Source organism: Silene latifolia, chromosome 8 (genome assembly GCF_048544455.1).
Source record: "Silene latifolia isolate original U9 population chromosome 8, ASM4854445v1, whole genome shotgun sequence".
NCBI classification, from domain to species: Eukaryota; Viridiplantae; Streptophyta; class Magnoliopsida; order Caryophyllales; family Caryophyllaceae; genus Silene; species Silene latifolia.
The window spans coordinates 60019502-60091590 of record NC_133533.1 but is presented as its reverse complement, the minus strand read 5'-3'; the positions used below and the strand labels follow the sequence as shown (position 1 = coordinate 60091590).

Here is a 72089-nt window from a genome sequence, read left to right as displayed (position 1 = left end):
GTAAGGGGTACTCTATCAAGTAGCCTTAGGTACTCGATAGAGTAAGGGGTACTCTATCGAGTAGCCTTAGGTACTCGATAGAGTAAGGGGGTACTCGATCGAGTAGCCTTGGGTACTCGATCGAGTAGCCGGTTTTACGGGGAGTTTTCTCGGGTTTTGTTAATTATGCGATTAAGGTATATAAGCTTTGTCGTCATTATTCTAAATCACTTTTGCAAAACCTAAATTCTTGTTTAAGAGAGAAAGCAAACAAGTTCTTCATCCTAATCGCATTATTAGCAATACCCGGAGTTTGGAAGGTCGGATTCGAGCGTTGATTATACCATTGAGTTCCTTGCGTCGAGGGTAAGATCTATGTACCCTTTTTATTGTCTTTCCTTTAAGTTGGTTAAACCCTAATCTAGGGATTTGGGGGTTTTTGAGTAGTTTGTGATTTGGTAGCATTTGTATGTTTTATGATAGGAGGAGGTTTCGTAGAAGAGCTCCTTTTGACAGCTGTAGAGACCGTCTGATAGTTGTGCTTTCCAGGTAGGATTTCCTACTCAGTATTAGTCCCATAATGGGATGATTGTTGATGTGTTGAGATTGATTGTTTAATATCGTAGTTGCATTTGTGACGGTTGTGATTGTGATTGTGATTGTGATTGTGATTGTGATTGGTTGTCTCTGGTTCTCGAGATGATTCTCGGCTGAGTGGAGTCACTTGCGGGAGTGGTTTCACGCCCTAGTTTTGCCCTTCGTGGAACCCGCCACGGAAGGGGATGTGCACATTAATGGACAGGGTTATCGCTCACTATGTGGAGCGGGGATTTGGTGGGTACGGCTGCGGTCCCCCATGGCGTGGTGTCCAAAGTGGATCGGTGATTGAGACGATTGGAATTGGTTGGTTGTGTGTGTGTGTGATTAAGTCATCTGTTTATCTTATTGTTGATTTATATATTGAGTTGTGTGATTAGTATCGACCCCATTTAAATGTTTTAAAAACTGTGGTGATCCATTCGGGGGTGGTGAGCGATTATTGAGCGGGGTATGATGTGATGCGTATGGGATAGCCGGGATGAGTCATCACGTGGCGATTAGAAGTCTTTCATTTGTGTCGACGATGTTTTATAGCTTTGATAGTTTTAGCGATGAGACCGTCGAGGATCTTGTATTTCTTTTTATCGTTTGGTATTGCTATGTAATCACTTTAAACTTTATTTACTTTTAAAGTTGTTTCGTTATTGTCTTATGAATATCATCCCTCGGGTAACCGAGATGGTGGCATCCTTATACCTGAGTGGTCCTGGTAAGGCACTTGGAGTGTGGGGGTGTTACAAGATTGATAAGTACAGTTATGAAAGAGTATAAGATGTGGTTATATGAGGCGGGTGTTAGTAGTTGAGTATTAATGGTGTGGCTACATTTGGCAGAGGGTGATGGATATGCGAAAGGGAGAATATGTTATGAGGTGTATACGAGTTAAGCTCGGGCGTGACATGTAGCCTATGTTGAGTGGTAACTTACGTGATCGGGATTGATTTGGTTGGATGTGATTATGGGTCTATGTTATATATAAATGTTTGTGTGAGGTTCTGACCTCACAAGAAGTGGTATGATATGATAATTATAAAGTTGTTATCTGAATGTTCTGTAATACATGTGGGATACGATAGCGTAATGGAATGATGTTTTAAAAGGTAATAGTCTGACTGTTTTGGCATGACGAGTTATGTTTGTATATATTCACGATACATGTTAATCTGTGATATGGTAAGGGGATGATATTCATGAGGTTATCTGTTTAATTCATATAATATGTTGCTTTGTGAATTGGTAAAGTGGATTTGAATAAGTTTTCTTGTCTGAGAAGTTATTTTGAGTCAATGTTGGTGAGAATTGTATGTAGCTGTGATGTCTATCGATGTGGTTGTGGTGCCTCGGGTGGTGATCCGGGCACGTTATTTAGTATTGTGATGCGGGTATTTTCGCACTGTGGTGTGGCTGGTGGTGGCGGTGTTGCGATGCCGTCACCTGTTGTGGTGGAGTAGGCGGGATGATTATGATTCGAGTTTCGAAAGTTCATACCAGTCATACATAGATTGTTGTTTTGTTTGATGTTGCTTCCTGTGAGTTTCAGTTTGTACAGATAGACAGTTGTTTTGTTTATTGATGTTTCTTACCGGTTAAGTTTTGGTATGAGGGTAGAGTATGATATGAAAGAGAGTCGTATATGTTTTCGTTGTTGTCATGGTATAGTGACATTCTGTTAATGGGACACGGTTATGAGAGGTTGTTACAATAATTATGATCTTGTTCTAGCTAAGGTTTCAGTAGACATGGTAATGGCAAGTGAGTCGTAGAACATGTGTGGTAATGACCCGAAAGATGCAGGTGGTTCATAATCTTTGTTGAAGACAGTGAGTGTAGGGTGTTGGGAATTAGTGTCATGTTAAGTTTGTTATGAGTTTTGCGGTAATAAAGAAAAGAACTTGAGGATCTAGTGTGAGTGTACATAACGAGTGTAGATCGCGAGTTATGCTTTTGGGGAGATAGGTGCTTTACATAGAGAGGTATGTGTCTTGCAATAAGAATGGAGAGTTAGTATGGTGATTTTTGCTATGAGTTTTACGGTATAGGTTAGGTGGTGTGCCGTATGAGTTGAGGTATGAGAAATGTTTAAGTAAGAGAGCCTTAGATATATGCATGGCGATGTTTCGAGTATAGGTGGTTATCTTTGACATGCGGTGGTGATGAGAAAATGAAAAGATATATCTAGGATTTAGTATTAGTGAGTTACGAGGACGTAACATTTATCTTAAGAGGAGTAGGATGCGATAAAAGAGATTTTGATGGTTGTACATATGGTAGTATAATTGGAAGTAGAGTGTTAGCGTAGCGTAAAGGAGGGATTTGTTTTGTGGATAATACTTATAAATGGCCATGGCCGTGCTTGTAGTAGTGTGATGCTTCGGAGTATGAGAATATTTTATATAATGTTGACAGTTGGAGGATGATGTTATGAGTCTGAGTAAACTTCGAGGACGAAGTTCCCTTTAAGGGTGGTAGAATGTAACATTCCGTTTGATGTCTATGAGTGTCTTGATTTTGGATTTGATAGTTGATGATATTATGGAGCTAGTAGTGTTAGTGGATGGTGGTTGGTTATGTATGAAGTTGGTGTCGTGAGAGATATATATGTGGTGGATACGATATCGTGAGTCATGTTAAGGAAGTAAACATAGTTGGTGGAGTGGGTGTTAAGAGTTCATGTTTTATGTTTGGTCGAGTTTTTGAGTTCTTAGTTATGTTGTTGAGTCTTGGTCGAGTTAGTATGGTTGTTTTTAGAGTATGGGTTGAACTTCGGGGACGAAGTTCTTTTTAAGGAGGGAAGACTGTAATACTCCGTATTTATAAGTCTTGGGGTACTCTATCGAGTAGGCCTTACTCTGTCGAGTAAGGGTAAGTTGCGTTTTAGAAAAGTTTCGACACAGAGGGTACTCTATCAAGTAGCCTTAGGTCTCGGATAGAGAAGGGGGTACTCTATCAAGTAGCCTTAGGTACTCGATAGAGTAAGGGGTACTCTATCGAGTAGCCTTAGGTACTCGATAGAGTAAGGGGGTACTCGATCGAGTAGCCTTGGGTACTCGATCGAGTAGCCATTTTTTTACGGGGAGTTTTCTCGGGTTTTGTTAATTATGCGATTAAGGTATATAAGCTTTGTCGTCATTATTCTAAATCACTTTTGCAAAACCTAAATTACTGTTTAAGAGAGAAAGCAAGCAAGTTCTTCATCCTAATCGCATTATTAGCAATACCCGGAGTTCGGAAGGTCAGTTCTGAGCGTTGATTATACCGTTGAGTTCCTTGCGTCGAGGGTAAGATCTATGTACCCTTTTTATTGTCTTTCCTTTAAGTTGGTTAAACCCTAATCTAGGGATTTGGGGGTTTTTAAGTAGTTTGTGATTTGGTAGCATTTGTATGTTGTATGATAGGAGGAGGTTTCGTAGAAGAGCCTTTTTGAGACAGCTGTAGAGACCGTCTGATAGTTGTGCTTTCCAGGTAGGATTTCCTACTCAGTATTAGTCCCATAATGGGATGATTGTTGTTGTGTTGAGATTGATTGTTTAATATCGTAGTTGCATTGTGATGGTTGTGATTGTGATTGTGATTGTGATTGTGATTGGTTTTCTCTGGTTCTCGAGATGATTCTCGGCTGAGTGGAGTCACTTGCGGGAGTGGCTTAACGCCCTAGTTTCGCCCTTCGTGGAACTAATTAATGGACAGGGAATGTGCACATTAATGGACAGGGTTATCGCTCACTATGTGGAGCGGGGATTTGGTGGGTACGGCTGCGGTCCCCCACTGGCAGGGCTGGTCCAGTGGACAGTCAGTGATTGAGATGATTGGATTTGGCGTGATTGTGTGTGTGTGACAGTTAAGCTGTCTGTTTGTCTTATTGTTAATATATATTGAATTGTGTGATTAGTACTGACCCCGGTGTTGTTTTGAAAACCTGCGGTGATCCATTCGGGGATGGTGAGCAGATATTGAGCAGGTATTGAGATGAGTATCTTGGGATATTTGGGATTGCCACGACATGATGATAGGAGTCTTCCGCTGTAGCTTATTAGTTATTTACATTTCAGTTAGAACAGTCAGTTTGAGAACATGTATCACACTTTTGGTTTGGTTTTGAGAATTGTAACTTTTCACTAAGTATTTATATATAAACGTTGTTTCTTCATTGTTTATTTGATTATCATTGCCTCGGGTAACCGAGATGGTAATGTCTTCATACCTGAGTGGTCCTGGTAAGGCACTTGGAGTATGGGGGTGTTACAGGTATCTTGTACCCATCCCACGAATCCTGTCAACCACCTTCTCAACTAAACAAGCACAATCAAGCACAGATAATCTTTTAGAGGAAACATTCACTCCAAGATATTTGAAAGGAACAGTGCCTCTTTTCATTCTTGTAGCCATTTCATGTAATACCCCGTATTTTAATAATAATTTATAAGAATATTTTATGTAATTTAACAATTGATTAAATGACATTTCTAATAATAAATACAAGTAATACCTTAATTAAATAATAAATTAAGCATCCAAGTCGGGAATTGGGCTTAACTAATATTTGTGCTTTGGGTCGTGTGCCATTATTATATGGACTGAAATTTATTAGTATAGTATGGATATGATCGGGTTTTTGAATCGGGAATTAATAAAAATAATATGGAAATAATAATATATAAAGGTAATAATAATTATATCAATAATAATAATAATAATAATAATAATAATAATAATAATTTTATGGCAATAATAATATAATTATATCAATAATAATAATAATAATGTTATGGCAATAATAAAATTAGTAAAGATAGTTTGTGGAAATCCTACTTATGGTAAGACTAGTATAATAATAATAATAAAGAGAGAAACTTTCCTAAAATAATACTACCTTAATACTATATAAGCAAGGCTAACCTAACCATAAATCATTATTCCACATAAAAACTCATAATATCACATAAGAGAGAGAGAGAGAGAGAGAGAGAGAGAGAGAGAGAGAGAGAGAGAGAGAGAGAGAGAAAGAGAGAGAATTAAAAGGGAAAAAAGAAGAGAAGTTCATCATCTTTTACTTTGTAAGTTCATATTTAATCTTTCAAACTTTAGAATAAAGTTACAACAATTCAATAAATCTGTAAGTTGTCTTAAACGAATGACCAGACTATCTTAAAGTCGTTTTCTTCAAAAACGTGAAGAATAAACTTAGGTTATTTTCAAGCCTAGTTGATGCCTGTAAATTTTTGTAGCCATTGACCATGTAGAGTTTCCAGAATAAATTCGTTATGAAAATGTCGACTGAGAATCCGCGAATGCACTAGTAGTCTAAAGTTTAATTCGTAAACCTAATTTATAAATTAAAATTGAGTTGGGTCTTTTTAATAAAATAACTTTGAAGAGTCTAGATGATTCTAGGAAAAAAGAATTTCTCAAAAATCATATGTTAGACTTATTTTATAAATCAATACTTTTTATGCGACGAAATTCGTCAGTATTTATAAATCCTTAAAGAAAACCCTGATAAGTCCGAAATTTGAGAAAAGTCTATTCACAAGAATTGTAGATATAAGTCTTACGGTTCCAACCCCATTGGTCTTGCGTCTTTTTAATGTTTATTGAATTAATTATGAATTTTAGAGCGAGACTGAATTGTGCTGTAAAACGGTAGAGTTAAAGATTTAGCTTTGAAGTTGTCAAAAGGATTAGGACGTGATGGACATAGGATAAGTGAATGGTTAGTTGGTTGATTATTGGTTATTTAGTAATTTAACATAATTATATTATGCAGGTTTTTAATTTGTAAAGGATCAATTTTGATTGCTTGTGTGACTTGCGTGACTCGAAGATTTGCGAAAAGGTAGGAAACTACTCAATCTTGTCTTATTTCCGTTATTACTAAAGATGGACTAAATGTATGAGATGGTGGATTGGTAAAAGATGTGTTTAACATGTTTTACAGCGATCTTTTAATATCTTGTTGGATTTTCTGTCTTATGCCATTATTCTATATAACGTTGGTTTGGTTATATTACCGAGACTATCATTATTATTGATTGTTGTTGGAGTTGGGAGATGAGTTTTGTGTGTATCCAGACTGTGTGTCTGAGGCGGGACTGTGTGTCCAGTGTATCCAGACTGTGTGTCTGAGGCGGGACTGTGTGTCCATTGGACTGTGTGTCCATTGGACTGTGTGTCCATTGGACTGTGTGTCCATTGGACTGTGTGTCCTGGAGTATGACTGTGTGTCAAGAAGTGGAGTTTGACTGTGTGTCTAGAAGTGGGTGTGTGACGTGGTGGGAAGTGGACAAAATGTGATTGTGGAATCTATTTGTAGGTTGCTGTATCTTTATTCAATGTTTAGTTTCCTACTCAACATCGTGGTTGACAGTGTATTCGTGAACACCTGCGGTGAACCGTTTTATAGGGAGCAGATTTGACAGGTACTAAAGATTAGCTGACTTGGGAGCATTGGGATGTGAGCTCGACTTGGACCATAATTGAAGTCTAGATCACCTAGAACAATTATATCATTTTATTTATTTCCACTGCGAGATGTATTGTACTTTATATTAAGTTTTAGTTGGTTAAGTTGTAATAAACATGAAATCATTAAGTTTTAATTTAAAGTACTTTGCTGAGTTGGACTTTGTTATTCACTACCTCGGGAAACCGAGATGGTAACAGTCCTATTTATTTGGAAATGTCTAACTAAAGGCTTCTAAATTAATGGGGGTGTTACAAAGTGGTATCAGAGCAAAACGATCCTCAGGCCTAACCAATGAAAAATAATGAATTTAGGATGTGTCTAAATAAAATAAGCCCAGGTAGAAACTGTTAGGAGCCCCTCTTAGTACGGTTAGGAAAGCGCGCCTAATTCGTACCTTCGCCCTTCCAGTTTTGAACCGGGAACCTTGAGAGAATACTTGAGAGTGTGGGGTAATTTAAAATGGATATAGTATATTTCTCTTAGGAATTTTGTTTGTCTTGGTTGCATATTGTTGTCATTGATGATTGCGGTTACGGGGGCGTAACCTTATTTTACGGAGGAGGAGTGTGACATGATTTCTTTTACGCATTGTTATAAGCATGTTGATATGAGGAAGTATGTTGGCATGTATATGGAAGATGTGAATATGAGTAAGCATGTGAAGTATTTATTATTGTGTGGAATTGTGAAGAATGTGATTTTGATTGATTTCACAAGATTTTTACCCTTGATTGTTTTGGCTGCCATTTACTGTCTGTTTAAAATTCTTGTCCAAGATTTTTATATGTGATACCCTTGTGAGCTAGCTTTCATATGCCACTGGTCTCATATTCAAATAATATATGATTTAGGAGAAATAAATATTTTAGTGGACAGTGGTCGGAATATCCCTCTACAGTGGTGTTTTCGTGCCATGTTTTTGTAAAATTTGCCATTTAAATACTACATAATAATTTGTTATAATTCTGTTCCGGGTGTAGTTCCAGAGCAGATTTGTTACCACGTAAGCTTGTAGAATGATGACTTTGCTTGACTCTTCCTTTCGGCCTCTCCTGAAACAATGAACAAACTGAGGGCTCGGCTTGGCACCGAGCGAACTCACTCCGACGCTCAAGTCAGTAAACTTAAAAGGGATTAAGTTGTGTGTTACTTGGCACAAAGTATATTGTAGAGAGATAAGGGAGTTTATACCAGATTAGTGTGTTTAACTGATAATTTTCGGATGCTTTCCTCAACGAGGGTTGAGGAGTATTTATAGACTTTCACCTTTTGTCACGTAGTGTCCAAGTGTCCAAGTGGCTTTAGCAGGTGGAAAGACTGTTCTACCCTCGGCCGAGGGACCCATGGCAGGCCGGCGGGCCCTGTTGACTCCATGCCGAGGGGACTTGGATGTGAGTACGTGGATATGTCTCCCGGCTGGCTAGTTGCCTAGCCGAGACCCAAATGACAGGCCGACGGGCTGCGTCGGTTAGGCTGTCTGAAATGTTGACTTGCTGTGGATATCTTTGACCTTGCTCAATATGTTGACTCGGTCAGCGGGTGCAGAATATGCCCCATCAATTTGCCCCCAGCGTAATCTATGCCGTGGTATGGACCTTCGATGAGTGTTGAGCGTATTCTGCGCAAGTTAAAATTTCTTCCCCGGCTTCTTCTTCCTCGGCTTGGTTCTGCTAAGGCCGTACCGTATCCCCCCTCCACATGGATGTGTAAAGGGCATCAAATGTGGAAAAGAAAATGGCGTTGGCCGAGACCGAGGTTGTGAGTGCCGTGTGCTTTTGATTGCCCCCAGCCGGTGCTGCCAAGCTTGGTCGAACAACGGGCTGTTTGGCAAGTAGATACCAAGGATCGTGTTGAAGAAGATACGTCGTTTGGCATTCTGTCAAGGAGTGTGTTGAGGAAGTTTTGTAATTGTTTGTCGATTGACATTCCATGGCTGCATGCTTGACACATGTCTCGGTGTTAATTGGTTAACGCTTCATGGGCTTTGCCCTGATTGGTCCATTTCATGGGCTTTGCTCTATAAATAGAGCAGTTAGCCCCTGATTTTGGCCGCCAAAAATTCAATTTCTCAAAAAAAATTTCTTCTTTCTAGCCTTCTTTGACGAAACTTCTCTCTAGTCTTCAAAGCGTTACTCGGCGTAACACTTTTCCAAGGTAAACAACCAAATTTTTTCAACTTTTATTTGTTAAGTATTTGTTGTCATGTCTTCTGCTGATCTTTGGAGCCAAGATTCGCGCCGGGGCTCCCGTCGCGCCCTGATGAAGAGGAGGCACTGGTTGTCACCCCGTTAACCGTTGGGGGTCCCAGGCCGCCTTCTCCTGAAATTGATCCAAAACATTTGGAGGATTTCGAGGATGATGGTGATGATGTTGATGATGATGATGGTGATGATGAGGAAAGGGCTCATTCTGATGAAGAGAGGCCGCATCTCTTGGATCACGGCGACGCCTGTAAGATCGGTTCTGATCGTGCTTGGACAAACAAGTTCGCCAGTTGTTCTGGTTCTGAACTTTTTGAACATCATTTCTCCTTCTGCAGGGAGTATAAGATTGTTATTCCTAAAGAGGGTCAGGCCGTCTGTTGCCCTCCCCCGGGTTGTATCGGCGTATACATCAGACACCTGGAGTATGGGCTCCGGTTTCCTCTAAATGCATACGTTTCTGCCATAATTAAAGCAATGAACGTCGCTGTGGCACAGCTGCATCCGTTGGCCATTAGGATGATTGTTGGCTTCGTGTGGCTATGCCAGTTTAAGGGGGAGGCCCCAACGGTGAACCTCTTCCGCCGGCTTCATCACCTTCGACTGAATGTCCAAGGTGGCAAGGGGTGGTATAGCATACAGACCGAGCCGGGTTATATCACCGTCTCTAAGCTTACTTCCTGCAAGGACTGGAAGGCGCGGTGGGTATACGTTGAGGTTCCAGGGGATTATCCACTGCCCCGGTCCTTCCAAAGCCGCGTCAGTTTGCGGTGTAAGAGTCGGGGGAGCGTGAGAAATATGTCTCCCGGAATAAGCTTAAGATGGACGCTAGCAGGGTCCATCTTAATGAGGATGAGAAGCGGGCAATGCAGCTGTTTGAGGCTGAGAAGGATGGCACGCCGAAGGGATGGATGCCCCCGACGTAGATCATTCTTCAGGATGAGCTGCTCTGCCACGTCGGCCTCACACCGGCCCTCGAACAGGGTGAGTGGGGTCGGTGTGAGGCCCATCTCTACTTTTAATGTTTCTGTTTTTGAACTTTGATTTATTTCTTTTACTTAACTCTTGCTTCGTTTCCTTTGCAGACCGCTTTGGCCCGGAACTGTCTGTTGACGTCCTCGAGAGGTTGGGACATGACAAGAACAGGAGAGTTGTTGAGTTGCACCCTAAGGCCGCGGCACGTGATCGCAGACCGGCCCCAAACGAACTCATGGACCAACAGCTGAAGTCATTGGATGCGACGGCGGCTCAGGCGCGGATTGCCTGTAACGTGCCGCGCCGTAAACCAAAGGCAACGTCTATGGCGGCGACGGCGTCAACTTCGACTCAGCCTTCAATCCCTGCGGTCCAAAAGCAGCGGGTGGTCATCGATGTTGAGGAGGAGGTCACTGTTGCCGAGGAATCTCCTCTTTTACGTAAGAGAAAAGAGACAGCGTCTGCTGCTGCCGCTGCCACTGCTACCGAGGCCGGCAAAGAAATGGGTCCTCCAACCAAGAAGGCCAAGCCTGGTACAGATCTAACCTGTGGCTCAGATTTAGCTGGTTCATTAGGCGTTCCTGATGACAGGCTCTCTGGCATGTCTATGAATGTTGACATGGATGCTTTGTCCGAATTTTTTGTAGATCAACCGCCGCCGTCTACCGGTGTGGACAGCGGGCCGCCCACGGGGGCGCTTGGTGAGAAACGGGGAACAAGCGTTTGCATTTTGTATGGAGTCGCCACCAATTTTTATGGGAAATTGGAATCGTTCGAATACCTCGTGTCATGTCAAGACACAAAGTAGTGACATGAACACTAAGCAATCGTTACCCTTAGCATTCTATGTCTAGAATGACTCTCGTGGATGCCAATGAACACGGGTGCTCACGGAGATCTGGAGTAAGGGGTGAGGGTACGTATTAGGAAGCTCTTTTGATCGAACACCTAATCCCGCCCGCCTCGATAGCGGCATCTACTAATGATTAGGGAAGTTATTCGTACTTGATATATCATCGGCTATAATGCATGCAATGCAACATCCAAGTTTTAATCCTAGCATGTGAGAATTTAACTAAGTCGGTTGACACGTAATTAACATGCAATTGGGTCGAATTGGGATTTAATGCTCATTTACATGTGAAAGCATACAAATGATAAAAGAAATACAATAATGAAAATACAATAATGAAAATTACAATAATTACATCGGAAAAGGCGATTTATGTCGAAAATACCTTTAAAACGGACAATTTGATAAAAAGGAATAAAAGAATAAAAGACGAACAGGAATTAGCGATATTACGGATAATAGTTAATTAATTACGTAAACTAATTAATTACGTCAAGGCAGAAAAGGAGTTCAGAGACAGAACTCATCCTGGAACAGGCGCAGCAGAGACTGCGCCCTCTGGAAGAGGCGCAGCGATTCTTTCGCGTCATTCAAGGGTGAGTTCTGGCTGTGAAGCCGGAACTGCAAATCGTTAATGTTAATTGGTAATTTACGGATTGATTGATACAATTACTCGGATGAAAGTGATTTAACAGGTTATTTAGCGTATGAATTAGTCATAAAAACAGTAAACATGAATGAGGCGGAATTAAGATGAATTAATTACATGGATGAACGATGTTAATGAATGATTAATTAGTGACATCGGTGAATAGAACAAACTAAGCATGATGAATTAATGACAAATTAACAATGAATATGGACGCAAATATATCAAAGGATGAATTCCAGAAACTCAATATGGATGAAATTGAATCTCTAAAACCCGGATTTGAATATTAATGACGAAAACCCGCAAATATGGATTATTCGGGATTTAAGTCGGACTCATGAATTAAACATGTGAATTAATGAATGATGACTAAAATATACATGCGAATATTAAACTATCATGATGAAGAATTAAAGAAAATAAACGAAACAAATAACAAAACACACGAATTATAGAGGACGAAGAAGAAGAAAAGAAGCAGGAACTGCGGCAGCCTCACGAAGAGGCGCAGCAGGAACTGCGCTCCTTCGAAGAGGCGCAGCAGTTGCTGCGTCTTTTCTCGACTGTCAGTCTACTGAAAATCCGTAAGAAAGGGTTTGAAAGACGGTTTTAGAAATCGATTTTAACGGTGTTTTCGACATAAATCTTACATGAGGTGATACGATAATTAAAAGTACAAAAATACAATAAATAAAAGAGGATTATACACCCTCAGACTTACATGTTGACGGAACGAGATGAACTAAGAATCGACTAGTGAATGCTCGACGCGAATGCAAGGAAAGAGTGCCCTCGTAAGAGGAAAACGATTGATTAATTAAGATTGATTAAGTGTAGTTGGTCAAATTGGTCGGTCATGCAACGGAGAGGCTGGTACCCGGAAAGATCCGAGCTTACGTGGTCGGAAGTCCAAGCACGTAGGCGCCAATTAGTAAGAACGAAGTCTAGAATGCAAAGGGAGAAGAGAAGGGCGGACACTCGCGTGAGAAATATGAGGAACGAAAGCTCCTATTTATACTAATCACGTGAAGGAATAGGGTTTCGGAGACTCTTTGGAAGTGAATCTCGGAAAGATATAAAAAAGATACGTAAATCATGCAAAGAAGGGCCTGGGAAGAGGCGCAGCAGCCACTGCGTCTCTTGGAAGAGGCGCAGACTGCCTTTGCGTCCGTTCCCGTGGAGGTTTCCTCTTTGAAGAAAGATTTCGCGTTTGAGTTATGGTAGGACGGAAATAATTCGATTATCTTGTGAATATTACGGGATATTATTTGCCAAAAGATAAAATTTATGAAATATGGAATAGAAATATCCGGAACATTCCAGAACATTCTGACTCGGGATTTAACAGTTATCAGAAAATGGAGACGGTTTTTTGACCCGGACTCCGAATGTACTCTAATTACTGCCAAAACGACCGTATCAGGACGTAGATGACAACTAAGAGGTTGACATTAATATTTGAGCAAACACTTGACGATAATCTTACGAACTGTCACAAATCGTTCCGCGAATCAAACATGCGGCCCAATCATCACCGGGTGGTTTGCGGGAGGTGCAGAAACGAGGTGTCTACAACCGGTCCTTCTGAATGGCGATTAGAGAAGCGGTTTGTGCAGACGGGTGATAAGAATGCCGCCGTCGTCTCCTCCTCCCCGAAGCCTTCCCCCGCCCAGATTAGGAAGATGCTGGCGAAGTGGGCTGACGTGGCCGGTGCTCACATTATGGAGCAAGAGAAGGTCATGGCTGAAGCTGCCCCTGTGCTTGAACGGCTTAGGCTTGAGCTTGATGCTTCTAAGCAAGAGGCCGAGAAGGCGAAGAAGGACTTCCAGGCCGCCGAAAAGGATTTCCTCGATGAGCGAAAGCTCAGGGAGGATGCTGAGAAGGCGGTCCTAGCCGAGAGGGCCAAGGTTGAGGTCGGGGAGGCCGACGCCGCTAAGTCTGCGGGAGGAGCCGGACAAGCTTCACCGCTTTTGACTTTCTTTGTTAAGAAGAGGGGAGAATGGAAGTCTCGTATTTGGCTCGTCGAAGGCACACAGAACACAAGGTCTATCCTCGCTCGAGGGAGGAGGACATTGAGACGCTCCAAACTGACGTCATCCCTAACATGTGCGCCCAATACCGGGACCAGGCCGAAGAAGCTACCAGGGAAGTAATCAGAGAGCTCTTTCCTGATGGCTCCTTCCCGTGGCAAAAATTTGACCACCGCTTGATGATAAGGTGGGTGCTGCGGAGGAAAAGGTCGGCGGAGGAGGCAGAGGCGAAAAAGCCGCCGAGGAGGTCGCGAAGAAGGCGCCCATGCCGAAAAGGTGAAGGCGGCCGGGGGAGGAAGCCGAGAGGGCAAAGGCAAATGTTGAAGCCGAAGCCGCCAAGTCGGCTCTCGGGTCGCCCACCAAAGATGATGTGCGATGATGTCGCCGGTGGCGAGCAAAGAATGAGCATTGGGAAACGGGCGGTCGTCACCAGGTTCACCCGGCATCTCGAATAGCTTCAGCTGTTCGGGGGCCAATTATTAAGCCTTTCCTCCCTGCCATCTTTTGGCACTTCATGTCTTATGTCTGTACCCTTTTGTTGTTCCTTCTTTTTTGTAAACTTTGGTAGGTAGTGTTTAGGCTATCCCTATGGGGGGACCGCCGACTTCTTTCTTGTATTACCTGTAAACATTTTTAATAAGAGTTTGTTTATTTTGCCTCTGGCTTGGCCGAGGTCTTTTTCTCATTTTTGTCTGAGTTGTCTTCTTGCGTTTTTAACATATTGAGTGCTTTTTCGTTTTTACCTTCGGCCTGGCCGAGGCAGTTAGGATGCGCATCTCAATTGTACTTAAACGTCTTTAAACATATTGGCCTGTTGGTCGCTTCCTCCTTCACTCTCGGTCTTAGCCGAGGCGTCAGATTTGCGCTTCCCAACGGTCGTTGTGAACATGTTAGCGTATCAGTCGTTGTGTCCCTGTCACTCTCGGTCTGGCCGAGGCAATCGGGGTTACGGCGCGACAGCGTCAGATCAGACGTGTTGATCGCTTCCTCTTTCACTCTCGGCTTGGCCGAGGCATCCGATTTGCGTTTCTCAACCGTACTTATACGTTCCTAAGCATGTTGAATCAACTGCTGTGGGGCAAGTCGCGTTTCCCTCGTCACCCCCGGCTTTGGCCGAGGTGATCGAGTTTACGTTTTGACTGCTGTTGTAAATATCTTGGTATGACTATGGGAGGGACACTTCATTTTGATAGAAAACTTGGAACATTCTTCATTAGATATAATCAAGCGTTGGGGTGCCCACAACGGTCTCGGACACCTCCGCCGCTATACGAAGTATTTTCTAAGATTGTCGGTGTTCCAGTGGCTCATTAGAGGCACTCCCTCCATGTCTGTCAGCCGGTATGTACCCGGCCTCATTTCTTCAACCACTTTGTAGGGTCCTTCCCAGTTGGCCGTCATTTTGCCATGGATGTTTCCTTTGTTGGTGGCGGCCGACTTTCTTAGGACTAGATCTCCTATTCTTAGGTCCCTTTTGTGGACCCTTCGGTTGTAGGCTCTTCTCATTCTGTTTTGGTAAACGGCTAAGTTGAGCCGTACCGTGTCTCGACTTTCTTCGACCAGGTCTAGGGAGGCTTTCAGGCCTTCCTCATTTTCGACTGGGTTAAAGGTTTGCGTTCGAATGTCGGCACCGATGCTTCATTCGTAGGGACGGCTTGAGACCCATAGACAAGGTGGAATGGACCGTATCCCGTTGCTTCTTTCTCCGTGGTTCTAAGGGACCACAGACGCCGGTAGTTCATCGCCCCACCTTCCCTTAGATCTTCAGATCTTCTTTTTCAACCGTTTAGGATTGTTTTATTAGCCGCTTCGCCTGCCCGTTGCTCTGAGGGTGGCAGACGGAGGAGTATGCAAACTTGATACCGAGTTCTTCTAGCCAGTTCATCACCGTGTCACTCCAAAACTCTCGGCCGTGGTCAAATACCATGACTTGGGGTAACCCAAAACGAGTTATGACGTTCTCCTAAATCACCTTTCTTACGGCCGCCGTGGTCTTGGCAGGTACTGCGACGGCTTCGACCCATTTGGTGAAGTAGTCAACGGCGACGATCAGGTACTTCCTTCCTCCGGAGGCCGTCGGAAATGGCCCTAATAAATCCATCCCCCACTGTGAAAATGGTAGGGGGCTAAATACGGGCTGCAAGTCTCGGGAAGGTGCATGTATCACCGGAGCATGCATCTGACAATTCATGCACTTCTTGGTCTTAGTTCTGGAATCTTCAAGCATGGTAGGCCAGAAGTAGCCGGCTCGGAGAGCTTTGTGGGCTAGCGTTCTTGTCCCCATGTGATGTCCACAGATGCCTTCGTGAATCTCTCACAAGATGAGCTCCGCGTCGGTACCGGGCCGACACATTTCAAAAGTGGTCTTATCACAGACCTTCTGTATAGTTCTCCTTCGAACACCAAGTACCTTGCGGCGATCCTTCTTATCTTCTGAGAGAGACTGCGGTCCTCTGGTAACTCTTTTGTCAGTTTGTATTTCATTATCGGAGTCATCCACGTCGTCTCGGCTTCGATGTCGCCCACCATGCCGACGGTCTCAGTGATGCTTTTAGCATTCCTGATATCCACCAAGACGGTTGGGCCGACATTCTTGATGGTAGAACGGCAAGTTTTGAGAGAGCGTCGGCTCGGTTGTTCTCGACACTGGGATGCATTGGATTTGGAAAGATTTCAATTTTCTTTGTGTCGCCTTTTACTCTTTCCGGGTATCTTACCATCCCATCGTCTCGAGCCTCATACTCTCTCCTCGATTTGGTTAGTCACTAATAGTGAGTCCGTCTTTAACACAATGTGTTCCGCCCTTGGCAGCTCTAGCTAGCTCGACTCCGATTATCACCGCCTCGTATTCGGATTCGTTGTTTGAGGCCGAGAAGGTAAATTTCAAGGCATACTCAAACTCGTCCCCGTTTGGGCTGATGATAAGGATGCCGGCTCCTGAGCTGTTTGCCGTAGAGGACCCGTCGGTATATACTTCCCATACGCCGGGCTGTGATTCTTCTTGGTATGTGCACTCCGCTAGGAAGTCTGCAAGTGCTTGCCCCTTTATCGAGGGCCTCGGCTTGTATTGAATGCCGAAGCCGGATAGCTCTACCGCCCATTTGATGAGCCTGCCGGATTGTTCAAATTTTTCCAATGCTTTCTCCAATGGTTGGTCGGTTAAGACCGTCATGGGATGCGCGTCGAAGTAAGGTTTCAGTTTCCTTGCGGCAACGACGACAGCAAAGGCTGCTTTTTCAATCAGCGGGTAATTTCTTTCGGCGGGCAACAGTGTGTGACTGACAAAGTAGATTGGGTGTTGCTGCTTGTCTTCTTCTCTGATGATTACGGCACTGACCGTGGCCGAGGTAACTGCTATGTATAGGTATAGCGTCTCCCCCAGCATCGGCCTGGACAGGGTCGGGAGAGTTTGAAGATGAGCTTTCAGTTGCCTGAAAGCTGTGCTCTGTTCCTCCTCCCAGCTGAAGTCTTTATTCCCCTTCAACACTTTGAAGAATGGGGTGCTTTTGTCGGCTGACCGAGAGATGAAACGGGCGAGAGCCGCCATCCTCCCGGTCAACATCATAACCTCTTTTCGATTCCTCGGCTCCGGTAGGTCCAAAGATTGCTTGGACTTTCTCTGGATTGGCATCAATTCCCCCTGGCGCTGACAAGTACGCCGAGGAACTTACCTGCCCGAACACCGAAGTTGCATTTCATTGGGTTAAGTTTCATCTTGTATTTCCTTAGCGAACAAAATGTTTCGCTCAAGTCGGCCAAGTGCTCGCTGTCAGACTTGCTTTTTACAATAGCATCGTCGACGTAAGCCTCGATGTTTCGCCCTTTTTGATCTTGAAATACTTTGTCCACCAGCCTAGTGTAAGTTGCGCCAGCGTTTTTCAAACTGAACGGCATCATTTTATACATGTATGTGCCATGTATGGTGATGAATGCGCACTTAGGCATGTCTTCTTCGGCCATGAATACCTGATGGTACCCTGAAAAGGCGTCGAGCAGGCTCAGGATAGTGTAGCCTGCCGTTGCGTCTATTAAGCTATCTATTCGAGGCAAGGGATAGCAATCTTTAGGGCATGCTTTATTAAGATTTATAAAATCAACACACATTCTCCACCCCCTGATGACTTCTTTACCATTACAACATTTGCTAGCCACTCAGGGTAAGTACAAGGCATGATAAAGCCTGCCTTTAACAATTTGTCTACCTCGGCCTTGATGGCTTCATCTTTCTCGGCCGAGGAGTTCCTCATCTTCTACTTGACAGGGCGAGCGTTGGAGAGTACGTTCAGCTTGTGAACGATCACCTCTCGGCTCACGCCTGGCATCTCGGCGGCTGAGTACGCGAAGACGTCTTTGTTCTTCCTTAACAGGTCCAAGAGGTCGGCTCTGAACTTTGGCTCCATGTCGACACCGACAGTTACGGTGCGTCCTGGGTCAATTTCTATTTGTTCGGTCTCGGCCCCCTCAACCATGCTGACGTTGTTGGTGCTCATCAGATCACCCTCCTGTCGTAAGGATGGGCTCTTCCCCTTCTCTGATTTCTTCACCACTTTGAGGGATTGCATGTTACACCCTCTGGCAGATATTTGGACATTGACAATTTCGTCCCTCTCGTCCTTTGAGACGAGCTTTTGTGCCTCCCCCCGGTCCGAGACATACATCAATGTCAGGGCCCGGATGGACATTACAGCATCGGCCTCGCTCAAAGTAACCCGGCCTATTAGAACATTGTAGGCAGACGTACCATCAATGACCACGAACTCGGACCAAACGTTTTTGGCCGCATCGGCTTGGCCAAACATCACCGGCAGATTGATTGACCCCAGGGGTACCAGACCGGCCCCGGAGAAGCTGTACAGTGGGTTGGTGCAGGGACTCAGGTCCTGAATCTTCAGACCAAGGTTGAGGAAGCATTCCCTGAACATGATGTTTGTGTAGGCGCCTGTATCAATTAGGCACCTTTTAACCAAGTGGTTGGATATGTCCAGGTGGACTACCAGCGGGTCGCTGTGCGGGGCTACGACTCCTTCGTAGTCTTTCTTTCCGATGGTTATATCGGGGACGGTGGAAGCGGGGATTGCTGTGGTGGGCACAAAGTTGATGGCTTGGTAAAGCTCATTTAGGTGCTGTTTGTGCCCATTAGCCGATCCTCCGTTCTCGTTTCCTCCGATAACCACCTGGATCACTCCCATCCTCCTCGGAATACCGATTTCTGTTCGCCCGTCGAAGCTCGTTTCCGGGGCCCCAGCTACGTACTTGCTGAGGGCCCCCTTCCGGATCAGCTCCTCGATGGCGTTCTTCAGATGCCGACAGTCGTCGGTTTTATGGCCGGGCTGGCCGTGGTAATCGCAAAATTGGTTTGCGTCGCCCTCCGCCCTCGTCTTGGGGGGTCTTGCCCACTTGTGCCCTTCATTCTTGCTCAGGGCATAGACCTCGGCCGGTGATTTGACCAGGGGGTGAGACCGTGATACCTCTTCTGGGTGTATGGTCCCAAACTCCCCCCGGCGCCCGCCGAGCTCTAATTCCTGTTAGATCTTTCAGGCCGTGACCGATTACTATCACGGTGACCTTCGTCAGTATTCTCCCGGTGGCTCCTCCTTTCTTGGTGCCCAGCTTCACTATGGCCTACCCAGGTCTTGTGGTAATCCTCCACCTTTACGGCTTGGTCCGCCATCCTTCTGGCGGAGTCCAGGTTGAGGACCTCGCACTTGATCAGCTCATTTTTGAGGTCGCCTTTCGGGAGGTCTTTCATCAGTGCGAAGGCCGCCAGTTCGGTGTTCAGCTCACGGATATGCTGAGCTTTTGCGTCGAACCTCTTCACATAGCTTCGTAGAGACTCGTCCTCCCCCTGTCGGATAGCGAGGAGATCCGATGTCTCCACGGCCCTTCTCTGTTGCGGGCGTCTTTGGCTATGAAGTTATCCCTTAGGTCGGCGTAGCAAGATACCGAACCATTAGGCAGCCCCTTGTACCAACTCTGGGCCATCCCATGCAGGGTTGTTGGGAAGACTCGGCACCATACCTCGTCAGGCTGCTCCCATACCGACATGTAAGACTCAAAAGCCTCGGCGTGGTCGGTTGGGTCACTATCCTCTTTGTATGATCGGGACGGCAGCTTCAGTTTGGTCGGCACGGAGACTCCGAGGACGTAGGCACTGAGGGGCTGTCTGGCCACGTGCCGAATGACACGTGGCGATCGGCTCCTCGCATTCCTAGTCCGGCTTCTCTTCCCGTGGCGGGAAGGGCTTCTTGTTGTCTGACTTTGGAGAGTCGGACTTCTTTCTTCATTTCTTCGGGGGTGGCCTCGTTGTTGCCGCGGCGACGCTGTCCTCCCGCGAGGTGGGGAAGGACTTTGGTCTGCCACTGACACCACGGGCACCGCCGGCGTCCTTGCATGCTCAGCTCCTTGTATTGCTCCGGTCAAGTTGATCGGAGTCACTTTATGGGCCCGGTCACTGCGGGTGTCTTTGCCGTCACCGTCGTTGCGGCGGGGGTGATTGGCGTATTACCCATCAGGTCTAGGAATAGCTTCAGTTTGGCTGCATCGACCACATGTCCCATGACAGTGACGTGGCCGGCAGGCAGCGGTGTTTCTGGTAGTATAGGCATCCTGTACGCCGGTTGAATTACTCGGCCGGTGGGGGACTGCCCAATCTCAGAATTATGGACTGTGTCATCCTGGTAGAATTCAGTTTCTACACTTATAAGCTCTGGCTGTTTTGACATTTTCTTAGCTTGTTGGGTGGGTTTTTTTTGTTTTTTTTTTTGTAAGGGATTTGACTAGCTTCTAGTATCAATTCCTCACAGACGGCGCCAATTGTTCCGGGTGTAGTTCCAGAGCAGATTTGTTACCACGTAAGCTTGTAGAATGATGACTTTGCTTGACTCTTCCTTTCGGCCTCTCCTGAAACAATGAACAAACTGAGGGCTCGGCTTGGCACCGAGCGAACTCACTCCGACGCTCAAGTCAGTAAACTTAAAAGGGATTAAGTTGTGTGTTACTTGGCACAAAGTATATTGTAGAGAGATAAGGGAGTTTATACCAGATTAGTGTGTTTAACTGATTATTTTCGGATGCTTTCCTCAACGAGGGTTGAGGAGTATTTATAGACTTTCACCTTTTGTCACGTAGTGGCCAAGTGGCCAAGTGGCCAAATGGCTTTAGCAGGTGGAAAGACTGTTCTACCCTCGGCCGAGGGACCCATGGCAGGCCGGCGGGCCCTGTTGACTCCATGCCGAGGGGACTTGGAAGTGAGTACGTGGATATGTCTCCCGGCTGGCTAGTTGCCTAGCCGAGACCCAAATGACAGGCCGACGGGCTGCGTCGGTTAGGCTGTCTGAAATGTTGACTTGCTGTGGATATCTTTGACCTTGCTCAATATGTTGATTCGGTCAGCGGGTGCAGAATATACCCCATCAAATTCCAACTCTGATGCTTAATATACTCTTTTAAGTTTCCATATTGATAAGACATGTCGCAATTTCAATTTTTTACAATTAATAGTGATTTTTCCAAGTTGACCTAAGTTTATGACAAGATGCTGTGAAATTTCTGTTTTGACCAATTAAATTGTAAAATACATTATAAATTGACCTTATGAATTTTTGGCTTGATTATTTTTCTCATAGTTTAGTAACTCTCTCTATTTTCTAAAAAGTATAAGTTCTCAAGAATTAATTATGATATTATTTATCTATCATTTTTAGAAGTTATAACTTGTTTTCTTAGCCTTGAAAAATATAAGTTTTGTTTCTTATCTTTTGCACAATGATTTTTTTTATGTTGTAAATTATGTGAAGTAGGATGACATGTCTTGTGATATGCGGAATGTGTTTCCCTAAGCCTAAATATTTATATTAGTTGCAACCATGTTTAAGTTAGATGTCGTTGGTATGAAATAAACGCGTATGTAATAAATCTAAATTAATTCAAAAATTGTAGTTATTTAATTTTCGTTTAGTAACTTTCATTACATCATCAACCATTATAATGTTGCAAATAATAGTTGTCTTATGTTACAATGTGTGTTTCATGTTTTGTGGCGTTGCAACAATGGTTTGTTTATTCATGTTGTTTGATATTCCGAACTTCGAGGACGAAGTTTATTTTTAGGGGGAGGAATGTAATACTACAAATGTTTTGAGTTATCGCTGTGATACCTTGTGATATGATTAGTATGATTGATAATTGTATATGGATACGTTGTGTTGGATGGTGCTTAGTTATGGGGATGTCAATGAGTGTTGTGGTAGTAGTTGTGGCGAACTTCGGGACGAAGTTCATTTTAAGGGGGGAAGACTGTAATACCCCGTATTTTAATAATAATTTATAAGAATAATTATTGTAATTTAATAATTGATTAAATGACATTTCTAATAATAAATACAAGTAATACCTTAATTAAATAATAAATTAAGCATCCAAGTCGGGAATTGGGCTTATCTAATATTTGTGCTTTGGGTCGTGTGCCATTATTATATGGACCGAAATTTATTAGTATAGTATGGGTATGACCGGGTTTTTGTATCGGGAATTAACAAAAACTAGTATTGGTGCCCGGCTTCGCCCGGGCTACCTCTACTTACCATTAAATTTTTTTTTTCATTAAATAAAATTACTTAAAGTTACATAACCCATAAGTTTATCATTAATATATTTTTCTGTAACATATCCTAAAATTACGATGAAATAAATTTTGAGACAAATTCACTACTCCCGCTATTAATATTTTATTCTTATTAATGAAACAATAGTAATAACATTTCACTACTTGCCGGTAATCATTGTTACATTCACTACTCTCGCCGTAAATGTTAAATAATTAACATATCTATACATGTAATAAACTATAAAGTTTAATAAAATTGAACAGATTTTAAATTTAATATATAATTTTATGATGATTAATAATTAATACCATAAGTATGCATGTTTATACTAATTAATTTTAAGAAAATTGACCATATTCTAGTCTTCTATAAATATTTAGGAAAATTACCAAGCATCTTCTTTCTTTTAGTAGCCTTGAAATTTACCATCTTAATTAATTATTTTATTTTAAGGAAATTGACCATCTTAATTAATTATTTTATTTTAAGGAAATTATCAAGCTTCTATAAAGTTTAATTTTAACCCAAACTTTATAATATTTGCATTGAGATCCCTTAATCGGGTCCATCACACGGTGCTAGTGATTTAAAACTATATAGTATAATTAATTTGTATAACTTTCTTTAATTACATTGAAGTCCCTTGGTTTCTGGAATTAATATATAGTATTGATAATATGGAAATAATAATATATAAAGGTAATAATAATTATATCAATAATAATAATAATAATAATAATAATAATAATAATAATAATAATATAATAATAATAATAATAATAATAATAATAATAATAATAATAATAATAATAATAATAATAATAATAATAATAATAATAATGTTATGGCAATAATAATAAAATTATATCAATAAAAATAATAATGTTATGGCAATAATAAAATTAGTAAAGATAGTTTGTGGAAATCCTACTTATGGTAAGACTAGTATAATAATAATAAAGAGAGAAACTTTCCTAAAATAATACTACCTTACTACTATATAAGCAAGGCTAACCTAACCATAAATTCTTATTCCACAAAAAAGAGAGAGAGAGAGAGAGAGAGAGGGAGAGAGGGAGAGAGGGAGAATTAAAAGGGAAAAAAGAAGAAAAGTTCATCATCTTTTACTTTGTAAGTTCATCTTTAATCTTTCAAAATTTAGAATAAAGTTACAACAATTCAATAAATCTGTAAGTTGTCTTAAACGAATGACCAGACTATCTTAAAATCGTTTTCTTCAAAAACATGAAGAATAAACTTAGATTATTTTCAAGCCTAGTTGATGCCTGTAAATTTTCTTAGCCATTGACCGTGTAGATTTTCCAGAATAAATTCGTTATGAACATGTCGACTGAGAATCCGCGAATGCACTAGTAGTCTAAAGTTTAATTCGTAAACCTAATTTATAAATTAAAATTGAGTTGGGTCTTTTTAATAAAATAACTTTGAAGAGTTTACATGATTCTAGGAAAAAGAATTTCTCAAAAATCATATGTTAAACTTATTTTATAAATCAATACTTTTTATGCGTCGAAATTCGTCAGTATTTATAAATCCTTCAAGAAAACCCTGATAAGTCCGAAATTTGAGAAAAGTCTATTCACAAAAATAGTATATATGAGTCTTACGGTTCCAACCCCATTGGTCTAGCGTCTTTTTTATTTTTATTGAATTAATTATGAAATTTATAGCGAGACTGAATTGTGCTGTAAAACGGTAGAGTTAGAGATTTAGCTTTGAAGTTGTCAAAAGGATTAGGACGTGATGGACATAGGATAAGTGAATGGTTAGTTGGTTGATTATTGGTTATATAGTAATTGAACATAATTATATTATGTAGGTTTTGAATTTGTAAATGATCAATTTTGATTGCTTGTGTGGCTTGCGTGACTCGAAGATTTGCGAAAAGGTAGGAAACTATTCAATCTTGTCTTATTTCCGTTATTGCTAAAGATGGACTAAATGTATGAGATGGTGGATTGGTAAAAGATGTGTTTAACTTTTTTTACAGCGATCTTTTAATATCTTGTTGGATTTTCTGTCTTATGCCATTATTCTATATAACGTTGGTTTGGTTATATTACCGAGACTATCATTATTATTGATTGTTGTTGGAGTTGGGAGATGATTTTTGTCTGTATCCAGACTGTGTGTCTGAGGCAGGACTGTGTGTCCAGTATATCCAGACTGCGTGTCTGAGGTGGGACTGTGTGTCCATTGGACTGTGTGTCCTGGAGTATGACTGTGTGTCTAGAAGTGGAGTATGACTGTGTGTCTAGAAGTGGGTGTGTGACGTGGTGGGAAGTGGACAAAATGTGATTGTGGAATCTATTTATAGGTTGCTGTATTTTTATTCAATGCTTAGTTTCCTACTCAACCTCGTGGTTGACAGTGTATTCGTGAACACCTGCGATGAACCGTTTTATGGGGAGCAGATTTGACAGGTACTAAAGATTAGCTAACTTGGGAGCATTGGGATGTGAGCTCGACTTGGACCATAGTTGAAGTCTAGATCACCTAGAACAATTACATCATTTTATTTATTTCCACTGCGAGATGTATTGTACTTTATATTAAGTTTTAGTTGGTTAAGTAGTAATAAACATGAAATCATTAAGTTTTAATTTAAAGTATTTTCTGAGTTGGACTTTGTTATTCACTACCTCGGGAAACCGAGATGGTAACAGTCCTATTTATTTGGAAATGTCTAACTAAAGGCTTCTAAATAAATGGGGGTGTTTCATTTCAACACTGTGAGTATGTCATCCACCCATTACAATAGAAACTGGACTTATTTTTATTAATTGTTAACCCAGAAACTTTAGAGAAATATTCACAAGTACTGAGCATAAGTTCAATAGATCTCCTTTCCCCCTTGCAAAATAAGATTAAATCATCAGCAAAGCAAAGGTGTTTTAGTCCTATTCTTTTGCATAAAGGATGAAATCTGAATTCGTCATGTTGCTGCATCTCCATCAAAACTCTGCTCAAATAATCCAGGCACAAAGTAAAAAAAAGAGGAGAAAGGGGGTCACCTTTTCACAATCCTCTCTTACCTTTGAAAAAACCAAACGTTTCACCATTCAGGGAGACAGAATAGGAGGGGAAAGAGATACATTCCATGATTAGTTTCACCATCTGATCAGGGAAGCCTACCTTGACCATCATCTCATGAACAAAGGACCATTTCACCAAGTCATAGGCTTTTTGGAGGTCTAATTTCATTAGGATCCTAGGTGAGCAGGCTTTTCTTTTGTAAAGCTTGATTCAATCTTGACAAATTAAGATATTTCCCTCAATATCCCGTCCTGCAACAAAGGCACTCTGAGTAGAACTGATAATGTCAGGGAGGATCTTCCTTAGTCTGCTACAAATAACTTTAGACAGGCACTTATACACTGTATTACAACACGCAATAGGTCTAAATTACATGACTGTCTCAGGTATGTCAATCTTAGGAACAAGAGTAATAATGGTATTATTACATTGTTTGAGCAGTTTACTATTATTAAACACATCTTTTATGGCTTCAGTGATCTCTTTCCCAGTAATATGCCAACTATCTTTGAAGAACTGACTACTATATCCGTCTGGACCAGGGGACTTGTTACCAGGGATATCAAACATGGCTGCTTTCACTTCCTCATCACTAACAGGTGCTAGTAGGATAGATGTATGCATTTCATTCAAGCATCTTGCATTTCTAATCACCCTCTCATTAACTGACTGTACTTTCTGAGAACTACCCAGAAGATGGAGATAATATTCTTCAAAAGCTCTTTTGATGTCAGCATAAGTGCTACAAAGAATGTTATTCATATCCTTTATTTGGTACACTCTATTTCGTGCTCTTCTTCTTTTGATACTTGAATGGAAGAAATGAGTGTTATCATCTCCCATGTCAAGCCACTGCATTATAGCTTTTTGACTCAGATAAGTATTCCTTGCCTTTGTCAAAATCTCCAGTTCCTTTGCACAATCTCTCTCAGCATCACAAAAAAATTTTTTAAGAGGATCAGATCTCAGACATTCTTGAAAATGTTTCAGAGATAATTTAGTGATATGAGATAAGTTTTCAATATCACTGAATTGCTCCTTATTAAGTTCTTTTAGCTTCTATTTTAGCCCCTTCAACTTTTGCACTACCTTAAACATTTTTGTCCCCTGCACATCTATATTCCATCCTGCAGTGATAGTATCCTCAAAATTACTTGCCAGGGACCACATATTATAATACTTAAAGGAGTGTTTCCTAAGTACTATGTTCTCCTTAAACTGTATCACACAATGGCAGTGATCAAAGAGTCCTTCTGGTAGGTAATTAGCAAAACTATTTCCAAACACCTGAAGCCACTCCTCATTAATGAGCACCCTATCAAGTCTACTATAAACCTTACCACCCTCCTCATGCTTATTATTCCACGTGTAGTAGGATCCACAAGCTTGGATTCAATAAAGTTCACAATCCTGGACTACCTATAGAAAAGGAGACATTTCAGCCAGAGTGACAGGAGCCCCTCCTATCCTCTCATTGGTGTCTAAAATAGTGTTAAAATCACCAGAAACCACCCCAAGCCTCCTTTGTATTCCCATAATACTTCCTCAGACTATGCCGCAAGCTTTCTCTCTCAGCAAGCTTATGAAAACCGTAAACCATTGTGATACAGAAATTCTTTTTCCTGAGCCTATCCCTGACTGCAGCATGTACGCATTGATCAGTGACATCTCTAACAGCTACAGAGAACATTGCAGGGTCCCATATAAGCCATACCCTACCACCCTTATGATAACTGTTATTAGTGCATAAAGACCAACTATTACAAATGTTACTCTTAATTTTACTCCAATTATTATTCTTGATCTTAGTCTCCAATAACCCAAATAAACCTACTTTATTCTGGTTGAGAAACCATTTTATTTTAACCTGTTTCTTACTACTATTCATCCCTCTAATGTTCCAGAAAACATAACTATCCATTATCTGAATGAGAGTTGCTACTCTCTCCCCTCTCAATCAGAATTTTATCAATCAATCTAGTCCTACTCTTTTATAGTGAATGAGTCAAAGACTCCATAAAAGATAATCCTCCAGGAGTAAAAATTGTCTTCCCTCCATTATCCCCTTTCATCATTCTGGTAATAATTCTCCTTGAAAAGAAACCTCCACCATTGGAATCATATTCCCAAAAATTGGTGTGACATGGCCCCCATCAGGTACAGGATGAGCAACTGGCTGATGTTCAGGCTGTACCTTCTTCTGCTGATGCTTCTGCAGGACTGGGGTTCTTTCTAATAGGGGCTTGAGTCTGTTTAGGAACCAAAACCTTCTTCACCCCAACCTTAGGTCCCCCCTTCCTACAGACATCCACAGTGTGTCCCTATCCTTTACATCCAGTACATGTTGTTGGCAACCAATTATATGTTATCCGTACATATTGAGACTTCCCATTCTCATCCATAAAAGGTAACTCAGTGTGAAACTGTTGTCCAATTGTCACCTCGATCATAACACGAGCATACCCCAGAAAAGCTTTATTCGAGGTTGCATCATCACATTTGATAAACTGGCCAACAAAACCACTAAGTTTCCTCAAGCAATCTAAACCCCAGAATTTTATGTCTAGTCCATAGATTTTCATCCAAATAGGTATCATAGACACATCATGTTTCACAAATTCAACATCAGGCTTCCATTCATTGATAATAACAAGTTTATTATCAAAAATTAGATGTCCATTTCTAAGCACCATTTGCTGTTGTGCTTTTGTCTTAAAGCGCACAAAGAAAATTCTATTTGGCATGAACGAGATCTTATCAACCCCATTAGCTTGCCAAACTCTCTTAACAAAACCAGTGATCCTTTTCTAGTCTTTTAAATCCTAACTTTTGGGGGAATTCGTCATGGGTAATTAATTAGTGATTAGTATGTGTATTTGGGGTAATTAAGGGGTAATAATAAGGGGCTTTGTAGTATATATTAGTATAGGATATATTGTGATAGTTATCATGTGATTTATATAGGATGGAACGGTTCTTTGAGACGGTTTCGGTCCGAATTCGAGTAGCTTGAGAAGATTGCTAAAAGGTAGGTTAATCCTACTCGGTTTCAACAATGTGATGTTGTGTATGTTGATGTTGTAGTTAGTCTTGCATAATTAGGGTATTTGAATTATAGAATGTTTAGTGGTAATCACATCATTAAGAGAATGATTATGATATGTTGGTTGTGGTTCATGTATTGGTCGTTATCTTATATTTTGGAGGATTTGTTGTTGTTGTTGTTGTTGTTGTTGTTGTTGTTGTTGTTGTTGTTGTTGTTGTTGTTGTTGTTGTTGTTGTTGTTGTTGTTGTTGTTGTTGTTGTTGTTGTTGTTGTTGTTGTTGTTGTTGTTGTTGTTGTAGTTATTGTTGTTAATATTGTTGTTGTTTTGGACACGTAAGATGGTTGGGAGACCGTCTTACGGTTAAGTCGCCTCTTGGAGCTTCCCACTCCAAGAGGGATGTGCACATTAATGACTTGAGTTACGGAGGGACTCGTGTGGTTGAGACATGACATCTGGCATGGGATCCGGTTGGCTTCCGGACCTGGTACGTCTGGGCGTATCCAGGTACCTGTTCGTGGTTATTGGTATGTCTGTGCGTGTCCCGATACCAGTGTGGTTGTCAGTATGCCTGGGCGTGTCCCGGTAACCGTGTTGGTGGTCATTTGATGTTATAGCATTCCTACTAGTAGTCATGTTGCATGTTCACACTTGAGTCGCGTCATCTTTTATCTGTTTATTGGAACTGACGTTTGTGTTTCTGTGTAATTGTCACCTTTCTCTTTTGGGGTGGCCTGTGTTGTTCCATATGATATCCTTTGGTCATATGGGGAGCAAGTTAGGTACAGATTGTTTGGATAGTACGCGGGAGACGGGACGAGCTTGATGAGTCACGAGATGAGTATAGCTAGTTAGATGAGTATAGTAGCCATGAGTTGTATTTTTATTCATTAGCTAATGGTTTGTAATCGTTAAACTTGTATTTTATAATAAATGTTTCTTTATTGTAACTCCAATTCACCGCCTCGGGAAACCTAGAAGGTAACATCTCCCAATTGTTGGAGTAAGTGTCCTCAACAATAGTGCGATCACATGATTAAACATCATAATTAAATCTCATAATAAGAATAAGTAAGGGATGATTCATTATATAGTCAACTGATCAACATTAATCGGTAATGATTGACTAATTAGAGTTTGACATTATTGTCTTTTGACGGTGGTGATTAGTTGATCCCTTAAGGTCACACCTATAGGACAATTCCCTTAATAGATAAGTTGATTAATTGTATGTCGATACAAGTTAATCAATTCCTTAAATTTGAACAATTCATTTGTGAGTGAGAATATTTGTATCTTATTGTAATTTGATTAAATAAGATTCATTTTAGTAATTAAAAGATTTTATTACTAAAATTGATTATTGTTTATGAAACAATTAAAATAAGAATGATTGATTAATTATAATTTCAAAATGTTGTGAATTATATTTATATGACCCATTTTAATTACTTGTAATCATGAATTACTAGTTAAATTGTCATATGTAATTTATTTGTTATAAAATGATATTTAAGGGGTTAAATATGCATTAAAATACATATGGGCATGGTGTGTGACACATGACCTACCTATTTACATTTGACAAAATAAAAACTTAACATGGAGTCCATTTTATCACTAGGGGCCGAAAATTGGAGGGACAAATGAGTTAATGGATGGTTTATTTTATTGTAAAATAAACATCATGATTACCCTAAAATAACTAGCCATTCAAACCTAGTCATATGGGTAAGAACAATTGAAAAAGAGAGAGCATGCATAGGGTCTTCTCTAACCCTCCCCACCGGTTTTCCCCATCAAAAGCAAGAGCTTGACTCTAAAATTTTCATTCTTATCTTATGCAAAATTGTTGCATGCTCTTTTCTCCTCCATCTCTCTAAAATTATTTTAGTAATAAATTTGTTCATTCTTATATTACATAAAACATTACTAGAAGTAGTAATAAATAATATAGAATATATTTTAAGGTATCTATTTAATATATCTAGTTAATATATTATTTAGATTTAAGGGTAAGTCTTGGGTGCAACTAAGAGGAGTGTCTCTATGCTTGAGACTTGAAGATCTTGGAGGATCATCCCAAGTTAATTGAGCTCAAGAACAAGTGAAGGTAGGAGACCTTACTTGTGCCCAAAAATTCGAACCATATACAATGTAAGGAAACTCGATTTTCTTCCTTATTTCATTATTTTGTTATGCATGCACTAGATCCACATAAATATAAATTATGGGTAATTTATAAAATGAATTATATGAGTCTAATAGGGGTATATGAACCCAACAATTGGCATCAAGAGTTTTAGTGTTACATGCATAATCGGTTTGGTTTTTCCGAGTTAAATGTAACTTAATTAAAACTAGTTATTTTGTGATTTATAAGGATAAAGCCACGAAATTATTTTTCATGTTATATATTCTAGTTCTAAAATGTTTTTAGGTCATATTGATTATTTATGGATGATTATTGCTAATTTTAATGATTTTTAGTGAAATAATTACATTTTTATGAGTAAAATGAACTTTTATTTACTAAAAATAGTTAAACTTTACTTATGGCCGTGATTTTTTAGTATGACCTCACATGCATATTTTATGTATTGTATATAAAATTTCTTATTAATGTGATTAATATTGCATGTTTTATAATTTTTATGTGATAAAAATGGTATAAATGGAGGTTAAATGACAAAAAATAGTTAAACTTCGAAATAGGCCATGAAATTTTTATAGATTTCACATGCATATATTACAGATTGTATGTAAAATTTTAGATAAATGTGATGTACTATGCATGCTTCATAATTTTAATGGTTAAAATGATATAAATAGTGACTATTTTTAGGAAAAATAGCTAAAATGAATTTTATGGCATGAAATTTTTCCCCTAATGTTTTATATTTGATATGAACATTAGATATAAAGTTGCATGATTAATTTTGATTGATTTGATATGTTTATTGATTTTTATGTGATAAAATCGATAAAAGGGCAACTTTATTAGTCTTAAAAATTAATTCAAAATTTTTGTTTTAGATTTTACCATTTCCAGGTTCTGGAAATTATTTAAGAATGTTCAGAATTTTGATTTTGATTTTTCCGTAATTTTTTATGTTTAATTTGGAATTAAATGGTAAAAGTTATGATTTATACGATTTATTAATGGAGTAAATTATAAATATTTTTTGGGCAAATTTTATTGAGTTTTTGGAATCTTGGTAATATTCCAATATTTAAAAAATGGTGATTTGGAATTTTTCCAAATTTTTATGATTTATTGGGAATTATTTCAAAATTGTTATGATTATAAGAAGTTTAATAAGCAATAATTGAAAAACCAAGTTGAATTATAGTCAAAATTTGAGGGAAGACTAAATTTTGAGTCCTAAAAAATTTAGGATGATTAACTTGGGTTTAAATTTGATTTAAGTATTGATTTGTGATTTTAATAAGTTATTATCACGCATTTCCATAAAACCGGATTATATACGATATAAGGTTTAAATAGGGCCATTTGGCACATTAATTTGGCATGTTAGATCATATAATAATGCTGCATTTTTCATTTGATGAATGTCATATTTTATTTATGTAATTTTGAATTATGTAATTTTTATCTTAGTATGGCCTTAGTTTTTAATCGGTATTACCCGTAATGAAAGGGAATATCGATTTGGTTGTAATTATAATGTGATTTCGCATTACCGTTTTGTAATTTAATAGATTTATATTTTTATTACAAATGTATAATAGGAATAGCCATGTATTATTATTATTATTTTGTAATTCCGGAGTTTCCTAACGATGGAGCCATTCGGAAAGGAGTTCCGGTCAAGACGGTGTTTTCCTTGGGAGTTGTGTCACATGAAGTTCAAGGGAACAAAGGAGTTGGTTTCTAAATTTGTAAATAGAATATTAGATTTTCTATTTTAGGAAGGCCATACTAGGAAATTTATTTATTGCTTATGCATTTTTCATTATATGTTGCATGCATTGCCAAATCGCCATAAACAACACATGCATATCATATCGAGTAATTGACCGTGTCAATTATAATTATCGTTAGTTCAACAATTTAGTTCACTTAAATTTGATAGATAATAAATTGACTCGACCTCACACATTTTAAAAGATTGAGAATTAGCCTTACCAAATAGTAGGAACTCATGAATCCCAATTTCATATAGGTACAATACGGCATTGAAATATTATACGGGGTGCTTTCTTTGACGTTGGGTAAGTGGGGTGATAAATAGTTATTACACTTCGAAAATTTGGTTGATCTCAACGAATGTATTTGCGACCGTGGCCGCAATAGGTTCGGGCTAAAGATGAACTTAATGTAAATTCATCGACCGAGAGTTCTAATTGTAGAATCGGTTAAGAGGGTTAACCCACCAAGTTGTATTAGTAAAGGTTGTAGAGGAACCGTTGTCCCACAATCGAGCTAGTATGGATTTGGATCTCGGAATCATTTATATAATTGGGTGGAGGTCATTATATAAATGCTAGAACATGCTAAAATGTTTTAGATATAACAATGAATGTTTAATTTTCCCACTATTTCGTTGTTTTTAATGTTGTTCAATTTCATTACTCCTACTCATATGCTATATCATTCGATTGTAACACGAGCCTACGCTAAACCACTAATGCTAACGACAAAGAATCTCTTTCCAAAAATGAATCGTATCATAGATTGTGAACTAGCTCCATAGGAATCGTTCTATTCCATAGAACTCCATAGGAGTTGTCCTATGTCATATAAGATTAGCATCTTAAAATTCTTAACATACCTATGTATGATTTCTTATGAAGAAATATGACTAGAAGTAATGATTAGTCAAAATATGTTTTGATTATATCTTCTATGCATCCATGGTTCAAAAGTCTTATTGCTCAACCTAAACACTTGTCATCAAGCACTTAAGTTGTTAAGAATATGACAATGTTAAATTGGTAAATTGATTTGACAGAAATTTTGATTGACCAAATACCACGATAGAGTTCATCCTTGTGAAGGAGTAACTAGGAATTTATATGAAGATAAGTCTTCATCAAATAGAAATTCTTGAAGTGAGTGGGAGCAATATGAAGTAAAGTTCCTATCTTAATTGTTGAGGATAGAACTAGGCTCGAAAGAGAAGGTGTTAGACACTAAAATAGATACACACCCTAAATAAGTAAAGATCTACGAAGTTGGTCATGTGATTCCAACATATTCCTTCCTGAATATCTATAACATTGACATTGCATTCTTGCCAATTACCACATCATGAGTATTTGATACAAATTTGTGAACTTCGTCATGATTTTTGACATTATCGTGTGACGACTAGCAAAAACAAGTTTAGAAATTTGCATCAATGGAACTAGGATAGTTGTCATTTCATCTATGAACATATGAATGTTGTAGTGTACTCATTTTAGTTTTGTATTTAGAAATGTACCTCATTAATTGTTATGATGTACACTAACTCTAAATAAGAATATAATTCATGTTTTGCATAAAAACAAAGGGGTTTCACATTTATGCAATTAAAACAAGCATTGTGCCCTTACATACCACGATTAAGTTTATGGTGAGACCATACAAATAATGGTAATTATATTCAAACTAGAAATAAATATCATATTTACAAGACTCAAGTTGGTGACCCCAATCTTTTCTCAATTCTCGATTGTAAATCGCATTTAGAAACTAGTTTTAACTAGTCTCTCAAACCATTTGATTGGAAATCTTTTGGTGTATGCGAATCTTGTATTCAAAGCAAGTTAATTCATGACTTTTTCCGGAAAAGGATTCTGAATCGAGCAAGATATTCGCCCTATTTACACTTCAATGTGTATGGTCAAATATATTTTCAATCTGAGAAGGTCATTATTACTTCTTCTCTTTTACCGACGAACTAGGTAGATACTTGGTATCCACTTAATGAGGTAAGAAGAGAAATTCTTTGAATAAATTCAATGAATTCTTCTTATGAAGTATAAAAACCAAGTATTAGTACTTTGTTTAGGATGAGAACCATGAAGTAATGACTTTATTGTACACCAAATAGAGAGTGATATGATATCACAAGTCCACTTTTCATTACGATATGATTGAATCTTTACATTGTAGTTGGAGGTAGTTTATATTATAAAATTTGTATAGCATTTAAATTTTCCACTAATATAAAACAAGGTTAAAGCAATCATCTACTTTTCATATGAGATATGGTTAGGCATGGTACCTAAATTGTAACTTGTTTTGATAGTAAACATGTGCTCTCTCTTCCTACATGATCACGAGAACAAAGGGTTTGTGGCTCGTGATACTGTCTATTAAAGAAATGTTGGGTATTTTTAGAGACAGAGTTGGAGAAAATGTTCAAGAGCCACAAACTGAGAATAAGACGTAGGAAGATGTTCCTTCTTGGCCAAAATCAGTAATTATTTCTTCGAAATCTAAAGTGGACAGGAGTTATGTTATTTTTGAAAGTAACAAAACCTGTAACTTATTAAGATGCTTTATCTAGTTTCAACTCCGCAAAACTCCGAAATGAGCATAAACATGAAAATGTTTATTTAGCTTGGTTGGTTGGTGGCAAAGGGTTTTGCACGCAACCACAACACTTCATTAAAATTCGGATTTTATAGTTGGATTTAAAATCATCTTGTATGAGTTTTTAAAATCGCAACTATCCTAAGGTAGGAAGAAGTCTTAAGTAGAAGTAAAGGAGTTTAATTGTATGTTTTGATCATGTGATAAACTTTACTCGAATGGTCGAGTAGTTCTGTTTATACATGGAGTTTAGTGGGAATAATGTGGTGTTATTAGTCTTATATCTAAGGGACATATTGATCATTGTGAATGATGGAAGAGTTAGGAGAAGAATAATACATCTCTAAGGTATCCAGACCTATAAAGATAGTTCTAAGAGGATATTAGGGCTAAATGAATATTCTTATGTTAATAAGAATCTTGACAAAGTTCAAAAGTATTGAACATGTAGAAATTGAATCCACATGCTTCCGCTGCGAGATTAGTTCATTACGCTGAGATGTATCACCATTCTTAAATTTCTTATACTTGGAGTATGAAGAAAAGTTACAAATCAAATTTTTGATAGAAGTCTCTATATAGCCACATAGTTCATTAGTTAGTACTCAGGAAGTACTAAAGATATGAAGCTAAGCATTTAGAATTGAGATGGATTTATGTGCAAGGAGTTACACAAAAACCATATTCTAAATTCATAAGGATGGTTAGAGAACCATCTTGGCTATATTATTTAAGAAGGATATCTGCTAGATACATCCTAGGCAGTTGAACAATGAGATATACACAACGGAAATTGAGTACACCTACAATACTGAGATATGCAAGTAGGAAGGGATTATATAAGGATTCGGTTTTATGAATTGGAGGAACTATGGTAGTTCGTTCCAATAACCGAAAGTCCTATCCCTACACACTGTGAGGACAGTGGGAGTTATTTAAGGCAAGAGAGCCTATGTCCAGATTGGATCTAGACACGTACTCAAAAGGTTCTTATAATACAAGATTATTCACAAGAATGGGAAATAGTATATAGTAAGGTTAGGGAAAGTGCAAGGTGTTGCTTATATGAGGTGACGTCTCGAAGTGACTAGAGTGTGATGCGATTGATGGTAAGTTCAAGTACCATAGAGTCATAAGAGATGACTAGTCGATCACATAGGCAGACTGCATGGGACACTCTGTCGGGCAGTGACCACTTATAGAGTTCTGGTAATTCATATACAGCCTGGTCATGGCAAGAGCTACTATAGTATTCTTATGAGTCAATTCTTTGACTAGAGACTGTTCGCCTAAGTTGGTACAGTTTCTGATTGGCTTTGATTTATGCTCTACGACTGTCGTAACTGAGATCAAATGGGCATCTTTTGGGTCATGATGAGTTGTGTCTATACGAAGGGAATAATGCGATAAGAATTGTCCATCCCCTTGTCAGGGTTATCTAAAATCTCAGGGCCACTCGAGGAGTAGTGAACTGAAAATGCGTGGTCATGCTTGGAAGGTATCTACGGTAGATAATTCCAGTCAAACAGTTACTCTCTAGATCGAGGAAACCACTCAAGATATGATCAAATGCAAGTACGCCCTGCAAGACACCTTGCATTGAGTGGGAGATGATGTAATAGGATAAGAGAATTGGTGACGCACACTTGTCTCGGACAAGTGGGAGATTGTTGGAGTAAGTGTCCTCAACAATAGTGCGATCACATGATTACACATCATAATTAAATCTCATAATAAGAATACGTAAGGGATGATTCATTATATAGTCAACTGATCAACATTAATCGGTAATGATTGGCTAACTAGAGTTTGACATTACTGTCGTTTGACGGTGGTGATCAGTTGATCCCTTAAGGTCACACCTATAGGACAATTCCCTTAATAGATAAGTTGATTAATTGTATGTCGATACAAGTTAATCAATTCCTTAATTTTGAACAATTCATTTGTGAGTGAGAATATTTGTATCTTTGATGTGACTCTTAATTACGCACATTTAGTCCCCTAATTGAGCCTATTTTGCATACTATAATGACATTACATAGCCATTTTATCCGTCAAATGCTTTCTATTTTGCTTTCTTAGTGCATTTCGTATCTTTTGTAGGAAAGAAGATAATTAGGCGGAAATTCCCGTCTCCCATGCATATTTGGAAGCTTATGGATGATATTGGAAGGACTAGTGTGAAAGAGGAGGCAAGAATGAAGACCTGACAACAAAAGAACAAAGAGCATGCAAAAGGAGAAAAAGCAAGGGTAATTCTGAGGAACAATCCGAGCGGATTAAGCATAAGACGCTCGTCTCCCCCTCTCAAGATCCGAGCATCCCGAGCACAAGACGCTCGTCTCCTCATCTCACAATACGAGCATCTCCCTCCTTTCCGAGCGGATGATGACGACACTAGCGCGATATGCTCCCCTCCTTGAAAGACTTGCATTTCTCCACTTTAAAACTTAGCATTGTTATTTACTAATTTATCCTTACTTAACCTAGTAATACACTACTATAAATACTCCATTTGTAATAATCAAGGAAGAAAGTTCCCATAGCAGAAAGTTCTCTTAGATTGGATTAGGAGTAGATTAGAATAGACTAATCTCAATCATTCCACAAAATTACACATTAATCTTTCCTTAATTATTGTTCAAGTTTATTAATATTGGGTAATTGAAGATTATTGGGTTGTTATTGGAGAATTGACAACTCTCCACGAATCAAGTTCTCTTCTTTTATTCTTTGCTTTATTATTTGGAATCATCTTCATAGGTATAATATCTTTTACTCTTGTTTAATTATTGTTAATCACATCATTTATGTGACACCCTCAAAAATCGCGGAAAAATTAAACACGTAATTTCTAAATAAAAACTGCATGGATATGTTTGTAATAGGTTCATTATAGTAAAAACCTGTAATTTTTAAAACCTGAACCTGTTATAAAGATATCCAATTGGAAGGTGTCAAAACATGCAAGGTTTAAACAAACCTATTTACATAACCACCGCTAAAAATAGCGGAATACAAAATGATACAAACCAAATGTACAGAGGGAGACATGTGTCCCTAAAAAGTGTGACATACGTGTCACTACAAAATGGGAACCAATCTATGTTCCAAGGTTTCTTTGCTCGCTAACTCGTCCGTGTACCCCATATAAGCATCACCTACCTGTCAATCGCATTTTATACAAACACGAAAGCCGGTCGGTGGGGAGTAACTCCGAGTCCTCCCACCACGAAATGTCAAGTTAATATAACATGAAAGCATATAAATATGAGCAAATATAATACATAGCCCATATAAACAACATATAGTCCTAGCAGGTGAATACTAGACCAACTCAAGCTACACTATCATGTGAGTCAAATAACACACGGGAATCCAAACTCTATCAACCATAGCCGGCTTGCATCTCACCTTCTATGATTCATAGAATCATCAAACAAGAAAGGGCAATATATCTAGAGACAAGCATAAGTTCCTAGTACAGTCAATAGTCACTTTGTAACTCGAGTCTATACCACGAGGTAGGGAAGCTAGTATTTTGGCTCGGAGGTTACATTTAAAACATGGCCAAAACACGGCTCAACCCTAATCCTAGACTCCTTGAGACCTAGAAAAATGCGGATAAAACCACCGCACCCAAGACTCATGATAAAACCACATGAGTACCCTAAGGAGTCCACCAAAGGGTTGGCTAGTACTTAAGCTGACCATCTACTCACAAAATAGGCAGAAAGGTCATGCCCCAGCTTGGATATAAACCCACCAAGCCAGGAACACAAAGGCTATTAAGCCGTGAACATACACTCGTCAAAGACTATAATGACCTATCTATGACAATAACTGAAAATACTCACTTAAGACCTCGTCCCAAGTGAATACTTTAGCCAACTTAACAATAAAAGGGCAAAAAGTCCAAACTTGTAAATATAAATGATCACAAGCTAGCATATGGAAGGCTACACAAGAATATAATCCAATGACATTCCAATAATATAATCCAATATGGCCAAGGTACCAAGTTTCCAAAATATGAATTATAAATATCAAGGCATTAATATATAGCATCCAATTACAACCAAAGTCATCCCTTTGTTATCTAAACTTACCGCAAAGACAAATCCCCGACCCAAGTCCCACGACGGGTCATTGGTCAAATCAGGGCTGACCGGTTTAAACCTAATTTGACCAAACTCATTCGGTCATATTGGGCCAGCTCAGAGTCTTGGTTCATTTTGACTCAAATCACATAATTCAACATAATACAAATCATGTGAAAATTATCAACATAAGGGAAAATTATTCTAACTTATAAACTAACCCATTTCCAACAATTTCTCCTACTAATAAAAAATACTAATACGCCAAAATGTAAGCATTGTTCAAATGTACAAATGACAACTACAAAACATCAAACAAAAGCTCAAACATACAATCCGAACAACGGCCAAACCCGGCCACACACACGGCAACACACACACGGTCACACCCACACCACATACACAAACCACACACGGCACACACACGGCCCATGGGGCCTGCTCACGGCTTGATTTGGGGCTGTTTTGGGCAGCCCTACGGTCTCCTTCCTTCTCCATCCAAAACCCGTCTCAACAATGTTACAAAACCATTCCAACGACACACAACCATTAACAATTCAATTCAACACTACCAACCTTTGAATTATACCTCCTAATAATCATACTTTAACAAATATATTCATATAAAATAAATTTAACATATTAACAACCACATAAACATCCAACACACAAAAAAATGTGACATATATCGCCGAGTAACTCGGAATAGTTACCTTAAGCTAGAAAAAGGCAAAATAACCCTTGAGAAAACCCTAAAAACAGTAGCTACCCATCATCCTCTACTATATAGGAGTCCCTTATATCATCCTCATAATCTTCACCTATTAAATACAACAAAAACACAATAATAATTATTAAAACCGAAATTATGCCCAAAATCATCTTAAATGGACATAATGAAAACTGAAATTAAAACATACTAGGATGTAGATCTTGAAGAGAGGATTCCGAAAATATAAATTTTGCGAAAATCGGACTAGAAACGAAGAAGTTATGATGAAATTACGATTGTAAGTTTATTTGATTTTTTTTTTTTTTTTTTATCTTCGGAAGAACACAGAACAAAGATCAAGACGTGATGAAGAATCATAATGAGACAGCAGCTAGCTTGCTAGCTATTAATTATACGTACGTTTCTTCATCGTTAAGTAATTTCGCTAGTTCCTAAAATCGTCTCGAGTTAAATTAAACCGGTTTTAGTACAATTTTCAAGAATAAAACAAAATCAATAATAAATAAATTTTAACGAATGAAAATAAAATAAACTCAGCTAGTTAACAGAAATAATAAGAAATTGGCCCGAAACGAAATTATTAGCGATTTTACATCGAAATAACCTTTTATTAAAGAAAAGGTTCAAATATAGTTTAAATTACTTTTAAACATTTCCAAACTATCAAAAATAATTATATTACTTCAAAATAAAATAAAATTATATTTTATCGAATTATTATTATTTCAAATAAATTAATATTAAATTAAAGTTGATTTAAAATATTACTTTTAAAATATAATAACGGTCCAAATTTACGGGGTGTTACAATCATCCTTCCTTTTAAAAAGTTTCGTCCCCGAAACATAAAAGAAAGAATCATTGTATATATATAAGTCCATCTTTTTAAAACAATTAAACAAAATTTTCAAGATATGAACGTATGAAAATATAAGTGTCCTTTCAATGGAACGGAGATACTCTTGGCGATCACTCAAGAACATCAATATTCCAATTCAAAGACATAAAAATACATTTTTACACCAACAAATGATAAAACTAATTATCAGACGTCTCCAATAACAAGCTTTAACACTAATTGACGTTAAAACCAGTGAAAAACATTAAAATATTTTCAAAACCTTTAGTTCAAATTTTTTTTTTTTATAATAAAGGTAATAACTCCATTAGCTATAGCTAAACCCTAATTACGGTTTCTAAACACTAAGCAAAGACTATTAACGCGGAGAATATGTAAGAAAAAGGAATAACCTCACGAGAAAAGTTCGGGATATTTAGCTAACATAGAAGCTTCAGGTTCCCAAGTTTCTTCTTCGACATTTCCACAACGCCAAAGAACACGAACTAGGGGCACAATTTTGCTCCTGAGTTGCTTGTTTGCTCTTTCAAGGATCCGGATTGGCCTTTCTTCCAAAGTCAAGCTAGGCTCTAAATCTGGAATTTCCTCTTGAATGACATGGCTCGGATCACTAATGTACTTCCTCAACTGAGATACATGGAAGACATTATGAACCTTGCTCAAATTCGGAGGCAACTCCAAACGGTGAGCAACGGGACCAATCTTTTCAATCACACGGAAAGGTCCAATGTATTTGGGACTTAGCTTCCCTTTTACACCAAACCGCTTCACCCCTTTCATAGGTGATACTTTAAGGAACACTCGATCATCAACCTCAAAGGAAAGTGGTCGACGACGGACATCAGCATAAGATTTCTGTCGATCTTGAGCGGCTTTCATGCGCTCTCTAATGATCTGAACCTGATTGACGGTCTCAGTCACCAAATCGGGTCCTAACACATGAGCATTTTGGACTTGATCCCAACAAACGGGAGTACGACATTTCCTACCATACAAAGCTTCATAAGGTGACATTTTAATAGAGGCCTGATAGCTATTGTTGTAGGAGAATTCAACAAGAGGTAAACATTTCTCCCAAGAAGTATGGAAATCTAAGGCACAAGCTCGGAGAAGATCCTCTAATGTCTGGATAGTTCTTTCAGTCTGTCCGTCTGTAGCGGCATGAAAAGCGGTACTCATTAGTAGCTTACTACCCATGGCTTCTTGTAAAGCAGTCCAGAAACGAGAACAGAATCTAGGGTCTCGGTCTGAAACTATATCTTTAGGAACTCCATGGTAGCGTACTATCTCTTTCACGTAGGCACCAGCTAAAACATTTAAATTCCATGTCTCCTTGATAGGTATAAATCTAGCACATTTGGTCAGTCGATCTACAACCACCCATACAACATCCTTTCCACCAGCAGTCCTAGGTAAAGCCATCACAAAGTCCATGGCAATGGACTCCCATTTCCAAAGAGGAACATCCAAAGGTTGTAGCAAACCTCCGGGCTTCTGATGCTCAATTTTCACTTTCTGGCAGGTAAGACATTTGCTAACATAATCTAGGACATCAATATTCATTCTAGGCCACCAAAACTGTAATCTCAAGTCTTTATACATCTTATCACCACCAGGATTAATAGAATAAGGAGAAAGATGAGCCTCATCAAGGATCCTCTTTCTTAACTCAGCTACATTCGGAACATACATCCTACCATGGTAACGAAGGTATCCATCATTATCCACCACACAATCCTTAGCTTGCCCAAGTTGGATTTTTGCTTGAATGGACTTGAAAGTAGCATCTTCAGGTAGGCAAGTACGGATCTCACGGTAAAAATCAGGTTATGCACTCAAAGCACTAAGATGGTCAAAACCCTTCTCAACAAGGCTTATCCCTAACTTTTGAAATTCTACGATAAATTCATGAGGTAATTCATGGATAGTGTTCAAAGAGTGACAACTCTTCCTACTCAAAGCATCGGCCACCACATTTGCTTTTCCTTCATGATAAATCAACTCAGCATCATAATCATTCACTAACTCTAGCCATCTTCTTTGCCTCATATTCAACTCTTTCTGGGTAAAGATACACTTCAAACTTTTATGGTCGGTATAAATTCGGCAATGAACTCCAATAAGGTAATGTCTCCATGTCTTCAAGGCATGCACCACCGCAGCTAACTCAAGATCATGAGTCGGATAATTCACCTCGTGAACTCTCAGCTGTCGAGAGGCATAAGCAATAACCTTTCTATTTTGCATTAAGACACAACCTAAACCATATTTTGAAGCATCACAATAAACATCATAGTCCACACCATCCTCAGGTAAGGTCAACACCGGAGCAGTAGTCAACCTAGTCTTCAATTCCAAGAAAGCATTCTCACATTCATCGGTCCACACATTCATCGGTCCACACAAACTTAGACTCTTTCTTCAACAATTGAGTCATCGGTCTAGCTATCTTAGAAAAATCTTTCACAAATCGACGGTAATAACCCGCCAAACCAAGGAAACTTCGAATCTCAGACACATTTTTCGGACTCTTCCAATCAACAACGGCTTCAATTTTGGCAGGATCTACCATAATACCATCTTTGGATATGACATGTCCAAGAAAAGCTACTTGATGTAACCAAAATTCACATTTAGAGAACTTAGCAAACCACTTTTGACGACGTAGAATGTCTAAGATGATACGAAGGTCTTTGGCATGATCTTTATCATTCTTTGAGAAAATTAAAATATCATCAATGAATACCACAACAAATTTATCGAGGTACTCACAAAAGGTACGATTCATTTGATCCATGAAGATAGCAGGAGCATTAGTCAATCCTAAAGGCATTACTTTAAATTCAAAATGTCCATATCTCGTGCTAAAGGCAGTTTTAGGAATATCGGATTCACGAACTGGAATTGGATGATAACCCGATCTAAGATCAATCTTGGAAAAAGTAGAAGCACCACGTAATTGGTCAAAGAGATCATCAATTCGTGGAAGAGGATATTTGTTCTTGACTGTCACACGATTAAGTTCACGATAATCGATACAGAGTCGCATAGATCCATCCTTTTTCTTTACAAAGAGAACGGGAGAACCCCAAGGAGAAGCACTAGGCCTAATAAAGCCTTTCTCAATCAAGTCATCAAGTTGGATTCTCAACTCTTTCAATTCGGAAGGAGCCATACGATAAGGAGCTTTAGCAATTGGTCCAGTTCCAGGAACTAGATCAATGGAAAATTCAACATCTCTTTCAGGAGGAATTCCAGGTAATTCATCTGGAAAAACATCTGGATATTCACAAACAACAAGAACATCCTTCAAAGGAGGAAGAGAAGAATCAGAAGTAGTCACTACGCAAAGAAATGCTTGATGACCCTTCTTCAAAGCATTCACCATTTTCATGGCTGAGATTAATTTCACACTAGCTTGCTTTCTAACTCCTTGATAAGATACGCGAGTACCCAAAGGACTTTTAAGAATAATCTTTTGATCTCGGCATTCAAATCGAGCATGATAAGTAAATAACCAATCCATGCCCAGAATAACATCAAATTCTTCAAGTGGGAATCGAACGAGATTAGCCGGAAAAATAGATCCCGATATTGATATAGGAACATTGGAATAGATATTAGAACAAGAAAAAATGTCACCGGAAGGTAAGGATATATCAGTGCTTTCACCAAGTGAAGATTCAAGAGGTAATTTGTCGGAGAGTTTCATCGATATAAATGACAAAGAAGCACCGGTATCGAATAAAACTAAACAAGGAACCTCAAATATTAAGAACGTACCAGTGACTATATCTGGGTGTGCCTCAGCCTCAGCACGGCTCATCAAGAAAATACGACCTCTCGGTCTCTCAGGAATAGCAGGTGTAGTAGCAACAGCAGTCTTCTTCGCAGGACATACATTAGCCTTATGTCCAGGCTTGTTGCAGAAGAAACATATAATAGGCCTATCCCTATCAAAGCAACCGACTCCGGGATGTGCTGGCTTATTACATTGGTAGCATACACGACTCTTAAGACCTTTGTTGTTTCTAGGAGATAGATTACGAGCACCTTGATTTGCTTGACCACTCGGAACAAACCTTCTCTTGTTAGAATAAGAAGGGGTAGAAGGAGAAACATAAGGCCTAGAAGGAACAACGTAAGGCCTAGAAGTAGGATAGAATGGCCTCTTGCCAAGAGAAGTACTAGTAGTACTAATAGTACGAGCCTCTTCATCGATAGCCCGTAAAGTACTCTCAGCCCATAAGGCATCATCATAGATCGAGACAAAGGATGTAGAATCTCTACGAATCATACTCTTAAGCTTTGGAGTAAGCTTTTCAAGATAAAAGAAAGCTTTTTCGTCTTCATTTTTGACAAGTCTTGTGGCATAGTGAGAAAGTTCATTGAATTTGTCGGTAAAAAGGCTTGAAGCAGAAGATTTCCCGCTTCAATTCCATGAACTCTTTAAGTCTTTGTTGTTTCAGCTCTTTTGGATAAAATCTAGTTTCAACTAGATCCTTAAAGCGATCCCAACCAAAGCCAGGCTCAAGAATAGAAGTAGGACCAGTCATAGATCACCATCTATCCGCTTCTTTCACAAGAAAATGAGAAGCCAATTTCACCTTGTCTCTTTCACGAACTTCATACAAGGCAAAACTCTTCTCCAATTCACGGAACCATCCAGTGAGTGCCACTGGATCTACTTCACCACCATACGTCTTAGTATTGTTTCGAGTTAATTGATTTGCCACCCAAGTATAAGTGCCAGGGGCACCTTCTGGAGGCGGGGAAGGAAGAGGAGCAGGAACAGGCTGATTTTGTTGATTTTGAAGAATCTGAGTGAGAGCTTGTAGGATTGCATTATCTACAACTTTTCTTGGAGGAGCCATCTTGCAAAAGAAGACATTGGCTTATTTAATAACGGCTTACTTAACAAATAGCAATCACAAAGAGACTACAACATAAGATCCTAAATCTACCCATCCTACCCGTCTCTCAAGTTTATTATTTTAAGGTCAAGTTATTTATAGTAGGGTGCACAAGCGTGCGTCGGGAGCAAATAAGCTCTGATACCAACTGTGACACCCTCAAAAATCGCGGAAAAATTAAACACGTAATTTCTAAATAAAAACTGCATGGATATGTTTGTAATAGGTTCATTATAGTAAAAACCTGTAATTTTTTAAACCTGGACCTGTTATAAAGATATCCAATTGGAAGGTGTCAAAACATGCAAGGTTTAAACAAACCTATTTACATAACCACCGCTAAAAATAGCGGAATACAAAATGATGCAAACCAAATGTACAGAGGGAGACATGTGTCCCTAAAAAGTGTGACATACGTGTCACTACAAAATGGGAACCAATCTAGGTTCCAAGGTTTCTTTGCTCGCTAGCTCGTCCGTGTACCCCATATAAGCATCACCTACCTGTCAATCGCATTTTATACAAACACGAAAGCCACAGTCAGTGGGGAGTAACTCCGAGTCCTCCCAGCCACGAAATGTCAAGTTAATATAACATGAAAGCATATAAATATGAGCAAATATAATACATAGCCCATATAAAGGCTAAACAATCAAGCTTTTCATGAAAAACATTCAATATAAACAACATATAGTCCTAGCAGGTGAATACTAGACCAACTCAAGCTACACTATCATGTGAGTCAAATAACACACGGGAATCCAAACTCTATCAACCATAGCCGGCTTGCATCTCACCTTCTATGATTCATAGAATCATCAAACAAGAAAGGGCATTATATCTAGAGACAGGCATAAGTTCCTAGTACAGTCAATAGTCACTTTGTTACTCGAGTCTATACCACGAGGTAGGGAACCTAGTATTTTGGCTCAGAGGTTACATTTAAAACATGGCCAAGATACGACTCAACCCTAATCTTAGACTGCGCAGACCTAGAGAAATGCGGATAAAACCACCGCACCCAAGACTCATGATAAAACCACATGAGTACCCTAAGGAGTCCACCAAAGGGTTGGCTAGTACTTAAGCTGACCATCTACTCACAAAATAGGCAGAAAGGTCATGCCCCAGCTTGGATATAAACCCACCAAGCCAGGAACACAAAGGCTATTAAGCCGTGAACATACACTCGTCAAAGACTATAATGACCTATCTATGACAATAACTGAAAATACTCACTTAAGACCTCGTCCCAAGTGAATACTTTAGCCAACTTAACAATAAAAAGGGCAAAAAGTCCAAACTTGTAAATATAAATGATCACAAGCTAGCATATGGAAGGCTACACAAGAATATAATCCAATGACATTCCAACAATACAATCCAATATGGCCAAGGTACCAAGTTTCCAAAATATGAATTATAAATATCAAGGCATTAATATATAGCATCCAATTACAACCAAAGTCATCCACTGTTATCTAAACTTACCGCAAAGACAAATCCCCGACCCAAGTCCCACGACGGGTCATTGGTCAAATCAGGGCTGACCGGTTTAAACCTAATTTGACCAAACTCATTCGGTCATATTGGGCCAGCTCAGAGTCTTGGTTCATTTTGACTCAAATCACATAATTCAACATAATACAAATAATGTGAAAATTATCAACATAAGGGAAACTTATTCTAACTTATAAACTAACCCATTTCCAACAATTTCTCCTACTAATAAAAATTACTAATACGCCAAAATGTAAGCATTGTTCAAATGTACAAATGACAACTACAAAACATCAAACAAAAGCTCAAACATACAATCCGAACAACGGCCAAACCCGGCCACACACACGGCAACACACACACGGTCACACCCACACCACATACACAAACCACACATGGCACACACACGGCCCGTGGGGCCTGCTCACGGCTTGATTTGGGGCTGTTTTGGGCAGCCCTACGGTCTCCTTCCTTCTCCATCCAAAACCCGTCTCAACAATGTTACAAAACCATTCCAACGACACACAACCATTAACAATTCAATTCAACACTACCAACCTTTGAATTATACCTCCTAATAATCATACTTTAACAAATATATTCATATAAAATAAATTTAACATATTAACAACCACATAAACATCCAACACACAAAAAAATGTGACATATATCGCCGAGTAACTCGGAATAGTTACCTTAAGCTAGAAAAAGGCAAAATAACCCTTGAGAAAACCCTAAAAACAGTAGCTACCCATCATCCTCTACTATATAGGAGTCCCCTATATCATCCTCATAATCTTCACCTATTAAAAACAACAAAAACACAATAATAATTATTAAAACCGAAATTATGCCCAAAATCATCTTAAATCGACATAATGAAAACTGAAATTAAAACATACTAGGATGTAGATCTTGAAGAGAGGATTCCGAAAATATAAATTTTGCGAAAATCGGACTAGAAACGAAGAAGTTATGATGAAATTACGATTGTAAGTTTATTTGATTTTTTTTTTTTTTATCTTCGGAAGAACACAGAACAAAGATCAAGACGTGATGAAGAATCATAATGAGACAGCAGCTAGCTTGCTAGCTATTAATTATACGTACGTTTCTTCATCGTTAAGTAATTTCGCTAGTTCCTAAAATCGTCTCGAGTTAAATTAAACCGGTTTTAGTACAATTTTCAAGAATAAAACAAAATCAATAATAAATAAATTTTAACGAATGAAAATAAAATAAACTCAGCTAGTTAACAGAAATAATAAGAAATTGGCCCGAAACGAAATTATTAGCGATTTTACATCGAAATAACCTTTTATTAAAGAAAAGCTTCAAATATAGTTTAAATTACTTTTAAACATTTCCAAACTATCAAAAATAATTATATTACTTCAAAATAAAATAAAATTATATTTTATCGAATTATTATTATTTCAAATAAATTAATATTAAATTAAAGTTGATTTAAAATATTACTTTTAAAATATAATAACGGTCCAAATTTACGGGGTGTTACAATTTATTCATCATGTTTTGGTTTTGTTAGTATGATTGACACCTTATTAACATGTTAAACTTGATAATGAGTGAGTAGTTTTTAGCTAGGATTAATGGGGAATTAAGGGAAACAAACATGGGGAATGATTCATGCTTAATCTAATATGTTCTTCATAATTAATTTGCTTGCTTGTTGTGATTTCAACTTATGCACATGTTATGTTTGATGAAATGCTAAGCCTATGAATCCTTGCATTTCTTACCCATCACTTATCTTTTCAATGAGACTTGTAAGACATAAACCAACTCGAGTCTCATTAGACCATGCATATAGTTGAATAGGAAGGACTAAGTCGACCTGTAGGTGTTGTACAATCTAATCGATTCGGCTCCGGGACCCAAACCTTCTTAGGGATCGTAAGATATACACCAACTCGATCTCATCACAATAATAAGTGCTTGCTATTTGATTGAGAACATGTTTCTATGATCAATTCCCATGAATCCCATATGACCCCATGACATCCTAGTATCCTTTATTAATTGTCTACACCTTTACTTGCTTGTTTTACTTTGTTGCTTGCATTAGTTTAGAACAAAACTACAAACCCAAATCAATTGTGACACTAGCATAAATTGAGATAGATAGACTTAGAACCGAAAGCACACCGTCCCGTGGATCGACCTCGACTTAACCACTAACTAGTTGTTTGTTGAGAATTATAAATGTATTTGATTGGGAGACACGACGACAATCTCACCCACCGAAATGGCGCCGTTGCCGGGGACGGTGTTATGTGATTAAGTTCTTACTTGTTTGTCTATTTTAATTGTGCTTTAACCTTGAGGAACTCGTTCCTCAAGGTTCGTTCTTACCATTCTTATGTAGTTTCCTTGCTTGTAGTTGTTTCCTTGTCTTAGCTATGATGGCTCAAGACTTGCCATATGGAGTATGTGGTGGATCTTTTGAGTATGACTATGGGTATGGGGAGTTTTAGGAGAAAGTCAACACAAACCTACCTTACAACTCATACAATGAAAATCCTAACTACTACCCCAAAATTTCCCACCAAAATCACCACATCCAATATCAACAACAACCACCCACCAAAAAATCATTTTACAATGAATTCCAAATACCACAATACAACCACTTTCACACCCAACCACAACAAAAAGATGAGCCTAACATTAACATTCAAGGCATGATTCTCCAAATGATGGGAGACCAACGAAATTTCGTCACACAAATGCTAGAGGAGAGCCAAAATAGGGACAATGTTCTTCAAAGCATTGTTACCCATGGTGAGGAGTTGACAATTCAAATTTCCCAAATAAAAGAAGCCCAAGTAACTACTCCTCACCATTCCTTAGACATCGATCATGAATGCGAGTTTGAAGGAGTTACCTTTGATGGCAAGTGGGAAGACCCAATTTCCTTGAACTCCTGTGAGTATGAAAGTGTGGTATTTGATGAGGAATATATGAGGTTGAGTAATAAGCCAAATACTCTTAGCCTTTGTGAGTATGAGGGTGTGTCATTTGATGTGAACATAGAGGTGTTGGAGGAAGAATTAATGAAGAAAAGTGAAGCCCCCATTTATGATTCCTATGAAGATAGCCAAGATGGCAAGATCGTGTTTTGCAAGAACTCATGGAGTAAGGAAAGGGAAGTTTGTGAGATCACTCTACTTGAGGAGCCTATCCTTGAGAAATTTGAGATATCTTATCATGAAGAAGGAGAATGCCCCTTCCCTATTGCCTATGAAGACTATTTTACACCCACCATGGAACCTATGATTATTGGAGATGATATGGTGAATCTCCTCCAAAAAGTCAAATCGGCATATAAAGGATACTTGGTGGAAAAGCTCAAGAACAAACTTGCAAATGAACTTGCTTGTGGAAATTTGGCACCCACAACATCAATTCCTAAAGTATCCGGTCATCAATGTTATGAGAATTATCCTTCTACTTTGGAAGGATTGAGTAATCAAAATATTATCATCATCACCAAAATGAAAAAGGAAGATGGCAAGCAGAAGTTTATAGATAAAAGTGAGCCATACTTCATTAACAAGAATCATGGGCTTGTTGGTTTGAAGCATTGCAAATACTCAAGTGCCAAGAGGAAGATGAAAAGGAGAATGAATAACAAATTCCCTTGGCCAAGCTTTGTTTTGAAGTTAAGAAAATCATACTTATGCTTATTTGGGGCTTGTTCACAAGCTTCTGATCTCCTTCTAAGGGCCTTGAGCTCTATGGACAAAGAATCGCGACAATTTGAGCTAGTTTGGTGGAGTCCTATCTCAAACCACCAATTGTAAGATATTCCTTCCCATAATATTTGCATTGTATAAAGTTGTATAGTATTGTATATAATTTCGCATTTTTTGCATGAGAGTAGTGAGGGAGGGTTTCTTACCCATTTATTGAGCATAACTTCAGAAAAAGATAAGAAGGAATCACAAAAGGGTTCAAGGGAACGATTTTTGAAAGAAAAGAATAAAGGAGTGAGAAAGACGGCACAAGACGCTCGTCCCAAGGGCAAGACGCTCGTCTAGAGCCTTGTCATGAGCATTACTTGATCCTGATCCACAATCCGCTCGGATTCAAAACAAGACGCTCGTCTCGTCAGGCAAGACGCTCGTACTAGTCCTGAGACGCTCCTCCTGAGCATGGACTTGGAAATAGTTTTTAGCTGGAAGAGAATCCGCTCGGATTCCCAGAAAGACGCTCGTCCCGCATGAGACGCTCGTTTCAGGCACGATACGCTCCTCCCCAGCCAGTCTCAAAAGAGCCAAGATCACTGACTCAGAATCCGCGCGTATTCATTTCAAGACGCACGGATTCCCCCTCGAAGATGCTCGTCCCGACTTCAAGACGCTCGGATTCCTTTGATTTTAGCTGGAAACTTCGTGAAGTCCGCCCGAGCCCGACTCTTATTCGCTCGTCTTCCACCCCTTTTTCTTTATAAACACCCCCACCATCCCTCATTTTCCTTATCTTAAATACCCAAAATCTCACATCATCATCTCCCAAACACCCCCATCACAAAATCAACCCCAAAACCCTAACTTTTTCAAATAAAAAATGATGAACCTAAGAGGAAAATGCAAGAAGTTCGCTGAGACCTCACCCAAGAAGCGCAAGGGCACTTCTTCATCCGCCCAAGGAGAGGCAAGAAGCTATCGCAATGTGATGATAGGAAAGGTGGAGCAACTCGAATTTTTTCCGGAAGTGATCTTCGCTTGCGATGAACATCGTCAAAAATTCCTCACATTGCTAGGTAAGCATTTTGAGCCGACTCAATTCATTGATACCAAAGTTTTAGAGGTCCTAGGTATAAGGTATCAAACTGAAATGTTCTTTGATGCTTTGGGGCTTAGAAAGCTATTCTATGCCCATGAGGATGTAAAGTTCATATACCTATTATTAGACTCCTTTAATAGTGAACTAATTAACTTGTTAATTATATGTTCTTTAGATCTAGTGCATGCATAACAAAATGAAATATTTATAAGGAAAACAATGTCCCTTACATTGATGGTTGGTTCGAAATATAGGGCACAAGTAAGGTCACCTTCCTTCACTTGGTCTTGAGCTTAATGAGATGGATGATCCTCCTAAGACTCCAAGTATAGAAGACACTCCAATAAGTTACACCCAAGATTAATCCCAAAAATTCCTACTAATATTAAGTAGATATGCAGTAGAAATGTAACCTTAATAATACTAATATTTCTAGTATTACTACCTCAAGTAATAGATTGAGTGTATTAGTATTTGTGAGAGTTTTTTAGCAATTGCATGTGAGGGAAAACTAGAGAGAAAAACAAGCAAAGAACAACATGAAAAATGAGCAACTAATGCTCTATTTAGAGAGCCAAAAACCGGTGGCCTCACCCATGTAGGGAATATATTTGTTTTTTTTTTTTACTCTTTTGTATAGTGTAGGTAGAGTGTAGGGAACATATATGTAAGATGTAATATGAATAAAGCTTGTGTGATATGTCACAATCACACTTTAATCAACACAAATAAAAGACAAAAGAGCATCTTTTGTTCTCTTCATTTGGCCGAAAATATGGGTCCATTTTGGTCCATTTTTATCTTTTGTCATTTGTCCCACAAATGCTTATAAGTCATATGTTTAAGTATCTTACATATTTAATTATTAATGTAATCATTTAACACTTAAATATTACAATTAATAATATAGTATACACTCCACTTTTTGAGTAGTATACTACCATTATATTAACATATAATGGATCCCATAATTATTAGTTAGTTAAAATTACAACTTCTTGTAACTTTAAATAATTAATTACCTCTACCTCTAAACTTATATAATACCTCAACTAATTTAGTAATTTAACACTCAATTACTAAATTAAATCTTATTTAATCACATTACAATAAGACGTAAAATTGCACTCCCATAATTAAGGAATTAATTAATCTGTATCACATACAATTAATTAAATATCTATTTGGGCCTCATCCTATAGGTGTGACCTAAAGGGATCAACTGACCACCACCGTCACACGACAGTAATGTCAAACTCTAGTTAGCCAATCATTACCGATAAATGACGATCAGTCGACTATATAAAGAATCATCCCTCACGTACTCTTAGTATGAGATTTAATTATGATATTAAATCATGTGATCGCACTATTGTCGAGGACACATTTCCCAACAATATCTTACTTGTCCTAGACAAGTGTGCGTCACCATTTCTCTTGTCCTATTACAATCTCCCACTCAATGCAAGGTGTCTTGCAGGCCGTACTTACATTTGATCATATCTTGAGTGGTTTTCTCGATCTGGTGATTAACTGTCTGGCCGGAATTATCTATCATAGATACCTTCCGAGCGTGGCCACGCATTTCCAGTTAACTACTCCTCGAGTGGCCTTGAGATTTCAAACAACCCTGACAAGGGGTGGACAATTCCTATCGCCCTATTCTCTTCGTTCATCCACAGTCCATCATAACCCCAAATATACCCAGTTTGACCTCATTTATGAAATCGTAGAGTATAAATCAAAGCTAATCAGAAGTTGTGCGAACTTGGGCGAATAGTCTCTAGTCAAAAGAATTGACTCATAAGAATACTATAGTAGCTCTTCCCACGACCAGGCTTTATGAATTACCAGAACTCTATAAGCGGTCACTGCCCGACAGAGTGTCCCATATAGTCTGCCTATGTGATCGACTAGTCATCCCATATGACTCTATGGAACTTGAACTTGCCATCAATCGCATCACACTCTAGTCACTACGAGACGTCACCTCATATAAGTAACTAGGGGCGAATACCATGTCAATCCAGTTCACTTTAATGGGGTTCAATTTGTCTCTACAACCCATTCGGATACGACAAGGTGGCGGGTGAATTTAATAAAACCCAAACGATAAATGTGATTATTGCATATGAATAGTCAATACACTATCACTACTTCATATCTTATAATCTTTAGTGTATTATTAACACTAGTTTAGATGCAATAAGAGCTTGGAAAGTAGATATACCCGATATCCATATATTCCAACTTTATTAATTGCTATTTTCTTCCATTCAATGTCATCTCTAATGACATGAATTTATCCAGGTATATGTCTAGACTACTTACTAAACTTGGGCTCTTTAACTTGAAAGATGCTCCCACTGTTATCACATAACTTGTGATAAAGTCATTTGTAGAGGGATTCACCCTTAATCCACACATTGACGATTTTATCACAATTTACTTAGAATCCTTTTGTAGAATTTGCAATGCGCGAAACTAAAACACCTTTCTTAGTCTCTTACTCCTTTATCAATAAGACATCCTAGGATTTCAACAAATCCTTTTAAGTTTGAAAACTAAGGTTTGTGCAACACTTCAACACCTAACTTAATTTGTCATCCAAACATGTGAACGAATCCTTAATTCTTCTCAAGAATACCAAGGATGTTCTTTAAGGCTTTCACAAGCCATAATGTGGGAATTATCCCTTTAATTGACTTATTATGCTCTCAGCATATATCACATCATGGCACGTGCGTCTGTTGGCATACATGATCATTTTAATGGCGGAAACATTAGAATTCAATTTCATGTGATCAACAACTTAATAGGTTCAATGAATGATTATGACTCCATCATAATAATTCTACTTCCATCAACATGAATAGCCTATTTGACCTTGTTGTTGTTGTACAACAGATGTGAAATATCTTATCCTCATAAGACTCTCAACTCTATGCCAATATTCTCTCACATGGATTCAAAATCTAAAATACTTTGCATCCCATTCCAAGTCTCCCAACCACTCTTGCCAGAAGAGAGCATTGGTACATTATTCTCAATAAGTCATATGTGATCAACATATAAGACATGGAGAAACAACTCTAGCTCCCACTTAACTTCATGTATATCATGATTCTTCAATCATGTGAATGAAACAATTCACTATTATCACATGAACGAAAAGTATAATCCTTTAATGCTTGCTTAAGATCATACTAAGATCACTTAAGAAGGCTACGCATAATATGTTAGGATTCTTAGATCTTCATCTAATATTTTGTGTTTCAAACACTTCCTTCTCTAAATTCCCATTTTAGAAAAGCAAATTTTATTTGCCATTTTTCATTAAAATGAAATGCGGCAATTCCTAACATAATTTATCTTGATCAACATCTTTATGTAAATCTTATGCATTTGTGTACTCTAAAGCTCTATTTATCTTTAAAGAGACCCTCACTTTAAAGTAAATCTACTCATGAGTAACCATTTTCGTATTATAATGCTTCGGCTCATATGTAAGAATTAAGAAGGTCGTGATACTATCACTTTCACAAAGTAATATTTTTAAAAAATAAGACATGTGCGATAAACTCCCACTGAACTATGCTCTGATTCTATCTTTATAGACTATAGTTCAATACCAACTCCCACTTTATAATTTTATTACTTTCACAAAGTAACATTTCAACTATAAGAGATGTTTGTGACGATTCAATCTACTCCCACTCTATCTCTCAGAAATACATCTATCTTCTTGAGAGATAGCTTTGTGAGTCACAAACATATATATTTAACGGAGTATTTAGGAGTTTTCTTAGACTATGTATTAGCTTTCAAAAGGCCATCCTAACATGGCAGCTTGATAATATGCCAGTCTTATCCATGTCATGTCTTTAATAGACTCTCTATTCTAGGTATCTCCTGGTTGACCATCAGTTTAGAATAATGTGTCCATATGGTATCGTAAATTCCCTACTTGATGAGTTCAAAAACTCATTACAACTTTAATTGATTTTACACAAGTAAGTTGTTACTTTTAGTAATAATGACATAAGGAGAATCAAATTCATAGCTTATGGACATATAATGATCCTATCATCATAATCGTCTATTTGATCAATTTAAGTTGTCTATCTAAGGTTTATCTACGCAAGTAATTAATGATGATGTTTTTAGAACAAGTAACCATAATAAAACAAGTGACTTGGGTTGCAAACCAAGTCACCAATATCCAAAATACAACCCGTGTTTTAAGGATACAACCCAATTTCCAAGTCACACAAGGAAATCAAAATAGTTCTAAAAACTTCAAATACATCATAAAATTAAAGACAAAGCAAATTAAAGCCAAGCTTCCATTGATCCATCACCACGGTTGGCTACTTTAGCTTCCCACATGATCATCTAGGCTTGCTTCTCCTTGCCTTTGTCTTTGGTAGGAGGCGCTATTTACAATAAAAAGGGTAATCATCACAACTTGTATCAACATACCAAAGTTGAGATTGAAACATAAAATATAGGGATAATTATATACCTACTGGAATAACCTTTCCAGTTTTGATGTCGCCAAGGTATTTGGAACAGTTTCTCTTCCAATGCCCAACACCACAACAATAGTGTCACTTGTCCCCGGTGGGGGCACTGTACTTGGGCTTGGAGGTACTAGCTTCACAAGCTTTAGCTATATTCCTATTGGGAGTTCGCTTCTTCCCCTTCTTCCCGCCTTTCTTGAAGGTTCCCTTGCTCTTATGATTGACATTGAGCACATCTTTTGTGGTGCTAACAAATAGCCCCATGTCCCTTTCGGCTTGCACAAGCATTTTGTGCAATTCATCAAGGGAAACTTTCTTATCTTGCATATTAAAATTCACCCGGAATTGAACATATTCTTTGATTTTGTTGAGGGAATGAAGAATTCGATCAATTACGAGTTCATTGGAAATTTTCACCTTATGCATTTTCAAGGTCTCAACATGCTCCATCAACTTGAGCACATGAGGGCTCACCTTTTGGCCCTCCTTGATGTTAAGATCAAAGAATGTAGAAGCCGCCTCATATTGAATGACCCTAGGAGCTCGCGAAAACATGTTCACAAGCTTCATGTAGATCTCATGAGCGGTGCTAATCTTTATAGCACTTCGTTGGAGTTCGGCCTCCATAGCAAAGATAAACACATTTTTGATCGCGGCCGACTCCTTTTGGTAAACCTCATAGGTTTGCCTAGCGGCGGGGGTGGACCTAGCATTAGGTTCGGAGGGAGATGCCTCGGTAAGGTAACGAAGCTTGTCGCCACCTTGCGCGGCCAAGCGAAGTTGCGCGTCCCAATCGGCGAAATTAGACCCATTCTTTTATAACTTACATCGATCCATGAAGGATCGGAGCCATGACACATTGGTAAGCGTGGTGGAACTAGTGGATGCGGACGTGATTGGAGTTGTCATTGCGGTTGATAAAACAAATTTGACTACAAAATAGAAAATGAAGGAATTAATTTATCATCTATCGTTTTAATAATACTCGTAAACTTAACTACAAGTATTGCATTTATATAGTGACCTCCACCCAACTATATAAATGATTCCGAGATCCAAATTCATATTAATACGGGTACGGTGAGCCGATTCATCCCTTATTAATATAACTCGGTGGATTAACTCTTTAATCGATTCTACTTTTAGAACTCTTGGTCGATAAAAATTACTCTAATTCTCATCTTTAGCCCGGAACACATGCGACTACGGTCACGAATACTTCCGTTGAGCTCAATCCAAATTTCGATGTAATAACATTTTACTACCCCACTTCGCCAACGTAACAAGGTTTGTATTACGGTAAAGCCGGCTCAACTCCCTTATGAAATTGGTACTTCATGGGTTTCTACTATTTGGCAAGGCTATTTCTCAATTATTATATGTGAGAGGTCTTGTCAATTCATTATCTATCACGTTTTAAGTGAACTAAAGCGGTGAACTACGTTAATTATAATTGACACGGTCGATGACTCGATATGATATGCATGTGTCGTTATGGCGATTTGGCAATGTATGCAACATATTAAAATAAATGCAAAGCAATAAATAAAATTCCTAGTATGGCCTTTCCTAAAAAATAGAAAATAAAATAATCTATTACATATTTGGAAACCAACTCCACTGGTCCCTTAAATCTTCAATTGGCACGCCTCCCAAGACTCCGTCTTCATCGAATCACCTTTCCGAATGGCACCGTCTTTGAAGATGCTCCATAATTACAAATAATAATAAAAAATACAAAGCTATTCCTATTATACATTTGTAAAATGGAAAAACTAATAAAATAAAAATAAAAGTGATACGAGATCACAATAAATTACAACCGAATCAATATTCCCTTTCATTACGGGTAATATCGATTAAAACTAAGGCCATACTAAGATAAAATTACATAATTCAAAATTATATAAATAAAAGACATTCAACAATTGAAATATGCAGCATTATAATATGTACCTATCATGCCAAATGATGTGCCAAATCGCCCTATTTAACTTATGTCGTATATGTAACCTGGTTTTATGGAAATGCGTGATAATTAGACCTGGCAAACAGATCGGGTCGTGTCGGGTTCGTGTCCGTGTCCCACATTAACGGGTCACAAACCCCCTGACCTGAACACGACCTGTTTAATTAAACGGGTCAGCATCCCTCACCTGAACCCGACCTGTTTACATGCTCAATGACCTGACCTGATCTGCTCAACCCGATTCCAGTAGACAACTCTATTGTTTAACCTGTTTAACCCGTTCAACCCGATAACACAAATAACCCAATTAGAGCTGTGTAACCCAACTAATATTATTCTTATCTAAGAAACAAACCCAAAATATCAAAACCATGCATAACCACTAACCAGTGGAAATCCAAAAGATTAATCCAAAAGATTACATAGCCCAAATTCCAAATAACATGCTAAAAAAAAGAGTTCAGTAATAAGCAAACTTGAAGTTAAGGCCTAAGGGTACTGGAGATGACACAGTACTTTTATTAGCAGCATACTTAAGACAAAACAAAAACTCAGTAGCTTGATTTCTTCACTTCTTTGTTGGTGCCAATCCTTAATCATGAGATGTCTCAGGTACTGGCTCATCTTCCAAATCTCCTAACTCATCGCCAACCTTTATCTTCATAATTTCGGTACAAAGTTCATCTATCTCATGTTCGATGCAACCTGCAATTGTAGTAAATTCTTTTAATATACTATGAAACAAAACATAAAAGATTATTACGTGTCATGGAAACAAGCTGATAAGTTAAGAGAGTTAACAACAGGTTGAATAGAACTAGGTAGAAATACCTTGATTAAATGCCCAATCTCTAAGGCATACAAGAGCTTCAACAGTAGAAGGCTTTAAAGAGCTTCTATATGGATCAAGAATTCTACCTCCAATGCTAAAGGTTGATTCGGACGCTAGGATATAGGAATAGCCAAAATATCCTGAACCATCTGAGCAAGAACGGGATACCTCACACAATGTGTCCTCCAATACTCAAGCACATTGACATCAGCTGTGATACCCGCCCTTTTTGAGACCCTTTGACCAGCGTTGACTGACCTTGGGAGCGGTAATAGTCTTTAGAAGTGCGTGCCAAAGTTATCTTGGGTTGCGAGTTATGAGTGGTACTCGATAGAGTAGAGGCTACTCGATCGAGTAGCTTGGACACTCGATCGAGTAGGGTGTCACTCGATCGAGTATGTGGGATACTCGATCGAGTATCGGGTTTTCAGCGAGGGTTTTTAATCGTGTTTTGTTAAATCCGCAAATCATTTCCGCCTCATTCCTTCTATCCTCTAGTCGCCCCTTTCCCTTCCCTTCACCATAAAACCTCCATGGAAGCCTTTTGAAGGTCCTTGTGCCTTAGGAGAGCATAGCTTGAGTCGGGTAGCGGTCTTTTGCCGGGTTTCTCCTTATAGGTATGTCGTCATCATCATCCGTATCCTTGTCTTTATAATTAGGGTTTGATTGATAGTAATAGATGATTGTGTTGTGCTTATAGGCTTTGCTTGATTGCTGGATATGTCGTATGTTGGCATGGATTGGTTGCAGTTGCTTAAAGGTAGGTTCGCCTACTCAGTTGCTGTAGATGGTCTAGTGTGTCGGTTGTTGTGGTTGTGTTGTGGTTGTTGTATATTGTCGTATTCGTATTGTGACGGTTGTTGATTGATTGCTGCTGATGGTTGTGATTGTTTGTCTCTGGTTCTCGAGATGCGTTCTCGGCTGAGTGGAGTCATTTGCGGGAGTGGCTTCACGCCCTAGTTTTGCCCTCCGTGGAACCCGCCACGGGAGGGGATGTGCACATTAATAGGACAGGGTTATCGCTCGGTATGATGAGCGGGGATTTGGTGGGTACGGTTGCGGTCTCCCACTGGCAGGGCTGGTCCAGTGGACAGTCGGTGATGGAGATTGATTGGAGTGGGTGTGATTGTGTGTGTGACTGATTATGTTGTATTGTATTGTTAGATGTTGTTGGCATTGTTGTGTCTTATCTCAGTACTGACCTTGTGTGGTTGTTTATGTGTCTGCCGTGATCCCTTATGGTGAGCAGTCTGTCTTAGTAGGTGTTGGTATCGTTGATAGCTGGAGTCCGGGTAGGGATGAGTCTTCACGAGATTTTATAGTTATAGCGAGTAGCCTTTGAGTTATATCTTTTATACGTTTGTTGGTTTTAAATCACTTGTAATATAACATAACAGTTCTTTTATCGACATTTGATTATTACTGTCCTTGAGCAACCGAGATGGTAATGCCCCTATATGCTAAGGAAGGCCTAGTTAAGGCTCCTCTGAATAATGGTAATGTGTGAACGAGTGTGATAATTAGTGCCGAACTGCGAACTTAGTTTGGAATTGACACGCGATATTGTTTTTGCAGGAATCTTCGATCTACTTCGTAGTTTTGACCATGTACTTAACTATACTTGACCGAGTGCGAGTGCTTACTAGACCGAGTAGACCTCACTCGATCTCGTTAGGAAGCTATGGCGTCGGGATGTGGAAATTTTCTGCAGATACTCGACGAAATAGCGCCTACTCGATCAAGTAGAGGGCACTCGATCGAGTACCCTAGACACTCGATCGAGTAGGTTACTGTACAGTGATTCTTACGGGTTTCTTAAAACCCTTATTCTTTCTTATTCTCCTCATTCTTCTTCTATAATTCGAACCATAAGCTCTTTCATCCCTCTCAAAAGCTTTCTTCATCTTGTGTTAGTAGTGATTCTTGGGGTTGGTTATTCTTATTTGTTTGCACTCTCTTACTTTCCTACTTAATCAAGGTATGATTTTCTTCCCTATTTACATGATTTATCAATTTGGATGTGTTAGAATAATGATGTAATCTGAAATGTTTGATTCATATGGATAGATTATTGCTTTTAATTGTTGTAATATGATTCACATGCCTTCTTTCCTTGATTGTTGGTGATTAATTGCTGTAAAATAGATTAGAAATCACGAAATTTGGGGGCCGAAATTTCTAGGGTTACGAAATCAAAAATTTATTTTGGTTGTTTTACATTGATTAGATGATGGAATTGAGTGCTATACATTATATATATCATGTTAAAGGATGAATTTTGATGATTTTCACCTTAAAAGTTGCCTTAAAACTCCGTCTTAAAAGTGCCCCAAATTGAAATTCGTCTTCTATATTTGAAATTTGGTGTTGAATATGAATGTTTAGGTAAGGGATAAACTTCAATATGATAGTAGTGATGTTAATTGATGGTGGATATGTTCAAATGGTTACAGCTGTAGAGACCGTCTGACAAGTCTAACTGAGTTGTTTGGTTTCTAATATTGAAGGTTGATGATGATATGTTCTAAATTACGTTTCTATGAGCATGTATACATATCTCACATGTTATTAAAGCATATGTATAGAATAGCATTTGAATCATGCTAGGATGTTAGAATGGGTTGAGTAAACCATGTATATCATGCTAAACTTTTCACAACTATCGATTATAAGTTGCTATAAATTGAATTTGCATTTCAAAATTGGGAACTTGTTGGTGAATTTGTGTACCTGGCTGAGTATGTAAAATCCAATTGCATGAAGTATATGCTTTACATGTTTATAGAAGTTGTTTAAGTTATATGCTGAAACAGATGCCGAGACCGAACGTAGGGACCCGTCAGAGTAAGCGGGGAAGGGTTACACAGCCTGAGACTGGGGAAGGGAGTGGACCCGTGGTACCCGCGGTACCGGAGTACCCTTCGGTTGTGTTTGTAGATTTTAAACAGAGGGAGCGTTTTGTAGCTTTGCAAAAACGCATAATGAGACCAACGAGGTGTGTGGATACCACCCTTCTGACTGATTTGGGAATAGAGACGGATGTGCGTCACATATTTGAGACCTTGGGCTTTACGGGTTTGTATCGGCTGAGGAAACACTCCTGCCCTTTTCTTACTTTGGAGTTTATGAGCTCCTTTAGTTATGACCCAGTTGCCCAGACCGTTGAGTTTCGGTTTATGAACACCAGTTTCTTGCTTACCATGGACCTTTTCGCTTCTCACCTTGGGTTGGCCAAGCCTCCCAAGGATTCCATCACTGATATTCCTGCTGAGTGCGGTGTCTGCCGCCTAATGCCTTGTCTTACCGGGAAACCAGCTCCCACCTCAAGCAACATGCTGATTAATGATGTTCAGCATGTTACATTGAGGATCTTTCTTCGTTCTCTTTCGAACCTCCTTTATGATAGACCGGATATCAGTAAACTGAACAACCATGAGGTGTTGCTTCTGATATCTTACTTGAACCCGGAGCGGGCCAGGAAGGTGGTCTTTAATGCTCCTGCCATCGTCTGCGCTAGCCTTGCTTTGATGGCTACTGCCTCTTTTCGGTACCTGAGTTGTGGCGCTATCGCCACTCGGTTAGCTGAAAAGCTAACCTCCTTTGAGGCTTCTTTGGAGTATGTGCCTCTGGCTACACCGGTGCCTACGATGGACCGTGACTACTATCTCGACCTGAAATAGTTGAGAACTTTGGCCGACGGTAGCCTAGCCTGGAGAGTGTGGGGGATGAGTTGGATATGGATCCCGGCTCCTGAGTACCTTCCACCGACCGAGCCGTTAGAGCCGGTGGTGACAGCTGTTGACTCCGACGAGGATGAGGAGGATGATGACGTGCCCCGCCAGTTGCAGACCTACCTCATTGATGACACGATCCTCGAGGTGATGCCCGAGCCGAAGAAAGGGGAGAAGGCGGCGGTAATGGAGGAGAGGCCCAGGTTGGGGAGAGGACCCCGTGGAGTGAGAGAGAGGACCGCTGAGATGAGACCACGGCCGGTAGCACCACCACAGCAGCACCCTTTTCCGTGCTACCCCTACCTTGACACCCCGGAGACGCGATCGAGTTACTTGGCAGAGAGAGTGTCATCTACTTTGACACTCAAGAATATGCACGAGATGGCGTACACTCAGGGGATTGGGACAGAGGGACCGCATCCGGTATGGTGGAGTGGAGTTGGGGACTATAGTGGGGTTTTCCACTCTTACGGGGTGGATAAGTCAGCTTGGGGGACGCCTCAGTCCTTTCCCTACGGTGGTTTGACCCCATGGCACGTAGGTCCGAGAGATGGAGCGGGAGTTGATGCAGGTATTGGGTCATCGGGAGCGGGGACTTCGGGAGGCGATGGTGGTGGTGATGAGGTGATAGAGGAGGAGCAGCAGCAGCAGCAGCTGCAGGAGTGATACTCCTATTTCTTTATCCTTGTTATGGTCGTTGGTGTTGGATGTTAGTAGTTGTTAGTAGTTGGAACTTTTATTCTCGGATTTGTATGCTTGGCCATAAGGACGGATTTGTTAGTAGACGTTGTTGCAGGATTTTGTGAGTCGGGAGGTCACTCCGACTCAAGTTATGTGACGATTTTGTATATATATGTGTTGGTTATGGCAGGTTTCCCAAAATTTTGACCTATAGGTACTCGACAGAGTACCCCATACTCGGTCGAGTAGCTATAGGTGTGGCAGAAAAGAGACATTATGATCTCAGGGCTACTCGATCGAGTAGCCAAGACACTCGATCGAGTAGCAGGGCACTCGATCGAGTACCACTACATACTCGATCGAGTAGCACTGTTACAGGAACTTTTCGAAAATTAAAATTGTTTAATTGTTATATAATTGCAAGTTTGGTGTTTAACGTGGTTATTAGTGAGTGGTAACATGTTCGGATCGTTTATTTCATATGTTAGAAGTCATGCTTGGTTTCAGAGGCGTATTTGCAGCAAATAGCGAAGTTGTAATTATTTTATTGCATTCATTTTACATCCGTTTTGTCTACAAGTGGTATTTCACCGAATTCTATATTTATACAAATTCAAATGATATGCTTAACATGCTTTCTCAATGACGGCTAGTTATTCGGGTGGGTTGTGTATGTTTTCTAATTTAATGAGTATATAATTAGTGAGTATTGTCCGCAATAAATAATATGGTTTTAATTTATGACATGATACAAGTAGTAAGTAACGTGTGATAATTTGGTGGTGAATTTCGGGGACGAAGTTCCTTTTAGAGGGGAAGAGTAATGTCGCAAAATAAAAAGGCTGATTTTGATATTATGTCGTTGTTCGTTTAAAATGTTTTGTTGTTTATTTACAAAAATTTTCTATTACCTGGGTCACATTGGTTGTATGAGGTTGTAATTGGTTACTTTAGTTCGTTGAGTAATTCATGCGTCAAAGCGAAAGTTGATAGTACGTTTTAAAAGACGGTCATAAAGAGATGGTGGTGGTACCATGTGTCGTAATAGAATTGCGTTATTGAGTAACATGGTAGTATAGTCATGCAGCATGTTGATGTGAGATGTGTTTCGTGTTGATGGTTGTTACTAGTAAATGGAGTAATCCCGTAATATGATGGGCGATCGTTGTTGGTGTTGGTTTGCATTGTGAGGTTGGTGTTTATATGATAGCTGACAAGAGTCGATATATATGTATATAGAGCGTTAGACAGGGATGATGATTACATGGGGGATGGCATTTCAGGGGAGTAGTGACTTGAGTAGGAAGAATGGTGATGTCGTGTTTTTCCCGCGTCTTGTGCGTTGAGTAGGTGAGTTGAACTTCAGGGACGAAGTTCTTTTTAAGGGGGGAAGACTGTGATACCCGCCCTTTTTGAGACCCTTTGACCAGCGTTGACTGACCTTGGGAGCGGTATAGTCTTTAGAAGTGCGTGCCAAAGTTATCTTGGGTTGCGAGTTACGAGTGGTACTCGATAGAGTAGAGGCTACTCGATCGAGTAGCTTGGACACTCGATCGAGTAGGGTGTCACTCGATCGAGTATGTGGGATACTCGATCGAGTATCGGGTTTTCAGCGAGGGTCCGCAAATCATTTCCGCCTCATTCCTTCTATCCTCTAGTCGCCCCTTTCCCTTCCCTTCACCATAAAACCTCCATGGAAGCCTTTTGGAGGTCCTTGTGCCTTAGGAGAGCATAGCTTGGGTCGAGTAGCGGTCTTTTGCCGGGTTTCTCCTTATAGGTATGTCGTCATCATCATCCGTATCCTTGTCTTTACAATTAGGGTTTGCTTGATAGTAATAGATGATTGTGTTGTGCTTATAGGCTTTGCTTGATTGCTGGATATGTCGTATGTTTGCATGGATTGGTTGCAGTTGCTTAAAGGTAGGTTCGCCTACTTAGTTGCTGTAGATGGTCTAGTGTGTCAGTTGTTGCGGTTGTGTTGTGGTTGTTGTATATTGTCGTATTCGTATTGTGATGGTTGTTGATTGATTGCTGCTGATGGTTGTGATTGTTTGTCTCTGGTTCTCGATATGCGTTCTCGGCTGAGTGGAGTCACTTGCGGGAGTGGCTTCACGCCCTAGTTACGCCCTCCGTGGAACCCACCACGGGAGGGGATGTGCACAATAATGGGACAGGGTTATTGCTCGGTATGATGAGCGGGGATTTGGTGGGTACGGCTGCGGTCCCCCACTGGCAGGGCTGGTCCAGTGGACAGTCGGTGATGGAGATTGATTGGAGTGGGTGTGATTGTGTGTGTGACTGATTATGTTGTATTGTATTGTTAGATGTTGTTGGCATTGTTGTGTCTTATCTTAGTACTAACCTTGTGTGGTTGTCTTGTTGTTTATGTGTTTGCCGTGATCCCTTATGGTGAGCAGTCTGTCTTAGCAGGTGTTGGTATCGTTGATAGCTGGAGTCCGGGCAGGGATGAGTCTTCACGAGATTTGATAGTTATAGCGAGTAGCCTTTGAGTTGTATCTTTTATACGTTTGTTGGTTTTAAATCACTTGTAATATAACATAACAGTTCTTTTATCGACATTTGATTATTACTGTCCTTGGGCAACCGAGATGGTAATGCCCCTATATGCTAAGAAAGGCCTAGTTAAGGCTCCTCTGAATATGGGGGTGTTACATCAGCACTACGAGGCAATATAGGTTCTTCCAAGTATAGCTCTAACTCAGTTTTTCCAGCAGAGGTAAAAGCATTGCTCGAGTAAGAATCGTAATCCTGTATACATTATAAATATGGAATATGTAAGAGTATATAGGCCAAATTTGAACAATGCTGTAACTTGGAGAAGTTAAAGACTAAAAAACTAGAAAAAAATATCAGATTTAAATATACCAGACTTACCATCATAAAGATGTCTGAAGATAAATCCCCATGAATATTGGCATCATTACCATTAACACCATTAGAAGTTGATGGAGTGTAGTCGCTTGCAAAGGAAGCATATTGGTTGTACAACTCAAACAGTTTGTCCTTGAACAACTCCAACTCAAGATTATATGACTCACCAAAAGTTTTTTTATAAGCCCAATCAACAACGTTAAATTTATATCTAGGATCAAAGACCACAGCTATTGCCATAATTGTACTAAAAGTCGACCAATATTTGTCAAATTTGACAAACATCTTAGCTGCCATGTCTCTTATGATTTATTTTTACTTCCCATTTCTTCTTTAAGTAACAATCTCACTCTCAGCACATGAGTGAAATACAAATTTGCAGTAGGAAACTTGGTGCCAGAAAAAACACAAGTTACATCATAAATAACTTTCAAGAACTTGCAAATTTTACCAATCTTCTCCCACTCAACTTCGGTCGGACAATGCAAGTAGTTCAAGTCCGTTTTTGCAAGATTGTTGAAAGCTCTTCGATAGTATAGTGCATTCTCAAGCATGTGAAATGTGGAATTCCAACGTGTTGGAACATCTTGCCTTAATCCCCGAACTGACTCTAGGTTAACGTGTTGGACACAAGACAAAAACCTATGTTTCCTAGATTGAGATCCTTTGCTATATTTGACACTCTCCCTGACTTTAACAATTGCATCGTCCATATCTTTTAATCCCTCTTGGACAATTAGATTTAATATGTGAGCACAACAACGAATATGAAAATATTCGCCATTATACATCAAATTCAAATCAGGCTTTAAGAAATCCACCATAGAATCATTAGAAGATGTATTATCCAAAGTTATGGACATTATTCTATCTTCAATACCCCATTCGATTAGTAAAGAAGTGATCTTAACAGACATAGCAGCACCAGTATGGGGAGGGGGTAAGAAACTGAAGTTCAGAACACGCTTTTGAAGTTGCCAATGTTCATCAATAAAATGGGCAGTGAGGGTCATATAGCCATCAGTGGTGACAGAACTCCAGCAATCAGAAGTAAGGGAAATTCTTCCCTTTGTTCTTTTTAACAACCCAATAAGTTTCTCTTTCTCAGTTCTATACATCCTTAAGATGTCAGACTTTATTGTATTCCTAACAAAGAACTTAACATCTGGGTTCAAATAAGAAAAACAGTTTCTTATGCCTTCATACTCTACAAGTTGAAGAAGTAAATTATGCTTAGCAATGACAACAGCCAACAACTCACAAAATTCATCAGAATTAAATTTAGGAGTCCTAGAAGCCAAAGCGCCAGAATTGTTTTGTAAAATAAACTGCCCAATATCTCTATATGACTTCCCTTTACATGACTTCAAATGTCTGATCAAATTTCCAGTTCCATTCTTACTTTCAGCAATAAAAGTTTTAGCACATGATTTACACTTACAAACTAGATTACCACTAGCATCAGGTTCATCAAGAATTTCAAATTGACTCCACACAGGAGAAGTTAGTCTTCTTTGACGCTTAAAAATTTTACCAGATACCCTGGGTTTATGAATTCTGGACATTTTCTGCCTTTTTATTGTCGCCTCATCCATCTCATCACCAGAGGGAACGTCGATAGGGTTCGAAGCATTTTCCATTGAACCGTCCATCCTATTCACAAATGAAAACAGAATTAACTAAGTGAACAACAAGAAAAATGATGAACAATTCTGGAAAATAATTAATTAAAGGAAATAAGCAAATGGTAAAAGTTCATAAATTCGTACTAAGATTTAGGAATTTAAAAGAAAACATCAATAAACAGATGACACGAAAACAATTACATGACAAATTTCATGGTCACAAGGAAAAAAACACAAATGTGAGCGTATATACTAACATTGTTCCACAAGATCTGAGTTCAATTTATAAACACCACTCCCTCACATATCTATGGAGAGGACCATGCTTAACGACGCTGATTCGTGGCCATTAAAGAAACATATAGACATACAAAGTGAGTGTATATACTGACCTGGTTCCACAACTCATCATACAAATAATTACATGTTTCAACCAAGAGCATCAGGAGCATATATACAAGGAGGGAACCACAAAATATGCTCAATTACATGGTCACAAGGAAAAAAACACAAATCTTACTGATCAAAATCAATACATGACAAATCAATTATATTAATAATAAAAAATGATGATGAAAAGAAGCAAACCAACTAAAAACAAAATCAAGTTGAATGCATGTACAGATTACACAAGAATGCATGAGAAACTAAATTACTTGAATGAGTAATTGATGGATCGGAGTAACTTACAGTTGTTACAGAGTAAGGATTGATCTTAGATTGGAAGAGATTAGAGAGGCGATGAGATTTGCAGAGTAAAATTGTCATTTTTTATAGGTAAAAAATGAAAAGATTATTCTAGGGTTAAAAGATTGGGAAAAGATTACATTGTGATTGTGTTTTCATTCATCAGCCGTTCACAGTAGAAGAAAAGGTAAAATGAATGTTCTAGAGTAATTTATGGGTATTTTTATTAGGCCCAAATGCCCAATATGAGTAATATAAAGATGGTATACAAGCCGTGTTAAACAGGTTCGTGTCGGATCAACCCGACCTGATTATGACCCGTTTAATTAAACGGGTTATTCGTGTCGGGTTCGTGTTTTGATACCCCAACCCTAACCCGACCCAATTAATTTTCGTGTCGTGTCCGTGTCGACCCACTTACTTAAATGGGTCATTAAGTCCAGACTCAAACCCATTAATTTCGTGTCGGGTTCGTGTCGTGTTTTCGTGTCGTGTTAACTTTTGCCAGCTCTAGTGATAATAACCTTTTAAAATCACTAATTAACACTTAAATCACATCTAAGCTCAAGTTACTTATCCTAACACCTTTTAGGACTCAAAAATTAGTCATCACACAATTGTTGACAATAATTCAACTTGATTTAATTTTATGCTCATTTTTTACCTTAAAATCATAATATTTATGAAATAAATCCAAATTAATTTATAAAAATTTCAAAATTTGAATTTTAAATTTTTCAACATTCTGGAATAATTCCATGACAGTCATAATGTCAAAAAAAAACATGGTTAAAATTTTCGAATTAATTTTGAGAAAATATAGTTGTATTTTATCGGTTTTATCTCATAAAATATTAAAGTATCCAAAAATTACAATAATTTTTACAACCTTAGATCTGATTATTGGGATATTGATGCAACTTACAATAATTTTCTTAAGCCATGAAATACGATTTAGCTAATTTTGCTAAAATAGTCACTATTTATGCCATTTTTACTCTAAAAATCCATAAATCATGCTGAAAGAGATCTTTTAATCTCGAAATTTACATAATCTCTGTAAATTATGCATGTGACATCATATTAAAAAAATCATGGCTTAATTCGAAATTTAACTATTTTTAACCATTTTACCTCTTTTAATCCATTTTTATCTCATAAAACTCATAAATCATGCAATATTAATCAAATTAATACGAGTTTTTACATACAACCTGTAAAATATGCATGTGAGGTTATATAAAATTTTCAAGGTCAGAAACTTAGTTTAACTATTTTTAGCATTTTAATTCCCATTTTAGTCATAAAAATGTAATAAAATGACAAAAAATCATTAAAATGAGCAGTAAATTTCCAAAATCATAAAAATGACCTAAAAATATTTTAGGACCAGAATATATAACATGTATGGAGATTTCGTGGCTTATACTTATAAATCACAAATTATTAGTTTTATATGTTAACCTTTTAACTCGGAAAAACAATAACCGATTATGCATGAAACATCCTTATGCTTTGATACCACTTGTAAAGTTAATATACCTATTATTAGACTCCTCTAATAGTGAACCATTTAACTTGTTAATTATATGTTCTTTAGATCTAGTGCATGCATAACAAAATGAAAGATTTATAAGGAAAACAATGTCCCTTACATTGATGGTTGGTTCGAAATATAGGGCACAAGTAAGGTCACCTTCCTTCACTTGTTCTGAAGCTTAATGAGATGGATGATCCTCCTAAGACTCCAAGTATAGAAGACACTCCAATAAGTTGCACCCAAGATTAATCCCAAAAATTCCTACTAATATTAACTAGATATGTAGTAGAAATGTAACCTTAATAATACTAATATTTTTAGTATTACTACCTCTAGTAATAGATTGAGTATATTAGTATTTGTGAGAGTTTTTTAGCAATTGCATGTGAGGGAAAACTAGAGAGAAAAACAAGCAAAGAACAACATGAAAAATGAGCAACTAATGCTCTATTTAGAGAGCCAAAAACCGGTGGCCTCACCCATGTAGGGAATATATTTGCTTTTGTTTTTACTCTTTTGTATAGTGTAGGTAGAGTGTAGGGAACATATATGTAAGATGTAATATGAATAAAGCTTGTGTGATATGTCACAATCACACTTTAATCAACACACACAAAAGACAAAAGAGCATCTTTTGTTCTCTTCATTTGGCCGAAAATATGGATCCATTTTGGTCCATTTTTGCCTTTTGTCATTTGAACCACAAATGCTTATAAGTCATATGTTTAAGTATCTTACATATTTAATTATTAATGTAATCATTTAACACTTAAATATTACAATTAATAATATAATATACACTCCACTTTTTGAGTAGTATACTACCATTATATTAACATATAATGGGTCCCATAATTATTAGTTAGTTAAAATTACAACTTCTTGTAACTTTAAATAACTAATTACCTCTACCTCTAAACCTATATAATACCTCAACTAATTTAGTAATTTAACACTCAATTACTAAATTAAATCTTATTTAGTCACATTACAATAAGACGTAAAATTGCACTCCCATAATTAAGGAATTAATTCATCTGTATCACATACAATTAATTAAATATCTATTTGGGCCTCATCCTATAGGTGTGACCTAAAGGGATCAACTGACCACCATCGTCACACGACAGTAATGTCAAACTCTAGTTAGCCAATCATTACCGATAAATGACGATCAGTCGACTATATAAAGAATCATCCCTCACGTATTCTTAGTATGAGATTTAATTATGATATTAAATCATGTGATCGCACTATTGTCGAGGACACATTTCCCAACAGAGCAAACCTACCTTAGCCTTACCCTAGAGTTCTTGTGTAGTCTCGGCATCGTCACATATACACAGAGAACTATTTGTATGGAATTCCGACTATGCAATCAAGACCATAGGCTAACCCTTGATCAATTTGCAAATATCTTTGGTCTTCTTGTGCCAACGGAAAACACCGACAAACCCGCGGATTTCATTGTTGACCGCGTTTGGAGAGCTATCTCCGGGAGGGACTTCATACACTTGAAACAATGCTATACCTTCTCAATTCAACATCCGGTGATTCGAATCACCGAACGCTTCATTTTCGGCATTATCAATGGGAGATATGAACAAGATAAGTGCACTCTCCTTGACTTCACCTTCTTAGAGTCATATTTAAATGTTCAAGGGACAAGGCCTTATAATTTCA

General features: G+C 38.6%; 1 protein-coding gene and 1 pseudogene across 1 annotated transcript; both read right to left on the bottom strand.

The window, feature by feature from the left end:
- Nucleotides 1-42209: 42209 nt before the first annotated feature.
- On the bottom strand, nucleotides 42210-45575 carry LOC141595254 (uncharacterized). The gene is made up of 5 exons (XM_074415218.1): nucleotides 45265-45575; nucleotides 44240-45131; nucleotides 43353-44008; nucleotides 42302-42394; nucleotides 42210-42216 (listed from the first exon to the last, which is right to left on the bottom strand). Exons 1-5 carry the CDS (start codon nucleotides 45573-45575, stop codon nucleotides 42210-42212), a joined length of 1959 nt encoding a protein of 652 aa, XP_074271319.1.
- Nucleotides 45576-59010: 13435 nt separating this feature from the next.
- Nucleotides 59011-68119, bottom strand: LOC141595253 (zinc finger BED domain-containing protein RICESLEEPER 2-like; annotated as a pseudogene).
- Nucleotides 68120-72089: the final 3970 nt, after the last annotated feature.

Bases quoted from the DNA above. Each gene is read 5' to 3' on its own strand.
- LOC141595254 (XM_074415218.1), bottom strand. From the start codon at position 45,575: ATGGCTCCTCCAAGAAAAGTTGTAGATAATGCAATCCTACAAGCTCTC. The intron at 45,132-45,264 runs GTGATCTATGAC...ATGGAATTGAAG, and splicing joins GTGAAAGAAGCGGATAGATG to CGGGAAATCTTCTGCTTCAA. The intron at 42,395-43,352 runs GTTTGCTAAGTT...TTACCATGGTAG, and splicing joins ATTCTACGTCGTCAAAAGTG to GATGTATGTTCCGAATGTAG.